The sequence below is a fragment of the Cryptomeria japonica genome, chromosome 10, assembly GCF_030272615.1.
Source record: "Cryptomeria japonica chromosome 10, Sugi_1.0, whole genome shotgun sequence".
NCBI classification, from domain to species: domain Eukaryota; kingdom Viridiplantae; phylum Streptophyta; class Pinopsida; order Cupressales; family Cupressaceae; genus Cryptomeria; species Cryptomeria japonica.
Window position 1 is genome coordinate 753224256 of NC_081414.1, and position 72089 is coordinate 753296344.

General features: G+C 34.6%; 2 protein-coding genes across 4 annotated transcripts in view; both read left to right on the top strand.

Moving 5' to 3' along the window:
* The window catches only part of LOC131859185 (uncharacterized), a 7967-nt gene extending 4912 nt beyond the window's left edge, over positions 1-3055 (top strand). The window contains exon 4 of the mRNA XM_059212752.1: positions 3046-3055. Within this exon, the coding sequence (XP_059068735.1) occupies positions 3046-3055 (10 nt within the window). The remainder of the gene's footprint in view (positions 1-3045) is intronic.
* Positions 3056-6296: 3241 nt separating this feature from the next.
* Positions 6297-34068, top strand: LOC131076588 (disease resistance protein RPV1-like). Of its 3 annotated transcripts, none has more exons than XM_059213383.1 (5): positions 6297-7057; positions 24291-26749; positions 26874-26934; positions 33451-33562; positions 33874-34068. In XM_059213383.1, exons 1-2 carry the CDS (start codon positions 6537-6539, stop codon positions 26701-26703), a joined length of 2934 nt encoding a protein of 977 aa, XP_059069366.1. In that variant the 5' UTR covers positions 6297-6536; the 3' UTR covers positions 26704-26749; positions 26874-26934; positions 33451-33562; positions 33874-34068. The 3 variants fall into 3 exon arrangements, with proteins under 3 accessions (XP_059069366.1, XP_059069365.1, XP_057869831.2); XM_059213382.1 differs by lacking the exons at positions 33451-33562; positions 33874-34068 and adding exons at positions 32766-32833; positions 33085-33191; XM_058013848.2 differs by lacking the exons at positions 33451-33562; positions 33874-34068 and adding exons at positions 32766-32833; positions 33085-33191 and having other exon boundaries at positions 24291-26744.
* Positions 34069-72089: the final 38021 nt, after the last annotated feature.

Sequence of the window (72089 nt, forward strand, 5' to 3'; positions counted from 1 at the left end):
AGAATTGAACATCATTTACATCCAGGAGGTCCCACTGATGCACCTTTGCAACCGTAAAATCTAAAGATACTTTTGGCTCACTACTTCTAGTAAATAACACATGAAAGTCCACACTACTCTACACTTTTCACCGACAAACAAGACTCATCAAACAATTAGGGAGATAGATCCTCTTTCACACACCTTCATTGCATTTCACTTTATCTCAATTCATTCACATATACATGCATCTATGTCATCCTCATTAAAGTATTTTTTATCTATATCATCCTCACATATGCAAAATCTCCCAAGGTTGGCTAAGCATACCAAACGCAATTCAAAATAAGTTGGCAATAAACATTCCCGCGGTGAAGAAGAATGCAAAGAGGACCACAACACATCTTAACTAAGACAAAAAAATAACATAAAACATGCTATACAAAATGTGTAACTTGGAAATATACTTCAAAGGGAACTTGCAAGATTGATTAATTTTCACAAATAACAAGAGAATCCTATAGAATACTTCAAAAGTTACCAATGAAACAAATAAAGGATTTAAAACTTAGAACATTATACTTTCACTTACTGTCCCATTGTTTCCTATCATCATTTGAACTTGGTTGCAAGTATTTTCTCTCAGATTGCACTGTAGTTGCTTCCAAGATGACAATTTGATGAATGGATTGATAACTGGATGTTTAATAAAAGCTAAACTAAAATGCCAAAGACACTATAAATTGCAAAATGTTTGGATGCTCAAAACTCACGTGAATGCAAGATAACTACTAGATGACTTATATCCAAAATGCTTAGGAAATGCCCTTTTATAGCAAAAATCCTATGTGGCAGAGATCAATGATTGAGATTAAATCTTGCAAGATTGATGGCTTTGAAGAGAATGGTTGGAATTTGAGAGAAAAAGGGGGAAGATGTTTCTCCTACACATGTAGGATGAAGGAAAAGGTGGAAGAGGAGTCCAAGTGGCAAGATGCTCACCTTGACTGGAGATGAAGGCTCCAAGAATATAGGATGGTTGGAGAAGATTTAGGAAATGTGGGACAAGTGGAAGTTGACCAGGATGATGTGGACACAACTTCCTCCAAAGATGTAGGAGTGATGGAGAGAATATAGGAAAGTTGAAAATGTGTGTACGTACACATTATTTTATTTAGGAGATGGAAGTTGAAGATAAATATGGCTATTTAATAATTGAAAATTAATAATTTTTTTAGCCAAAAAATTGTGAGTTGGCAAGATTGAGTGATGTGGAGATGAGTTGATATGGAAAAGAAGATTAAATAATTGTAGAATTATTTAATTAATGGAGACTTTAGAAGAATTCATAGTGCATGATTAAATATTAAATATTTAATAAGATTGAATTAGAAGAATGAGTAAAAATTAAATTAATTAAACTTTTCAATTTAATTATTTAATCAAAGAATAAGCATTAAAATGAATTAAATAATTAAAATTTTCACTTTTATTGTTTAATAGAGGAATTAACATTAAATAAATAATAAATATTTATTTATTATTCATAGCCAATTTTGAGTGTATACATTTTGCCCCTCTTTGAAATATTATTGGAACAACATTGTTTAAAAGAAAATCAAGTCTCAATATTTTTGCCCCTGTTGGTGATAAAATGCCACTAGTGTGCCCCCTCGAGAGATTAATCGTGAAATTTTGAAAAAATTTGATTGAGCAATGAATCTTGCAATAAAATGATGAAAAGGTTTGATTAAAAAGCCCCTAGCAATTAAATTTTATTTTTGAAAAATAAAATTGCCCCTCAAATTTTTATTTAAATTTAATTACCCCTTTAATAAATCAAAAAGGTAATTATATAAATCACATTGGGCCCTTTTCCACCTCATTTGCATTTTGTCTTTTTTGGGAGTGAAAGTAGGAGAGCTGACTTAGAGTGTTGAATTGTCACCATGGTGGTCCCATATGCTAGCCATCGTTTCGAGTGAGTGCAGAGATATTAGAGACCCACTGTGTACAGACTCCCGGTAGGTACCCTAAACTTGACCTTGTGTTTTTGATTTGCATGATTTTTTTTCCAATTTTTTTGCATGTTTTAACTAGGTCTGAATTTTTCCATTTTATTTTCCTCATTTTAGCACTTTTGTAAGGTCTTTTAGTACATTTGTGTGTTTTTTTCGTGCTTTTGGTTTTGTCACGCATATGTTTAAAGTCGTCTCGCTTTTATGAATAGTTTTCACGCATCCACATTTTTCAGCATATATGCCTAGGGTTTTCACGCTTTTACATGGTTTGATAGCACTTTTACCTTGTTTTGCGCATTCACTCGATCTTTTCACGCATATGTTAAATTGGATAGCACTTTTGTTTGTTTTGGTGCATTCACACAAAGTTATCACGCATTTGTTAGGTTGTGTAGCGGCTTTGTTTGTTTTGGCACAATACATAAAGTTCTCAAGCATATGTGATTTAGTTTAGCGCTTTCACATTTTTCCCTTGTATAATTATGTCTTAAGTCAATTTTTTTTTTATGAATTGATGATTTTTTATCTAATTTTGATAAAGATAGATGATATGGTTTATAGATTGATAACCATGATTGATGGTTTTAGATTGGATAGAAAGCTCTAAGAGACCAATCTAGTCTCTAATGAAGAGATGATAGGTTAAACAACCAATTTTGATCATAGATTAATATCATGGATTCCTTGATAGATAAGATAGATGAATTGATGAATGATGATTGACTTATTAAAGACATAGACCTTAAATCTTAAAGAAACTTGTGACATCAAAATCAAATCTATTTGATATTCAATCTTCGATCACAAAGCTGAATTATCTTATTGTCTTCGATTATTGTTATAATTGTTATATGCATGTCAGTTACACTAATGTGATCCATTCTATTAACTATACACTTATATTGCACTAAAATATTTACAAATAGAATAGCAATGGCAGCGAGCAATGTTTAGTCTAGGTTTATATATACTTATGAGTGTGCATTTTATTAGCCCACAGTAAATAGTAGGAGTTGTTACATAATACTTTTTAACATTTATGCAGAGGTCCATAATTGTACGTTTAAAGATATCTTCTACTATTTTCCACGCGTAAAGGAAAATACTTTTTGACTATCTTAAGCTTGACAATTCCTAGCTATTGCCAAGAAAGTATAATGTAACTGGTAGAGCAATTGCAAATACGTGTCCTAATTTACAATCAATTTCTTGGACGTTTCCAAGAAAACTGAATAAAATGGACAAGAAGGGCAAGAGAAATTGGAAATCCGTGTTCTTTAATTGCAATCAATTTGTGAAGAGAGTAGAATGAAAGGGACAAGAAGGGGCAGATAAACTGCCAATCTGCTTGCAACCAAATTGTTTAAAACCAAGCACACAGATTGCGGTCTAGCAAACTTCTCAGGAGAACAACTACAATCTACTTGCGTTTCTAACATGGCCGCCAATAAATGCGAATTGGAGTAGCTGGAAACTCAAATCGCAATATGGAAGAGCTCTAGGACTAGATTAGATGCTCCGATTGAATTCATTGTCAAACGTGGGCATATTGAGATGCGAATGAACGGGCTGGTGTGGTCAATTGAAGCCCTGCCTCGGGCCAACACCCTGGATTACAATTTCAGTAACATCGAGCTCAAGCGATCCAAATCCCCTGTTTATTTACCATTCAAATTCAAGCTTCTGCTCGAGGCGCTCCAGACGTACATCAGGTCTGTGCTCCGGATGGAGGATTTGCTGGATAAATTATACGTCTGCTTCTGCTTCTTATCCTGGGCCGAAAATGATAAGCGATGGTTGATAATTGTAGATGCCCAGTTCATGGCGGTGGCATGTGACACAGCCAGAGAAGCAATTCAACAGGCTGCAGAAGTGGCGGCGGCTTTTCTTGCTAAGCTCATGTCGTGTTTTTCTCAGCAGAATATTATTACAGAGGAGGTCTGGGCCACCAGTTTTTATGCAACAGAGATATGGAACCGCATCGCACAGGCGGCCGTGGATGGAGGGAGCGTACATCAGTGGTGTATGTTTCAGGTCTCGGGGTATGAGAAAATAATTCCCTATTTCGAATTTGAAGTTGCAATACAAGATTTCTTGCATGGAAACGATGCGATTTCAAGAATTGGCGTTGTGAATAGCCATCCACTGAAGGTCACCGTGGATTTTGAAGACGAGTTCTGGGTCGTTTGCTCTCAAGAGGGAGTCGAAACCGAGACGTCTTATGGATTGAGGTCGCTGTTGCCGGAGCTCATCAGAAATTACATTACGACTGCTCTGGAGATAAATGAGGGCGAAGATGGTGTTAATAATATTGTGGAGGGTCTGGCAGAGCGTGTAGTTGGGTACCTGACATTTCTGCCCAGAGTATGCATCGTTTGTGGGAACCACCGTTTGTTGGAGGATTCCTTGACCGGCACTTGCAGTTACCTCTGTGAGGCTCGCAAAGATATTTTCAGGGATTCCTTACCCTTGACGTGGACCAGTGATGATCAGTGGAATATGGAGGCGGCACAGCAAAGGCTTTCTAGTTTGCATCTTACAGATGGTGGTGGTGGGAACGAGAATGATGATGATGATGGGAACGAGAATGCAGAAGATCCATTTAATTGAAGATTATGTATGTTTTAAGTTTTTGTGCCTTGAGATCTGTGATGTTATCAAGGATGATGTTTTTGTCCTACGTTTCATGATACGAGACTGTGGAAAGTAATTGGCATTGTGCCCTTGGCTAGGCCTGTATTTTTTCTGTGAAACCGCTTATGAAATACAAAATGTATAACTGTGCGATCATTTATGTAAATTTTACGTTCACTGTCAATCCTTTTAAGGCTTTGAGATAACAGGTCGATGATCAATATGACTTATACCTGTTACTCCACAACGATGAAAAGCAATCTAGACAAACAAGAGGAATCTAGCTTTATTTTTAAAAGTTTAGCATTGGATTGGGAAGCCTAGGTGGGAAATAAAGTATCAAACAAGTAGCAATTTTGATTTATGTAAAATGTTTCAACTTAAATCTTATTCAATTATATAAACTTTGTTTTCAAGCAAAATGTTACAGTTTGGTTATGTGAATTTTGTTATCCTTGAATTTAATTCTCTTCACATATTTTTTTTTTCATACAATTAAAATTGTATAAAAAATAACTAGGTTTAAGGTCAATAATGTCCTAATGAAAGAAAAATTATCGAAAAGAGGATTTCTACTAAGAACACAAACTATGGTCCAAATCATAGATTACAAAGAAAGAGAAAGGATAAGTTGTTGTTCAATATGATCATGCTATTTTGTAAAGTTAACATCAATGAAAACATTTCATAGATGTTTAGACTATTCAATTACTTCCCAAATAGTAATGCTATTATCAAGAATATATATAGATTTATAAATACATTTTTCTCATAATAAGTAATTTAGGGAAGAATATGGTGTAGCTTCAAAGCAACAGCCTCCACAATATTTTTTAGCTATGAATTTTGTATTCTTTTTATTCATATATTTTTTTAAGGAATTGCAATTATAAATTTTATAATGAAAACCATTACAATTAAGGGTCTTATTATTATCCAACATACACATAAAGGTCAATGTTTGCGAGAAGGTGGTTACAAAAGGTTAGTTAGTATTGTGAAACCAAGGATAGGAACAACACTTAAGCAATATTGATGATAAAATAGTGATGTTGATAAAACTCAAAATTAATCAATCTCTATTATTTTATTCTATATTTAATGAATGTATTGAATTCTAAATTTTATAATAAATCTTCGATCACAAAGCTGAATTATCTTATTGTCTTTGATTATTGTTATAATTATTATATGCATGTCAGTTACACTAATGCGATCCATTCTATTAACTATACACTTATATTGCACTAAAATATTTACAAATAGAATAGCAATGGCAGCGAGCAATGTTTAGTCTAGGTTTATATATACTTATGAGTGTGCATTTTATTAGCCCACAGTAAACGGTAGGAGTTGTTACATAATACTTTTTAACATTTATGCAGAGGTCGAGAATTGTACGTTTAAAGATATCTTCTACTATTTTCCACGCGTAAAGGAAAATACTTTTTGACTATCTTAAGCTTGACAATTCCTAGCTATTGCCAAGAAAGTATAATGTAACTGGTAGAGCAATTGTAAATACGTGTCCTAATTTACAATCAATTTCTTGGACGTTTCCAAGAAAACTGAATAAAATGGAGAAGAAGGGCAAGAGAAATTGGAAATCCGTGTTCTTTAATTGCAATCAAAAAATGAACAGAAGTGGTCCACTAGGCCCAACACACAAGAACTTTCGCAGTGGTTCAGCTCTTGCAGAGATGTACAGCTTGACCTGACTTTAGAAGAAGACACGCTTTCCGTTTCATATTGGAAATAGCTTGACTTGAGCTGGGGATTTCTCTTATATCCATCCAGCATTACACAAAGTAGCACCGGATTGCCATCTGCTAGGACTTCAATTTCTTTATAGCTGTTTTGGTTCAATCCCGTCTGCCATTCTTTTCAGTTTCAACTCTTAACATGGAAGATATCAAGATGGAACAATATTACATGACTTCTATAACTAAAATTCCTTTCCACAGCGATAAGGAGTATCATGTGTTTCTGAGTTTCAGGGGAAAAGATGTGAGAAATACTCTGGTTCATCATCTCTATGAAGCTCTCACTGCTGCGGGACTCGATGTGTTCTTAGACAGCCACAAATTGAAAAAGGGAGAAATAATTGAGTCGAGCTTGAAAAGAGCAGTGGAGAGCAGTGCCATACGCATTCCTATATTTTCTAGAGGCTATGCAAGCTCTGCATGGTGTCTCAGGGAGGCTGCCGACATGTTGAGAAGCCGAGGGTTGATCATTCCTCTCTTTTATGATGTGGATCCAACTCATGTCAGATATATTCTCAAGGAATCCAGTCCGTACAAGGCTGCATTTGAAAAGCATTATGGGCATTCAGATCGATACGAAAGAGAAGAGATTGAGGGATGGAAGGATGCCCTTCATCAGATCTGTTCTCGGTCAGGGTGGTCCATGGATTTAACTGGAGGGTAAGTAAAACAAAACCTACCTTCTGTCTTTACCTGCTTGCTTTTCTATACAAAGTAGCATTTATTTTAGGTTAGGGCATTTATTTTAGTATAGGATTAAAGATGGAATGGATATTTAGTTGAACAAAACGTATGCTCAAACCAAAAAAACCAGTTATTCAATTGAGAATTTTTAGTTGAACCATTTCAAAATTATTAGAAATATAAACTTAATTCAATTATATCTTAAAAAATAGGATATTGTATTTTTATTTTTAATTAAAAATATTCATTAAAATTAAAAAAATTCACAAATATGTTCAGAAGATTGAGGTTGAAGTACAACATGTTATATGTGTATATTTGATCTCTAGGTGTATGTGTGTAGGAGAAACATGCTTGATAGTATCTTTTTTTAAAATTTTCATAATAGTGAACAAAACAAGTTATAATATAAATTCAAAGGGCTAATGACACTAAACTTGCTAGAAACATTCTAGTAAAACAACACATATACATGATTAACCAAATATTCGATAGTAAAACATCTAATAAAAGAATCAAACAACTAATTATTTTTGTAGTTTAAATTGGTTTATGCTCATTTCATAGATCAATAGAGATCGTACACATAAGTAATTTTGGATACATGTGCAATTGTATATATACATAAATATGCTTGTGTAGACCATATTGTTAGTGAATTGAGCAAAAAAAATACACCTTACATTGAGATCTTGTATTTGTTTACAAATCCTTAACTTTGCCAAATATATTGAAAGTCTATATAGTTGTTTGCACATTCTTTGAAGCTTTATGCGCATTTTAGTTTACATTTGAAGCATAAAATTGTAAAGGTTTTTAAGATTCGAGATATAAATATCACCATGCATTTTAACATATTCTAGTTTATTCCTACTTTGTTTGTTATTATATTTCAATAGATGTAAATAAAATTCATTAATAGTTTTTAAGATTCTTTGTTCATTTATGGATGGCTAAGTAATGTTGTAATGTAAAATTTCTTGATTCTTAGAATTACATTCAAGTAAAATTGAAACTAGATGAAGGGATCTTATATGGAAGAATTAATTTTTTATTGTTAGTTGATTCATATTTAACTCTTAGGATCAAATTTATAGTTGTATTGGCTAATTTATTTAGTTCTTCACTATGTCACTAACATAATAAGGAATTGATATTCTTTTGATACTTAATCAAATGTATAATGAATACATGTCCTTTTTTCTTTTTAAATTATTGAAAGCTATGTCCTATGAATATGGATATACCTATTAGTACTTATGCCAAATATTTTTTAAACTTATCTTTAGATAGTTATGCATATTTTGGATTTTTATAAGTCAGACATGTGTAATAGACTATAAATGATATGATAATTTATTGACCTAAATTTCTATTTCAGTTGTATTGTAATCTAATAAAAGTTTGTTGTTTGGAAATTTGTGGTCTACAATATCAATTAGCTAGTTTAAGGGGTATATAATGAATAATATTTGGGGAATCCTTATGCATAGGGCATGTCTAATATGTTTGGTCATATTATTTTCATTTCTCTTTAATTATTTTATAAATAAATCTAGAACACCTTTCCTTGTCTAGTAGAGCTAAAAGTGTAAAATAGTTGCTCACTCTCGTTAATTGACCAAAATTACTTATATTTTCATCATGATTTACACTTCATCTATCTAAACTAACTTTGCTCCTTAGTCTTAGATTACTATAGGGTATAATTTAAATTACGAATAGGATAAAGATGTTTATTCTCACCAAAAGGACTGTGGAACATCTTGGTATGCTAAGAATGTCATTGATGATGAGCAAAAGAAAAGCTTTTTTTTTTTTTCCAACATTCTTGGAGGAATGTGTAAGATTGATACACCAAATATGACCAGGATGGTTTCAATATTAATCAAGATAGAGTTTAGTAGAAATTCTCATAGGAGTTTTGAGTATCCAAAACACAAAGACATTAACTTGCTTGCATGAAAAGAGGAAAAACAACAATTAGGAGAGTCACTAGGAAGTATGGCTAATGGTTCAAGGATTTGATAGCGAAGTTGACATAAATTATCAATATTTTACTCCAACATAAATAGTTCATTAGAAGTTTGAGTGTGCTAATAATATGAGTTACTCTATTGTGTATTTATAACACAAAACAGGGCATATGATATTGCTTTGTGTTTAGAAGCTATTGGCAAACACAAGTTTTAGAGTGGCAACATGATTGAAGAAGAAGAAGGGCCAAATGATTGTATTCATGAAATAATTAGTTGGTGCACATGAATTTCAGTGAGGATTGTGATGTATTGATTAGAAGCGCATACAATGGTTAATAGTTTAATTGTGAAAACTAATAACATTTAGAAACAATATAAGGAAGATTCTCAATCATTAAGGATAAGAATCCTAGCTTTAAGGTCACGCTAAAGATTACAAGATAACATAAAAGAATGTTTAGTGTCTCATAATTTTATTTTCAAATTTCTTTTATGCATCAATTTAAGCATTCATCTAATAAATACTCTTGTAACTTGCTTATGTGACAAGATTGTTTATGAAGTAGGTAAGATATTTTCGTACATATGTACCTCTTTCCTACACACTCATCCATCTCACTTGATACACTTTTCATTTGCTCTTACAATTTTACCTGTGTTGTTTCCATTTTGCCTAGGTTCCTGCCTGAATTTACATGGTATTAGGGAATTGCAATTTTTCTCGTTCGTTGTTTCCTTTTCGCCTAGGTTCTTGCCTGAATTTCACATGGCATTAGAGCCTTGCTAGTGCAATCAGCATGAAGATTGCAAATTCGACGCAAATCTTGGCAAAGTACTTTAATTCAATCAAAAAAATTCAAAATATTATGAAATTTAATTTCATCTTTGCAAATTCTTCCGTAATTTGGTCGGTATTTGCAAGTCCTCTTGCATTTTGGATAATATCTGCAAAATTTCACTTCATTTTGCATAGATCTGTGCAAAGGCGGCTCAAATTTGTGTCTATTTGTGGTTAGAATCAAGGTGCAGGCATATATTTGATTGCATTCGCTGTGAGCAAATTTGCTAATATTTGGTCAAAGTTTGTTGCAAAGAATGCCAGTTTGTGCATATTTACATTTTCAGGCATTTAAATGTGCAATACATTAAATGTTTGCAATATTTGCAGAAATATTTGATTATTTGCAATTTGCAAACCAATATTTGCACGAGTGGTGTGGATTTTGTGTAAAATTTGTATGCAGGGTTTGAGTTTCGCAATCTGAGATCCCTCTGTTTTGACACTGAGACTTTGTTCAAAGGTGATGAAATATTTACAAATTGCTTTTTGGAATCTACTCTATGCAAAGAAATCTTCAAATTTTGGCATCAACCTACAGATTGACCTTTATTTGGCATTAGAATTCGTCAGAGTAGATAATAGTGACCTATTTAGGAGACCTGCAATATCACTTTGGCTCTGCATTTTGGCATCCAGATCGATCCTCTATGCTGGCGAGCAGATCAACTTAGGCATTTAAATCTATAAGTCAAAGCACAAACGATAATTTGCAATCTACGAATCAAGGGTGGCATCCAACATGGAATAGGTGGTTGGAGCATCGAGCTGTCCTTTGAACTTTCCGCAACACTGGCGAGTTCCTTAAGGCATGAAGCTTGTTCGATTCACTGGCTTGCACATATACTTGGCGTCTAAATTCCAGCCTTTGACTTGCCTTTCTAGTGATAAATTGGTGGTATTGAAATTTAGCATTTTAGTGCTTGAAAATCGACCTTTGCTGGTGTGAACCTGACTGATTGGAGGGCTTGAAGTCTACTGCTGCTGCCGCTATGAACTTTGCCGACCTCATTTCCATTTCAATTTACCAACCATATCTTCCTATGGGAAGGGATTTACAAGTTTCTCTGATTTTGGATTGTTAAATTGGTAGGCGTTTCAAATCTTCAGCCTAGGCGGCAGAGCTCAGGGGCGAAAATCAACCTTGCTATTTGTTTGAAATCTGCTTCTACGTTGTGCAATCGGCTAACCAACATTTGCATTTGGCATCTAAATTTGGCCTTAGTTGGATTTCGATGTGGCAGATCAGATCAGATTTACCTTTTTTGCATATTGGTTATGTTGACTCACTTTATTTCAGTGCTAAAGCTTGTCATTGGCGAATCAAATTTTGATACTTAAGCTTTCAGCTATGCATTGACGCCAAAATCAGATCTTTGTGCATAAGACGCTTGGTCCTTGGGCTGTTTATGGGCACTAAAGCTATATTTTTAAACTTTGGCTTGAAATTGCATGTTTGATTGGATGATTATGCATTTGCATTTTCTTGATTTTTATTACACGCGTCAAATTTGGTGAGGTCAGAAACTAGCACTATTCACCTCCAAAATTGCCAACATTTTGGTCACATAAACTCTATTTTTTTCCCTCTCCAATTTTTCAAAAAGGTGAATGCTATTTTTTGCAAAAGCATTTGTTTCTATAATATGATGCAATGGAATTGATTTTACACTATGTTTAATAAAGTGTCATTTTTTTTACTTGTCTTCACACTACATTGTAAAGTATCAACTGTAAGGGAGGGTCTCTATTGCTGAATCAAGGAGGGGTGTATTTGAGTTGTGTATGCTTCTACACTTCCTTCTTCACTTTTTTAGTTTGCACTAATCATGGGAGATTATTCCTTATGCACGTAATCATGAACTGAGATAATACTCTGCTTCGGTGGAGGGTCCATCTTGTCACCTAAACTTCAATTCCATCCTTAGAATTTGAATCTAACTTCAAAGAACAATTTGACTTGAGAACAAGGGATACTGAATGACTACCGTGATCATGGTCCATTGTCCTATCTCTTTAGACTCGTTCTTGAGCAAGATGATGAATGGAAAAAGTTCAAATGGTTTAACAAACATGATGAGGTCTATGGACTAATAGGTATTAAAATTAAAGAGGAAAATCAACATCACATTGAGTGCGCTGAGTGTCTTTTCATTGTTTGGGCCATCATCTAGCAGTTGCATGGTGACTTTGAATCTTCAAATAAGCGCAATATTCTCTTTCCTAGTACTAAGAAATCAACTGCTCCAACTTATGCAAACACAGATCATCAAGAATAATCAGTTGACATACATTGATACTCCACATGTTGTTGTACCTACAGTTGATGATATTCCATCTCTACAAATTGTTGCATCTACATTTGAAGATACTTCCGTTGCTACTTCCGAGCTGAGAGTCACTTCTTGGAGAGCTTCTAGTGGTTTGGTGCAGTAGGTTCATTTTAGTGTTTCAAATATAGCTCATCGGGAGACATTTCTACCAGACATTGTTTCTTTGGTTGTAGAATCCCACATTGCAGACTTAGAGGACGGCATTAAGGAGATTCACCTCCTCTTTCATGACAGTCCTATGGAGTTGCATCATCTTCTTTAGATGTTACATGAGCATCTTTAGACCCTTCTGTTCCTTCTCTATATCATCGTTTGTCACCATTTGGCATTAGTGTGGAGACATTTGAGTTGCATTTGGTGGACTCATCATTGTATTTGGACTATGGTCCACATTGGTTTCCATTAGATTCTAGATTGCCATCTTCATCATTATGACCTAGAACACTTGATTTGGCTAATGGGGACATTTGAGTCAAGCTCAAAGGCTTCTTCATTCATGTTGAGTTTTCTTTCCTCATATTCCTTTCAAAATTGAGAAGATAACTTGCATACTTTAGTGGTTCTATTTCTTCCGAATAGAAGAAATGTTGTTTGTTAGACTTGGATCAGCTTCAACATCTATTGTCAAGCATATATCATCATTGTAAGAGATTCTACATTGAGGTGGACTGGATGATCTCACTTCTTCTCTCTTATGAGAAGGAATTTTTTTCTCACATAAAGTTTTGTAGTTCTCATACATTACAGAGCATATTTTCTAGTGAAATCGAGAGACACATCTCCGACCCCCTAAGACACGTCTTGGAGACACAGATGCGTCTCCGGTATTGGTACGGTTTTTGAAAACCTTTGGATTTGCAAGAGACTGGTGGGTAGCATTTCCTGAAATCTCCGGAGTCTCCATCTAGAAAACTTGTCTTCTCCCAAAGTACCTAGGCATCTCCACTACACCTCCTGCATTTATTCAGCCTATGTCGAGTGAAAAAGACCATATTGCGAGCGCTAAAAGCATGAAAAAACATTTCACGAGCCTTTAGAAGCCCGTAAACGCAACAAAACCTTGTTTACAAGCAGATCGAGCCGAATATTAGCTGCCAGTGTATAGAAAGGATTCGCCATTGAACAATAAATCGAGCCCAATTTTGACCGTCCATTTTTGTGTCGAACGAAAATATGCCATATTTTTTCAAGATTCTAAATTTTCTTTGAAATATCGCCCGTTGCAATTGCGTTTGTAGACATGTATGCAAAATGTGCAAGCATTCAGAAATGGATTTTGTTGAAAAAAATTGCAAATGAAGTGAGGTTTCTACAAAATGTCAAAAAAACAAAATGGATTTACACCTTATTGATTTTATTTTTTAAATAGCAGTTATGGCATTCAATGAGACCACTTTTTTTTAGGCATATATATGTCATTATCTATTTATCTATTTAAATCATATTAAAAATAGAAATAATCTATTTGTGAGATATGTCATTGTTTATTTGTCTATTTAAACTGTTTAAAGTGGATATACCACATTTGTCAATTTAAACTTTGAAGTTCTTAGTTAATGGTAAGAGTACTACTCTACCATTGTTCTTGTTTCAAAGTTATATGTTTCATTGTTATGATATTTTTTGAAAATTATTATATTATATTGAAAAAATTTAGTGTTTCTAAGTACCCTCATTTCCTGTTTTTGAAAATTAGTTATACCAGTATTGGTACCAATCTCCAAAGCCTCAAAGTCTCTTTCATGCTTAGGTATCATGCCTAAGTGGCTTGCTTATGCAACAAGATAGTTATGGGGTAGGTAGGATACTTTTCCTATATATGTACCTCCTTCCTACACACTCGTCTATCTCACTTAATACATAGTTCATTTTCTAAAACAATTTCGCCTCTTTATTTTTTTCATTTTGCCTAGCTTCTAGGCACATTTCCCTATATACATACCTCCTTCCTACACCCATCCATTTCACTTAATGCGCTCTTCATTTGCTCTTGCAATTTTGCTTCTTTGTTGCTTCCATTTTGCTTAGTTTCCTAGCTAAATTTCATAGTTGAATAATTCTAAGATATTAAGTCATGTCCAAATTATTGTCTTTAAAGACCACTACATAACAATAATAATACTGTGTTTAATGGCATACTTTATCTTGTGTTTCAATGCATCTTCAGAATAATTTGTAGGATGAGTATGAGCAAGGGTATAATTGTGGGATTACTTGTGGGGACAACACTCCTATGGACATTGTTTCTCCTATTGATGATGGAGATTGTTAAGAGCTTGACAAGTATACAACTCCTAAAGGACACAAGAGAAAGACAAGGGTGGGGAGTCCTAAGCTCAAGGATGGTAAAAAGGCTGGTAGGAATAAAACTATCCTTTTATGAAAGGATCTAGATCCTAATAAAGAAATGCACAAAATTGTTGGTCATGAGGAAGAGAAAAAGGAACCCTAAAGGTTAATGAAAGTGCAACACAAAAATCTCCCTTCATTCTTGAACTTGTGGTGGGTGTTTCTTTCCCTTGAATATCAAATATGTGAATAACAAAGTTTCATTGGTAAAATTTTTGGTTCTATTAACTGAGCAAAAATTAGAATATATAAAAGTTATAAAATACTGTAGATGATGTCACCTACTACCTACAACTGCACACATTAATGAAGTCTAACAACCTAGCTTGACCATTAACAGTATAAAGAATTATTATTGTAACAAAATCCTTCCCCAAGCATATGGTGAAACTTTTTAGTATCGGTTTAGGATGCCACTTCTTGTCAAGTGACCAATATCATGGCAAAGTCATTTGACTTAAAACAATATCTCAGAACATTGTCACACTGAAGATATCATCATTGAAAAGCTCTTCACAACGGACTTTCTCACATCTCTAACATCAAGTCTTCTTGCAAATCATTCTCTCTCCCTCCTTGCCAGTACACACTCTTCCCATGCCTTGATTCACAAATCCAAACTCTTTTATATACAAAATTAATCATTTAAAATACTTGACTAGGTCTACCATATACATAATATACATTATTACATAAATTCGGCCACCTGGACCTAAAATATCCATTTTGGTCCACTCTAGGAGATAGAGAAGACATTTTGGTCCACTATTTTTCATTAAATAATTAGGAACAAAACATCAATAAAATTATTCTCTCTATCTCTAATAGCTAGAGATATTTTTCATCTCATTTTTTGAACATTAAATTCCCCTTGAACCAGGATGTTATGATATTACCTATCTTATGATGCCCTTGGGAAAATGGGCATCTTATGTCATGCAAGTGAAATAGGTGTAAATTATAAAATTTCTTAATCATCTAAGAAAATGAAAATTATGAAATGGGGAGTAGGGCTAGAAATTTTTTCTTGTATAGAAAATGATATGATGTCTTACCATGTGGCATATCAATCTTTTCCAAATTATGTGATAATGCTCCATCTATACATGTAATAATGTGTCTCTGTGTATAGCATCTGTCACTACTAGAAATATTAATCATAGGAATGTTAGTGATAATGTATGCATCTACAATTGGTTGCACACATAATGTGGAAGGGATTAGAGACGATGAAAAATAATACACATAAGTAAATGTAATCTAAGTATAAGTATACAAGAATTTGAATCATGCGAAATTAGTGTCAAGAATGCATCATATGACCATTGGGTAGGTAAGAATTAAGTGATAGGCATGAAGTTAATACAAACTAGAAATGGGCATAAACTAAGTAAATTTACCCTCAACATGGAAAAGTATAAACTAGATAATGGGTATATTAAGTAAAGTTATCCTCAACATTGGAAATGAAAGTGGTTATGTGGACTACAATGGAAAAAACACAAATGTAGATATATAAGATACTATGTTGGTAATATGCTTCCAATATGGCATCTAGGTACATGAACACACAATGGTTAAGATAAGGCTATATAGGTCCTTGGTAGTATCATAAAGTTGGTAACATAGTATCAAGCTTATAGGGGAAATATATGATGCCTATCATAGGAAAAGTCGGTAAAATACGTTACCCTTGCAATCTAAAGAGGTAGCTTTAGGAATAATGTAAGGTAATAAAATCACAAATAACATGGAGGCATGCATGATCCCCTTGATAAAGAAGATATGTCTGTGGAAGCCCAATGTGAAATGAAGAAGGGATGATGCCCACCACTCCAAAAGGATATGTCTAGGAGTGTGATAGGGCAATGAATTATAAAAAATGTTATATAAGATAAAGTGTATGAATTGTATAAGGCATGCAATCTAAATATGAAAATGAGTAAACATGAGGAATATATGCATGCCTAAAGATGCCTAACAAATACAACACATTTGACACAAAATGTGAAACCAAGATTGTTAGACAAGAATCATGAAAAATAAAATAGCTATAACAATGCACAAGGTAAGCTAACAAAGTAGTAGCCTGTAAATGATCATCCAGAGTAGAAAATATAGGTAAAGGGAATGGTATATAAAAGCATGGAAGGATGTGAAAGATGCAATAAGCATAAAGGTATCAAGCGAGGAAATGAGGTAGAAGAAAATGCCTCAAATGTGGGAGAGGGTAAGCACACAATATAATATAGAAGGTGAAATAAGCTTGCAAAGCACCCAAAAAAGGCATAATAAAGAAAGCCAAAGTGTAAAAGCAACAAGGAAAAACACAAGAATGACATCTAAGATATAGGTATATAAGTTGGTGCTCATATATCATCGAACAAATCTTGGAGCTTTAAGTGTTTCCTCTAAAATATCATCCCTATCTTAAAAGAACATGTTTGTCTTCAATTTTGTTTCTTTCTTTTTCTTCTTTAATAACATTTTCTATTACATGTGTTTCATCTTTGTATCCCTACATACTAAGTACAAACACATGATCATTATAGTTATGTTAGGAATTTCTTTACTCAACCAAGTTTCTCACTTCTTTTCTTGTTATTGTAGTGGAATAATCAGAATTTGATGCACCATAACTTCTTACTTTGAAACCCAAGTAGTCTTTTGTGTGTGAAACCCAGATCTTTGTATCAATTTTAATTCTATTTTGGTTGTTTTCTTTGTAGCTCCTTATGGTCCTTAGAAGGTTCATGTCAATTCCTTTTGCTTTGATATTTTAGGACTTTTAATTTTAGAAATAATGTAAGATATAATCATGTCACTATATTTAGGAATATTGAGAAGCTCACTCACTGGCATGAAGCTCTTGACATGACTTAAAATGTGTCATATTTATAGGGCTATAGTTTGGGTGCTCGGTGTATAATGTGAAACAAACACATCATTTGCATCAAGAAAAAAGGGTATGCATGTATTATAAGAAACAACATTCTTTCCATTTATTTCCTTCTTCTCTTAATCAACAACTAGTTTATTGGATGACACTACTCAACCTTGTTTGGTTTTATCACTTTGGATCTTTGTATTTTATGTAGGCATAGAGTTGTGGAATTGTTTAGTAGTCTAAAAATGCAAACTAGGAATCAAAACTGTTCACATCAACGTACATTAAAAAAAAATCACTAGGCCCAACTTCAAACCCTTTGGGAGCTGGGCACTAAGTTTAATTGTTCTTCTTTTGTGATTTGATATGATTGGATAAGATGGAAAGAGAAAATGTAAGAACTAGGTATGAAGTTGCAAATTTGACAATAACCAACATGAACAGTAAGCTACATAGCATGTATACAAATTTTGAAGACAGATCTAGAAATGGAATTAAGAAAGAACCTTGTATTTGTAATTTGAGCTCAAAAGTGGTGGTATTTATTAATAGGAACCACTAACTTGAAGGTGCTTGTTGCAAACTTCATGAATGGATTCTGAATCAAGATGCTCTACAAATGTTCTCCCTAAAATTTAGTTGGAAAAATGATGATCATTGTCACTATTTGACAGTGACAAGGCTTTTTTGCTTCTTCAAAATCTAAACTCATTCGTCTCAGTTTGGACTTCACAAATTTGTAATCCAATTTTTCCATAATTGGATCCTACACACTAAAAAGAGGGAAAATGGTTTTGGGTTGTGTAAGGGCTTACCTAGAAGTCAAACCCTATGTAGGTGTTGACCTCCACTACAACAATGTTAGATGGAAAAGAGAGCTTACCCTTGCAAGGTAGAGGCTAAATTTGAAGTCAAATGTTGAATTAAGAAGATTTTACCTCAAACTTGATGGTGTTGATGATGATGTAATTCTCTTTGGATAGGACCCTAAAGTGTTGATACAATAAAATGATATGACAAGATAAGATCAATTTATGAAAGCACACTCGCATGAAGATTGTTGTAACTTGTTGCCTCATAATGCCAAGATCTAAAGTAATGCCAAGATCTAAAGAAATTTGCTCATAATACTTACTCTAGGAGTTGATTAAAAATATGGATAGATGAAAATATATTAGGAAAGATTCTCTTATATAGGGGTCCCAAGGTATTTAATAAATTAGACCAACTCCAACAATCACATTAAAATTTTGAGATCATATAACAATTTCAATGGGAAGTGGCACATCAACAAGTTCAATTTTGGGCCTATTCTAGGGGGACTATGACACCTAACACCCTAATCCACCAAGACTAAGGTTCTTAGAGCCAAATTCCACCCAAAAAGGGGTGGGATAGAGGTAGGTGTGGCATGCATAAGCTTAGAGAACAAGATCAAATAACAGATTTAGCCTACAATGATAGTTTGTTAGTACAAGTTCTATAAATAAGCTTGGAAAGAGTATGAGGAGACACGCTAAGGCAAAAGGCCCAAAAGGGAGTGTAAAATTTTAAGCAGCAATAATTTACAACATTTTATAGCATAACATGACTTTGATCTTTCGGCTAGGTACTTTTTATTCATTGGTTGTTACATTGGAACCATCTTCTCAACCACTTTCTTAGATGTATTGTCATTTCCAATTTTGATATCTACTTTTTGTTTATCTTTTTCAACCTTTGAATTAACTTTATTTATCTTAACAAGCTTTCCTTGTGTTGGTACATGTATATTTAGTAATTGATAATCCACTTTCTAACTACTTTATTATTTCATTAGTGAGGACCTGATACCCTCATTATAAGGCTTTTTCCTTTTATATATTTACCTCATGAGCTACCTCAAATGTTCAAAATCATGAGTAAGAAATTTATATTGACTTGGACCAACATTGTACACTCATATTAAAAAGTTTGATCACTTATACCCTAGTTCTCATGGAATTGTTCATCCATTACTTCATACTCAAATGCATCCAATTGATCAATATCATCCTCGTGGTATTCAATACTTACTCTCAATGGGAAATTCTTCTTCATTTCTCACTAAAATGATGGGTCGTGATTCCTTGCATGAAATGAAGGGTTCATTTCACGTTGATTGATATTTGCACCATTTTCTTCTATTGATGTTAAAACTTTGTAAATTTACTTTCTAGGTTGATTGAGATAGGGTCACCACTTTTCAATTGGAAGATAAATTTTCAACTTTTCAAATCAGTGTTGCTACAACCACACTACCATTTCAAACTCATAATGGTTGCAATATTCTTTACCACAAATTCCCAGAGTTCTAAGATTATATGTTGAAGAAAACAATTAGTGGCAATAATGCCATTCTATTGGTTCTTGAAACTATTGCTCCAAAATTATAAAAAATAATTTTACGTTCAAGGTTAAGGGGTGTTTCTAGGAAGGTAAAACTAGGTTTAACAATAGACTATGAAAGGTTAAAATCCAATGAGCAAGAGTGGATAAGGTTTCCTACATTTTAGGCTCATATTAAACTTAGGAGGATTTTCCTAAAGGTATCATAAACAAGACTATAAGTAGTAAAGATAATGCAAGATATTAAGCTTATAGCTTGTATATAATGAAAGTTTAACCTAAAAGGTTGTCATCGGGTTAAAGGCTAACAAATCACACAAATGAGCTTTTATATAGCTAATATTAGCGTTATTGCAAAAAAGTGCAAGATGAGAGTACAAGAGTGCATGATTCACAAAATGATCTAAATGTTAAAACTCACATGATATTTTCCTATTAGAATGCTAAATCATGATCTGCATAATAAATTAAAGTCAATTATAAAATATTGTTGAATTATTTGTTCTTTTAAAAGGTGTGAGATTGAACTATATATTTTTCAAGGTATGATTATTATATAATGGACCACAAAGTCATACAAGAAAAAATAAAGGGAAAATGAATGAATTGAAGCATACAAGAACAAATCTCAGCATAGAGTTCATCACATGGAATTCTATAAATTCGACAAAAGAAACATGTGAGTCAAGGTAGCAAGAATTAGAGAAAAGGGGAACATGGAATGAGAAACACAGCAAGAGAATCACATGTGAAGAGGAAGTAGGAACCTAGATCAAGAAATGATAGAGGGTTGGGGGTTGGGCCCTAAGAAGGGCTATAGAGCTAGTAATTTTGTGAGAGGAGAGCTCATGAGGATTAATAGTTTTGATAGATTTGGAGCATGGGAATGCATCTAGACGTGCAAGGTTACTTTGGAGCCCTATGAGTGGGTCCTGGGAAGGAAGAGGGATTTGGGATGATTAGGGATTTGGACCTTACGAAGGAACGAGGATTGATGAGAAATCAAAATAAAGGTTGGGAAAAAAGGTGAGGGAAGGATTGAGTCCCAAGGTGGAACTAAGACTATGAAGGAAGAGGAGAGAAAGGTCAAGAATCGAGTCCTAGGAGTGATTGGGAATCAATAAGAAACAAAAGTATGAGGTTTGGGGCATGGGGAAAGCTTTGTAATAGGGACATAGTGCCAAGGTCCAAGGACCTCTTGGAGGTCTAGTCTCCATGGAGATATGGTAAGAGAGTTGGGATCATGGGTCCTAGAGTTTTGGAACTATAGGACAACATGCATATCAAGAACTAAGGATCTACAGGGATTGGGAACCTTTAGAAGTTGTCCCTTGATCCAAAGTTCATTTGCAAAGGTAGGCCTTAAAGAAGCATAAGATAATATTGTAGTGCGGATGAGGACTAGGGTTCTAAGATAAACTGGATCACAAGATCTAGTCCACGAATTCTAATGCCCAAAATATTGTAGCCCATGGGCATGGAATAAAAGCATATAAATGGGCATGGAATAAAAGCATACAAAGACATAATATTTTATTTTTTTACATTTGACCACCACAACACATGATGGACCTTGTATGGGAAAATTTTGGGCCAAAATGTGCAAAACAAGGAAAAATTTTTGATGGATTTCACAAATTTCTTGAAGAGGTCCCAACACAAAGGCTTTAAGAAGGAAATAAGACATTGTATAAAGCACACAAATATGCATTGATTATTGGTGATAACATAATGTGATGATCAAATAAGATATATCAATTAATCATAAAGAGATATGAATGTGAACACTTAAAGTAAAAGGCTATCCCAATGTCACCCTCAATGGTGAGGTAAGATAAGCTGTAACCTATACAAGTATTTCATGTAAGCACAAAAAATATGTCTTATGACATATAAACATATTAGTATTGACATGTAAAACAACCGTAGATAAACATATTTGTAGACACCTAAATTGTTGTAGCCTAATTAAATAAATATATTTTATTATTTAATTATTTTATCATAAGCCTTTAATTAAATAGATTTTTATTTATTTAATTAATTAATTTATCCTCTTCTAGCCTTTCCCTATTTAAATTATCTTTCCCTAAATTAAATAAATATTTTATTTATTTAATTGGTTCCACTTCCTCTATTAATTAAATAAATCTTCATTTATTTAATTAATTGATTAATTTTTTCCCTTGATGACACTTGTCATTTATTTTATCATTTATCCCAATTACCCTCTCATTATTGTATTATTTTTCCCACCTACTATTTAATCTTAGCCGACCATTTCCCCCTTGCACATATTAATTTTGTCCCTCCATTTTCTAAGGTGTGAAAGGATGAGATATCCTCTAACCAAGTATTCTAATGACATATGAGATCAACCCTTCAAGCATCTACACAACCATAATCTATTCTTTGTTGAGCTATTGTGCACACATATAAAATTTGAGAGCAACTATAATAATCAAGATCAATGGAGATAGGAGACAATGGAGATCAAACCCTACTAGACATGTGAATGGTATAATCATTTCAATTTGTTGATTTGCATGTTCTTAGTTTTCTTCATTGGTGTATGGTGAATGCTTATTGTAGAATTAGAGTTTGTTGTGGTTGGATCTGTTATGGTTTTGCAATAGTTTTCATCATCATATTTTCACCGTATACAATATCTACTAATAATGGTAGTGAATGTGAGGTATGCGATATCAAGGTCACTTAGTGTGAAAGGTATGGTGATGAATAATATATATAGATGGAAAAGGGAGTTAGATAATGGGATAACAAGCTAAAGAGTCTAGATAGAGAGGCTAAAAATACTTGCAAATGCCATAATAATGTTATGTAATTGAGATCTATTGAAAGTACACACCGACTAAAAATATTTATACTGAAGTATTCAATTTAGTAATAAAGTACAATTGCAAATAATGTAGATTTGTAATTAGTCTATATCTGTAAAATCTATTTTAAATAAAATAGACTTTGTTCCTCATAAACAAATTGGACTCTATTCTAGACAATTTGGCTTTATTCAATAAAGCAAGTTAATCTTATTTTTTGAAATACATAAACTTAAATTACTTGTGCAAATATTAAAAACTATATGAAATTAAGTTAATCCAAATAAACTAGACTAATTAAAATTCGGTTACTAGTGTAGATATATAAAATATATGATACTAAAATTAAACTATAAGCTGATGTGAAATTAAGATAACTCAATCCAAATAAATTGGACATATTGCAAATCAATGGATAAATATGATTATATCAAATAATTTAGATTTAAATTATTTATGTAGATATAAAATATATATTAAATTAAATTAACACATTCAAATGTGAAATTATATAAGAATGTGAAATAAATTGGACATATTCAAAATAAGTAGACCGGCAATGTTAGAATTTTAGGGCCTAACTATTAAAGTGTCTCAAAATCTGCAAACTAGTTGGGTTTTGCTTTGGTTGAAATCCACACTTGTAGATTTGATCTTAAGTCAACTTGAACTTGTATTCATGTAAATTAATTGAAAATTATTTACCTTAGTCATTTAATATCAATAATGATTGGTGATGTTGTAAACACCTTTGAGGAATCTATTGAATTGTGAATATCATATTCCCTTTTGTTAGAGCCCTCTGTGTACGAATTCAACAATTTTGGAACAATGAGTGACACCGACAGTATGACATGCAATGGACTTATATACTGATATACTGCTACATGGTTATTCTCATTAATTATCTTTAATGTCATCATTGTGATTCTAAATAAACAAATATCTGTTAAAAAATAATAATACACATATAAACACAAACATTTATTAGGTCGGCTCACAATAGCGGGTAAAAAGGTTGTACAATAGCTCAACAATTTCTAAATTTCAATTTTGAATGTTTTGAAATTTAAGGGCCAAATCTGAACATAAAAAAAGATGTCAATGAATTCCCTAATTGCATATGTAATCCAAAGTGGTAAATGATATATATTAACAATCAAACCAATCCTAAAAATAACTAATAATATCATGAACCAAATTTATATTAGAATATATTATTTAAGAAGATATCTAAAAAAAATTGTCCATAAACCTTTGATTTGGTGAATGCAAAACCCTACCAGAATAGTGGCTAAAAAGAAAAAAGAAATAAACTATTTTTATTATTGCAACTCTATAACTCGAACAGCATATATTTTAATAAATTAAATATTGAATGTTAAACTATTTTTAACCTTTTTAACTCTTATTTCTTGCTTGCGCTTTCTTAATTTATATAATAATATTTTATTTTTTTATTTTCCAATTTTTATTCAACCACATGATATGTTTTGAACTTTTGTTACCTTTGTCTCTGGTGCCAAAATGTTATCTCTTTTTACTGCTTTTGCATTTTGTAGTTATTTTGAGAACATTAATATATATCCACTTTTAATTAAAACGGCCATGTGCAGCTCTGAAGTGCGGCTAATAAAGACAGTAGTGAATGACGTGATCAAGACATTCGACAGAGTGCACTTACAGGTTGCCAAGCACCCTGTGGGACTTGAAATCGTGACCGACAATCTCATTCACAAATTTAAACTCAATTCAGAGGGAGGTGTGATTAAAGGTGGATTATGGGGCATTGGCGGTATTGGCAAGACCACTCTTGCCAAGGCTCTCTATAATCAAGTTTCTGCTAAATTTGACGCTGCGTCTTTTGTATTTAATGTCCGCGCTACTGCTGCTGCTGCAGAGGGAAGAGACTTGATAAAATTGCAGATGCAAATTCTCAAAGATTTAATCAGCTATGATGGAGAAGTGAACAGTGTTGAGGAGGGCATATCTTTGTTCAAGCATCGTTTGGGAGGAAAACGTGTGCTTCTCATTTTAGATGACATGGATGGTAGGGAGCAATCAGAGGCTTTGGTTGGGGATTGGCTGGCCCCTCGTAGCAGACTTATTATTACATCTAGAAACAAACACATTCTCCATCATGCGGGGGTCTCATCTGAATTCATCCACGAGATGAGTGGATTGCAAATAAATGAAAGTCTCCACCTATTTTGTTGGCACGCCTTTCTAAGAGAACTTCCAACTCCCACTCACAAAGATCTGTCAGAAAGAATAGTGGAGGCTTGTCAGGGGCATCCTCTTTCACTGGAAATCATTGGATCGCTCTTGTATGACAAGCAGAATGACCCTAATTGCTGGACAGAAGCCTTTAACAACATTACTCTCCACCCAGGCATTCATGAAAGACTCGAAATCAGTTACCATGCCCTTACCAAAGAGGAAAAGGAGATATTTCTCGACATCGTTTGCTTCTTCATTGGAGAAAACAAAACGTATCCCATTGTTTTCTGGAGTTCTTTGTACAGAAGAGTACACACAGCTATAAATAATCTCTCCCTGAAATTACTGATAAAGATTGACAGCGAAAGTAGGTTTGATATGCATGACCATTTGCGAGATATGGGTCGAAGCATTGCTGAAAGAGAAAGAGAAAGAGAGGGTACCCGAGTATGGGATGCAGTTCATTTAAACAGGGGAGTATCCAATAACAACATTATCTCTCGCGGCATTCGACTCAATGGAGGTAATTCACAAGGGATTAAAACGTTGTGTGGACCTGGTCTTCGACTTCTTCACTTGGAGAATGTGCCAATTGCCGGTATCACACTTCTTCCCCCAAGTTTGATATGGTTGAGGTTGAAAGATTGTGAGAAGCCATCTCTCTTCAGTTTTATGAGTAACATTTGGCGCTTTGCAATACAACAGCCCTTTCACTTCAGACTTGTGGATAATATTTGGGATTTGAGGATACTGCAAATAGACGGGAATATTTCCAACTTACAATATTCTCTTTCTTATATTTTTGGCAACCTGTCACAGTTACAGCATTTACAGTTGAGATACTGCAGCAAATTAAATAAGCTCCCTCGTACCATTGGCAACTTGTCAAAGCTGCAGAGTTTATATTTGGAAGGGTGTAGAAAATTAAAGAAGCTCCCTCGAACCATTGGCAGTCTATCACAGCTGCAGCATTTAGATTTGGGAGGATGTACAAATTTAAAGAAGCTTCCTGAAACCACTGACAACCTATCACAGCTGGAGCATTTAAATTTGTTTGGGTGTGATAATTTAAATAACCTCCCTGATACCATTGGCAACCTATCACAGCTGCAACATTTAGATTTGAGAGCCTGTACAAATTTAAATAACCTTCCTAATACTATTGGCAACCTATCACAGTTGCAACATTTGGACTTGGGATGGTGTACAAATTTAAATAACCTCCCTGATACCATTGGCAACATATCACAGCTGCAGCATTTAGACTTGGGAGGGTGTACAAATTTAAATAACCTCCCTGATACCATTGGCCACCTATCACAGCTGCAACATTTATACTTGAGAGACTGTACAAATTTAAATAACCTCCCTGATGCCATTGGCAACCTATCACTGCTGCACCATTTAGACTTGCGAGGGTGTACAGATTTAAATAACCTCCCTGATACCATTAGCAACCTATCACAACTGCAGCATTTAGACTTGAGAGGGTGTACAAATTTAAATAACCTTCCTGACACCATTGGCAACCTATCACAGCTGCAGCATTTAGACTTGGGAGGGTGTAAAAATTTAAATAACCTTCCTGATACCATTGGTCACCTATCACAGCTGCAGTATCTAAATTTAATCAGGTGTACAAATTTAAATAACCTCCCTGATACCATTGACCACCTATCACAGCTGCAGTATCTAAATTTAATCAGGTGTACAAATTTAAATAAGCTCCCGGTAGTGTCACAGCTGCACGGACATCAACTGCAAATAATAGAGTGGCTGCATGGACATCAACTGCAAATAATAGAGTGAGTGATGAAGACTTTTATTGTTGGGTGGAAAAGAGATTGAAGGTGAGGTGGAATAATACGTGACTTGATATAAGTGGTGTTATTTTCTTTTATTTAGAGTGGGAGAATATTAATACAAACTTTTTTTGTTTTCCTAATTTGAGGCATTAGCGTTTGGTGATGACTTTGCAGAGATGCGGTCAAGGTTGGAAGTTGGGAGATTAAAGCTAACCCACTTTTATCATGATCAATGGTAAGCTCTTTTTTCAGTTTAGTTCTATGGGAGAGTAAATGTTAGGGTATATTTTAGATTTATTTTCTTTAGATTGTTATTTTTTTTATATTCATTAACAATAAAAATTATATGGTTTTAAAGAAATATAATGAAAGTGTTGTATATATATATATATAGAACATCTAAATTTTTAAAATGAAGTATAATTATAATTGTTTTAATTTAACATTTTTATAAAATTAAATAATTTATATTAACATTATTTTTAATATTTATCTAAATTATTATTTTAATTTTTATTAATTTTTAAATATTATATATTTTTGTTCTTTATTGAAGATGAATAGTAGTAGAGAAATCATATCTAAAAAAATGTAAATTATTTTATTAATTTTTTATATAATTATGATTTAAATTTATGTATAGATAAATGGGTTTGGAAGTTACAAAAGTTTTAAAACCACTTTATTTATAATTCAATAGCTATTATCATGGAGAAACATTCTACAATGGTAACAAGGGACAGAATTTAATGGTATGAGTGTATTAACAAACACTCTTATCTTCAAAATCTTAAATGTGATGGTCATTCTCATTCAAATTGTCATTATTTTTTAATAGACATTATATTTCTAAAATAAACAATTAATAAAATTTATCATAAATAAAATAGTTTGAAAGTTAAATAAAATGACCGTAAATGAATATCTCATAGATTGTTATACAAAGATTTATTCAAGATGTCTATAGTAGTTTATTTTTTAGTACTTTCTTCTTATGGAAATTAAAAAATACAACACATGAAAGTAATTATAAAATAGTTAAACTGGCAAAGTGTGACTTTGCTTAGGTGTGGATCTTGGAGATATTCCTCTTTGCACTTGGTTCAATGTTTCTCTTTAGGGAGATGACCCTTCTCTTGGAGGGAGGAGTGGCAGGCAGCTCATGCAGAATAGATGCAAACATCCTTTGTGGAAGATAAATCGGGAGGGTCGGTGGATCCCTCCTCAACAGTTTTGAAAATTAATACTGATGGTTCTTCTTGGGGCAATCTTGGTCATGCTAGAATACGCTAAAATAAAATTAATTACTAGACTATTCTTGATAGCAGGGCTAGTAGGCTTATTATTTCTGAATTGACTACGACTATTTTAAGGGCTAGCAAGCAAATTAATTACTGATTAATAAGGGGGGCTTGACTAGGGATAGCTGTTTGATTAATTTACTAATTAATTAGAGGTAGATTAATTGTTATTGTGTGCATTCATAGGGAATTCTAGTTGATGGGTGTGGGGCGAGTGGTTCTCCTAAGTTCTCATGCCCCCCCTCCCTTATAGTTATAGTAGGGCCAAAATCATGGAGAATCTTGACAAAATAATAGACACGTGATCCAACTGATGACTAGTATCACATATATAAAGGATATATAGATGGGTGATGTGGTGCCTTAGGCCACTGAGCCTTTTCTTTTTTTTCTATTTATAAGGTTCTTACTTTGTAGATATTCTATTATTTTGTTGACTTTTCATTTTGCATGTAGTTGAGAAGTTTTCCTGAAATTAGATCCTAGCAATTGTAGATGGATTGAGATAGTCCCATTTGTATGGTGAATTTTTTTTCAAGAAAAAGCTATCCTCTACTTATAAAAGTGTATTTGTAAGCATTCAAAATTGAGTCACTTCCTCCTTAGTCGGTGGCAGTTTCAAATAGTTACATTTCTTAATTGAGGGCAGTCCCATTAGTTGACTAACCATACATCCATCTGTAACTAAACAGAAAAGTGTTGTGGATAGGTGCTATGCCAAGACACACACTGCCTTATTCTATTATGTGACTATCTTACTGATAGACCTAGTCATTGCTCAACTCGGGATACAAAAAGATAGGTAAAATAAATTTCTTATTCAATTGTGTTCTTGAATTTGATATATAGGATAAACATAAATTTTATTTTAGTTTTCATGAATCCTTTGAGGTGTTGAATTTAATTTATTCAAATGTATTTTCTTTCATTGTTGTTATTTCAATTTCTATCTTTATATTATGTATCTTTTATAAATGCTTATTTTAAAAAGAGATGAGTAAATCTAAATTCTTTAGTTGGATTACAAAGTTTAAGCTATTTTGGAAAATCAATTTGATAGAAAGATCGAGGTCTTGATAATTGATAATGTTAGTGAGTTTTGTTTTGCAAATTTTAGCAAGAGTGTAAACACACATGAGATTGAAAGACATAAAGTAACTCCATATACTCTCAATAGAATAGAGATGTAGAAAGAATGAATAGGACATTGATCAAGAGGGCTAAGAGTATGTTTGATGGAGCCAACCTAGAATATAAGTTAAAGGAAAAAGCAGTTGCTATGACATGTTACTTGATTAATATATCTCCTAAATTAACTCTTTTTTATAGGACTCTTATGGAGGTATAGACAAACAAAAATCTCTCATTACAACATCTTATAGTTTTTAGCTAGAGGAATAGTCACATGTGCCTAAGGAGAAGTAGTCAAGATTGGAATTAAAAGTAGTGAAATGTATTTTTATTGGTTATAGTGTTGGTGTGGAAGGGTACAATATTCCAGAAGTATTACTTATCCACTAGTGGCCACACCCGATGGCGGGCTAGGGGCTTTAAGAACTTGTGGTTGAGAGAGTTGTATACAATAAAAGAGTTATTTTCAGATATATTAAGATTTCTTCCATATTATTGTATCTAAAAGAGGATGAGAAAATGAAAATGTAATTTAGTTAACCACCAAAATTGAAAAGATTTAATTAGAAGATCATGAAAGATTTAAAGTGCGGAGAGCTCAAGCAGTTTTGGTAGCGCTTGGGAATGAAGGTATAACTCTCACATCAACTCTTGATTGGAGATGTAATTTTAATTCGATTATTGATATTGATGAGTTTGAATTTGTGGAGGCAGCAATGAATATGGGTGATTTTATGTCTTGGAGAATGACTATGGTTGGGTTGAAGAAGAATGACTCATGGGAATTATTACCCTTGTTAGAAGGAAGAGAGCTTGTTGCATATAATGAGTGTTCAAAAAGATGATCAATTTAGATGGTAATGTTGAAAAGTACAAGGCGAGATTGGTTTCAAAATGATATTCCTAAGTTATGGGGATAAACTTTGGTGTGCTTTTCTTCTAGTGGCTAAGTAGACATCTACTGGGTTTGTGTTATTTGTAGCAACAACTTTTGATTTAGATTGGGTAAGAGATGTTGATAGAAAAAGATTCACTAGTAGATTTGTTTAATTTACTTGGTGGTGTTATTAGTTGGATGAATAAGTGACATTTTGTGGTCAATTTTTACACTATGGAGATTGGGTACATGTTTAGCTACTAATGCTTGTAAGGAGGACATTTAGCTCAATAGATTATTTTCATATGTGGGGAAAAATAAAGGAGCTATCAATTTTTTTTGTGATCATTAGAGTGCCATATATTTGGAAAAGGACCCAAACTTTCATGCAAGGTCAAAGTGCAAATATGTTTTGTACCTTTTTGTTTGTGGTTTGGTAGAAAATGGGAGGGTCATGTTGAAGAAAGTTGACACTTTGCAAAATATTACAAATGAGAAGTTCAAGTGGTATAGTAAATCTATCATGGGTCTCTCTATCCCTACCAAATACTTCATAGTGTTGGTATTCCATTTGATATTGCAAGGTGTTCTACTAGTGGAAGAATGTTAGGAAAGTTGTCTCAGTCTTTATCCAAATGATAAGAACAAAATAATGTAATTTTTGGACTCTACCATAAATTTTTTTTAGGTCTCTAGAAGTCAATTTAGACACTAGAAATATCAAAATGGTCTTAATTGGGGCAAGTAGATTATGATGATGCCAACCTCTTTCTGATCTACAATTTTCAAAAAGGGAGCTTAATTGGCTTCTCATATCAAAAGTTATACCCTACAAAAGTTGGGCATCACACATTAGAAATGTAAGAACATCTATAACATATAAGAACACTACAAGGGGTAGTTATACTTGTTGACCAAGTTGTGATGGATATTATGAAACATCGAAAAGTATCCTTGAATGGAGATAATGGAGCCAAAATGGAGCACCCAAGTTGTTGAATGGATTATGATGAGCTTATGCCAGGAGGAAGGAGTACTTATTTTTAGCTTGTGTACTCATCTTGGAACTTGGGCATTGCATTATTTTTGATTTTAAGTATCATTTATCCTATTTATATTGGGTGTTTGAGATGGAGGTTTCATAGTGAGTTTTGTAGGTACCTTTTTCTTACCAAAATTACTCTAGATATCTTATTGGTGATATTTTTGTAAAGCTTTAGTCTTTGCAGGCGTATTATAATCATTGATTAATGAATTGTGCATGATTTATTTTTAATGTGAAATTTTATTTATAATTTTTTTCATATATAAATTAGATGTTATGACACATTGTTTTATATTTATTTTCTTATAACTATACAATCAATTTAATTTCTATACATACCTCTTCTCTTAAATTAATGTAAGAAACTTATTTCACATCTTTAATACTTTTTTAAAAAAATGAAAAAAATTGAAAATGGAAAACTGATTGTGATTATATGCCTACATGTTAGATGCTGACACCCATGCAAATGTTTCCTCATTAATCAAAAATAGAATTTGAAAATATTTGACTTTCTTTTGACATCCGTAGAAATAACAAACTTCCCATATTGCTATGACGTCAACAAACTAGACTATCAAACAATTTTTTTTTTTATACATTATTTAAGGCTTTGACTTCATAGAACCCCAGACGACCTTTATATTACGTACAAAAAATAGCAAATTGGCATCGCGTACACATTGTTACAGATTAAGATTGTGTATTTTGAAAATAGAGGAAAAAATACATAAACACAGAATGATACACAGAAGCATAGAATGTTTTGCCACAATTAAAACTTTATTCAACTTCCAGAATAGGTTACTTTTTGCAGACTATTCAAACATTACAATTGGAGTCAAATAAACGATGAAAACAAATAGTATTAGGCTCATGCATCACCTGTCAACAAAGCTGCTCCTTAAAGTGATGCACATCATCTTTTCCCCAAAGGATTCAAGTAATACCCTAAAGAAAGCGGGAATGATTTGTCTCCTGCATTGCAGATAAGGATCTTCCTCAGTGTTGTAGGTACAGATAAGAATTACATTGTTGTATATGGAAGAGCAACATACATTCTTTTGAAATCTCAAGAAAGAGGAGGCATTCTTGCATGGAAATTATCTTCAATCTCAACTATGACATTGTAACCTCAGAAAGGCAAAATAACATTAAAATTTCCTTTAAAGACATCATTCATGGTTGCAAAAGGAAAATTTTTTATCACCGCATTAAGTTAAAAAAAAGGGTCAAAATATCAAATCCCATCAAAATATCAAATCCCATACTTTTCCCGTTTATGCTTGTAAGAAAGTAGGAAACTGTGTCTCATTCAGTTTACCATATATCTACTGTTTTCTTCGGATTGGCTATATCAAATGGTGTCTAATTGTTTAACAAATATTTTGTAGCATAAGGAATCCCATTAATTTCTTAGAGTTCCTTTCAAGCTTTAATCTGACTATATGAGACTCCAACTAATTTGCATTCTAATCTGCATCCTTCTTATTATTTTGCCAAATAGTATGTCTGTCAAACTTATGAGTGCGGGACTCTGAGGTTTGAAAGATAACGCCATTTAGAATCTTCTCTCTTGAGTCGCTTTGTTTCTTTGATCAAATGCTCGCATGTACTTTGTACTGAATGATTATGTAGATGCTATATTTTGAATATAGAATTGCATTACCTCATTTTAAGTTTGACCTGATTACTTTGCTCCACATAAGCAGATACCAATTGGAATCCTATCCCCGCATTTATGGGAGATACTGGGTCTCTAGCCACAACACAATGATTGGTTCGTAACATTTGCCTCATTTTGTTATTCTTTTTGTCAAATAGACAGTCTATCACTCTTACGAGTGCGGAACTTTAAGGTTTGAAGAATGACCCCATTCAGAATCTTCTCTCTTGAAGTTGCTTTATTTCTTTGATCAAATGCACTCATATACTAAGTACTTGGGACTGGATGGTTGTGTAGATGCTATGCTTTGAGTATAAAATTGCATGACATCATATTAAGCTTGACCTGATTACTCTGCTCCACAGAAGCAAACACCAAGTGGCATCAATCCTGTTCTATGCAAGTTCTAATTCTACTGGGATCTGCATTTATGGGAGACATTGTGACACTAGTGACAAAAAAATGTATTGGCTTGTGACTTTAGTGACAACACAATGTATTGGTTTGTAACATTTCTTTTTGTCAAATAGTTAGTCTGTCACTCTTTATGAGTGTAGGATTTTGAGGTTTGAAGGATAACCACATTTAGAATCTTCTCTCTGGAAGTTGCTTTGTTGTCTTGATCAAATGCACACGTATACTTGGGACTGAATGATTATGTAGATGCTATGCTTTGAATATAGAATTGCATGACCTCCTTTTAAGTTTGACCTGCTTACTCTGCTCCACAGAAGCAGGCATTAAGTGGCATCAATACTGTTCTATGCTACACCGGGCCTTCTGTCTCCATGGTTGCTGCATATATGGGAGACATCTTGACTCTAGTGCCAACAGAATGTATTGGTTTGTAACATTTCCTCTTGTAACAATATTTTCTTGCATGAACTTTGTTGCTACAAACTTTAAACTTGCAAGTCTCCAAAGTGAGAATGTCTTATTTTTGCAACTAATAGATGCATGTTCCCAACAACTTAGCACATTATTATAGACGTGTATTAAGTGATATGATTTGTTGACTACTAAAGTTGTAATCAATTGTAAAGTATCAGTTCTATGGCTAAATGCTCATCTATCTCTAAACATATAGTATGATGGAATATTTTTTTCCTTTCTAGTTACCTTTAGCTACTTGTTTTTTCTTTTTCTTTTTGTAGGTAAAGATGAAACTTGCGTGGAGGAAAATAGCAGGGATTATATAGAAACTCTCTGATGGTCTTTGGGACAAACCATTCCATGAGATTGTCAGCGGTACTTCGGAAATTTCATGGTTAAGAGACTAGTCTTTGGTGAAGCATCTAATGACCTCTTTAATAAATTAACTTTCTTGCTGGTATCTTATGGCTTATCTAGTTGTTCTATGCATAATGAGTATTTTGTAAGCTTGTATGCATGCTTTTATATCATGAGCTATGTAGAAAATAGATTAAATGAACTAGGTATTGAAACATTATTTCCTAATAGGTATATGGTGGAAAAAAAGGCCCACATATGAAGAAAATAGAGAAGACCAGAGTCAGCAAGGATTCCAAGTAAATGCTAGAAAATGAGGAAAACAACATCCCTTGCCATGCTTCACATATGCACTCTCCATAAAGACTCAATAATGTGAACACATTCAACCAACCAACCTCAACCACTAGACATGTGCTTGCTTCTATAAACTTAATTTTACACTTGAATACAACCAAGTGGTAAGATAATACTAAATGCCACAAAACCATGTTTAAAAAATATTATTGCACCTTCATTTAATATTGGGTACTAAGTTTTCACTTTTAAAACATTTTCCCTTGCCCCAAATTTTGACACTTTATATAGCAATGTGTTTTACAGTGTATGCATGGGAAATGTCAAATAATAACTTTTGCAAAAAATTGTACTGAATTTTGAGCTATCGAGCAAAGGTTAAATAGACAAGTTCTCATAAATTGGCTTATTTTAATTACAACCACACTAATAGATTAAAACAATGCACTAAGTAGACATCAAAGATAGGCATCCAACTACTCATTGGAATCAAGGTGAAAATATCTTTTTAATGAGCGATCATATGCAGGAAAAAACACTCCTTCATTTGAAAGTTATGAAATTTTTTTTTGCAAGAAAATAACTTCCAGGCTTACAATTTTTTGTGATTACATAGAATATACTTTGTAATATAAATTATAATAAAAATTTAAATACAAGTACTCGAGTAGTTGGAATATGCATTGGAAGGTTGATATTGGTAGAAACTAAGCGCTAGAGCATATGGAAAATAAAATGACAACAAATATTGTGCCATCTCATGCCTTGCCTCCAAGTTTTCAAGTTCTCCATACAATTTGGTAAATATACAAGGATTTTTGCAAAGATATCTTTGACTAGTGTGTTATTATTGAGTAAAACATTGTTGTTGGGTGCAAGAAATGTGGATTTATTGGGAAAATTCTAGTGAGGCTATGTAAGAATGGTTTTAATACCTTTCTTAAGGATCGATACAAATGTTGAGAAAGGTAATAGTATTTGTAATGGTGGGAAAATGATGAGTGATAGATCAAGAGGAAAACTAACCCTTTCCCTCAAAGAGAGATGAGAGTTTTACTATTGATTATCCTTCAAGCACTTTTCACCATTACATTAGGAAGATAAGGGGAAATTCACTAGATTCAATCTCCACATAAAGATGATAGATTGAATTCTGAATGAATTAAGAATGTTAAGTTGATCCCCTTATTCCTTTGTTTGATTTAGAAAGGAAATTAATTGAATTATGTAGTGCAAAAGTGACAAAGAATCGATTATAACTTGAGATCTGAATATGGGATGAAGTTGTACACATGGATTTGGTAGTAAAATGTCGAGACAAAGTCGCCTTGCAAATTTGACGAAAAGTTGTCTGGATCGTGGCAGGAATGTACACGGTCCTCCGAAAAATTTGCGAAACCAAAAGAGTTTTTCCGCATCTACAAACGAAGCCCAAATCCGAAAGTAAAGTTGCACACCTACATGCTACACATAGAAAAGAGAGGGAAATGTTTTGGGATTGGGGGTTTGCCTTTAGTTCAAACCCCAGTTTTGGAATTAACCAAGTAATGAAAAAAAGTGCTTGCAAGTAGATGTAAATGAAAGACTGAATTGTAAATCACTTCACAGGAGGTTGTAGTAGCAATGTTGATAGAAATGTTTGTATGGAATTATATGTTGAAATCAATCTCCTCTTCAATGGTTGAATCCTTGAGTTGAATGCAACACCTAGCCTTGAAGGGGGACTTGAGAATGCTCAATGTTGGAAAAGAATGCTTGAATGCTTGATCACTTGAACATATCCAACTTCAACCTATCCAACTTATGCAAATGAGAGGACAAATTGTTGGCATATATGCAGAGTTTGATGACATGATGATAATGTATATTGCCATTGATGTCAATATGCTGAAGTGTGAACCGGTATGATGAAGTGTGAACCGGTATGTTGAAGTAAGTAAACTGGCAAGTGAACCAGTATATGCAAAGTTTGTATCAGGGTTTCACTTGATATGACTACCGATTGGTAGTCTCAGCTTCAGGGTTTCCGGTTGATGCATTCCAAGTCTATGCGATTCCATGGACGACATCCCGTGATGAGTTAGCATTCAAATGAAGATTAGATCGCGTTGCCACGACAACCTTGTGCGCATGAAGGATTTCCTTGAGGATCTTGCATGAGAAGATTGATTCTATCTACCTTGGGAATGTGCAAAATCTTAGTAAACAGTGGAGAGCACGTGATGGATTATCAACTTTCAGAAGCGGTGAAGAACGAACGATGCAGAACGTCTTGAGATTTGTTCAAGATTATTTTACCCTATGTAATGTGATTAAACAGTCAGGATTGGACCGATTGTATTGTTAACCTAGATGCTTAGGGTTTTAGGTTTTGGCCACCGACCTAATTGTTGTCTATAAGGTCTATGATGATTTTCATTTTGAAGTTGTTGGCAAATGAATGTATGTGAGGTGATTCTTGCCAGACTAGAGAAGTGAGTAGAGATCTACAAAGTGTGATTGCAGATGTAAAGGAACTGAAGTGGATCTGCCTTGGTATTGAGTGTTGTTATCAGATCAGTGTATTACCTGTTGACTTCTAACCATTTCAGCAGTTGGAAAATCCCTTTACCGGGTAGCTTTAACAGGCTTTTTGTGAATCCTTTAACAGAGTGACTCAAAATCATTGAGTTCTTCAAATCCTCTTACAAGGAAACCTTTAATAGGGTTTTAACCTCTAACCAGGTATTTAGCCATCCTTTAACCAAGTGATCCCTAGCAGGATCGGTTCCTAGCAGAACCTGTTGTAAAGTCTTTAACTGGACTAGGCTCCTAATAGAGCGAACTTTAGAAGAGTTCAAGAACAACTTGTGGGTATTCATCCCAACCGTGGTTTTTCCCAGTTGGGTTTCTACGTGAAAAAAATAGTGTGTTATGTGTGATGCTTTTTCATGTGATGATTTAGTGTTTTCTGTTAAGTGGTAATGCATGCTGATCTAATGGTCATTGTATTTCTGATGTATTACTTGCTTAAGCATATGGGTGAAGTTGAGATGAGATATTAGGTTTTGAGAAGTTCTAAGTGTTACCAGTTTATGTCTTTTACAGTCTTACTGTGTTTTATCGGTATTTTCTTGGTTTAGGTTGGTGATGTTGTTTGCCAGTTAGTGTAGTCTTTGTAGTTTAAGTTGTTAGAGAAATTTTTATCTATACTGATTCACCCCCCCTCTCAGTACCTATTGGGTATTTACTGTTCATCATTATTCATCACATATGCCCCTTAAATACATGTTTTAAGGATTTGAATTTTGTCACGGGACGACATCGAGGAGATTTCGCGCTCACTGCACAACCCACAATGCATACTCTAGAAAGGTCCTGCCCAAAAATAGGGTAGGGGCAGGGGATCCATGCCCTTTTCCTAGGAGGAAAAGGGTGCCACACCCCTGTTCGAGGGGGCACAAGGGCGCCACACCCCTGTCCTACCCCTGTCTCCAGGGAAGAGTGCAAACAGAGTGATGCAGAGGCCAAGGAAGAAGTTGTTTTCGAAAGCCAAGAACTCTTCGGTCTCCGATCATGATAAAGGATTCAAGTTCGCATGCATGAGGACCCTAATGCAGTCGTAAATTGCTAGGATCGCAATTTTATGAAGCTACATTTAGCCCCCACTTTAGCGGGAGTATAAGCACGCACCAATACTGTCAGTAAAGTACAAGGAAACAAGATTGAAAGACTTTTACCACATCATGTAGGCAAGATGCGCCAAGCCCCCAGTGGACTTAGGATTTTACGACTTTGACTGACAAAGTAAAAGGGAAGATCGAGAAGGGGAGAACCATGACTGCAAGTAGCAAAGTTCCCTTCACTATGAATCATGAAAGCAAGGATACAAAAGATTACAAAGCAAATAAAAGTTCACTAAGTAATTCTAAGTATCACAAGAAGAAAAGTATGAGCGGAGTGTATGCACCCCACGTTAAAGTGATCGCACACATCTTATCGGGAGTGATTGCTTTAAGGTAGAAAACACCCAAGAGAGAGAAAATAAAGGGAGAACGTTATCACAAGGATTTAGCCACCAATTGAGGTATAAAGCCAAGGATAATGAACACAAAACATGAGGTAGTGTTACTTTCCTCGGGGTCGGTATGCTGTATGATAACTTATGTATATCATGTATGTATATGCATATAATAATCTTCATTCCCCAAAGAAGGACACTACCTTAGAATAAAGGGAAAAGAGGATGTCTTTTGAGTCAACATGAAAGAGACTAAGAAGAGATCTCAATGCTTTGTGTCATCCCCAAGTAGACATTAAGGAAACAATAGAAGAACAGGGATACATATAGAAGAATGGTCACAAAAGAGAAAGAAAGGAGAGAGAAAGATCTGCAGTGCTAATATTGCTAATCTAGCATGACATCTGCCTCTCGACCTTGCTGATCACTATTTCAAGAAGGCGAGCAACATGCAAGAGGAGTGGCATTGAGCACGAAAAATGGAGCTATCATAAGATCCAAACAAGGACTATGCTCATGTTGTAAGTCACTTTTTTCAATTCAAGGAACAAGGATTAGAGTTTGTGAAAACTCATCCGATAAATGTTTGTCCATATTAATATATCCATGCTCACTGTCTAAAGCATTAGGAGTTTTATTTCCATTATGAATAATATTTTCACTCATTTCTTCATCAAAGTTTAAAGCAAGAGGAGCAAGAACATGAATAGAAGGAAAACCATCACACGTTTTATGAAATTTATGATTTGGAGATGTTGGTTGAACATCTTGCTTAGGAGAAAAGGGAATCATGTCAACTATTGGAGTCTGAGTATTTTGAGGGATAGCTTCGTGATCTTGAACGTGATGTCTTCGTCGGTGTTCTCTAACACAAAGGTTTTGTCGAGTCTTAGTGGAAAGCTGAGAAGGAGGAGGAACACTTGGAGAAGCAGGAATGGCTTTCTCCTTTATAGTGGAAGGTTTAGGTTGAGGTATTTTTGGTTGAACAATAGGAGAAGCGGGCCTCTTCTCTCGATAAGAGGAAGGAGGTGGAACTGAGCCATAGAAAGGAGGAATATTAGGTGTAGGGAGGAGACCAAGTCCATCATCAGGAGGAGGTATAAGTCTAACCTTAGGAAGAATATTGGTGTTCTCCTCAAGAGAAGGTAAAGTCAAATCCATAGGAGTAGGTGGACAATTTTCCTTAGGAGGAAGATTACCTCTATCCGAGAGGGGAAGAACCTCATCTTGAAGAATAATAGGAATGTCAAGTGTTGGAGATCTAGGTTGACTTAAGGATAAGGTCATATCATTCTTTCATTTTTGATAAGACTGAAAAAGAGCATCGCTCCTTGATGGAATAGATTGAAATTGTTTAGGCCAAAAGAGATCAATAGGAACACCAGGGCTTCTTTCAGATGGACAAAATAAGCTATGGTTCACGGTTATGATTTATCCATTGTGAGGAAATTTAAGACACTTTTGGATTGGAGAAGGAATAGCCTTCATGGAAGATAGTCAAGGATAGCCCAACTTCACACAGAATTGCTCAAAGGGAGGTATGATAACAATGTCATCATCCATGGATTTAGTATGGAATTCAATAGGAAGGGTGATATAACCAATGATAGGACAAGAGAAGTCATCAAATAACTTCACCACTATATTAGTAGCATCATATGTTGGCTTATGCAATTGTAAAGTAAAAAAGCTACTCCTTAGTTATGACATTAATCATGCAAGAGGGATCAATCAGGGCACCACAACAAGAGATATCCTTAACCTTTGCAACTATGTATAAAAGGCCATCGGGTTCTCTAATGGTCTCACTAGGGTCAAATGTAATACAAGGATCCTTAGGTGTATCTTGTGTGTCTACCATATTAACCAAATTTGGAGCCATACAAATGAGTGTTTCAGAAGAGAGAGAATTAGGCACAATATCAATAACGTTAGAGGTATGAGATTGCAAGGGATCAATTAAAATCTTAAGATTTTGATTACGAGGAGCAACTGATTTATTCCCTTTATCATTCACACCTGCCACAGATATAGTATTATTATTAATCAAGTCTTGAACCTTATGTTTCAATGCAAAACATTTCTTAGTATCATGACCAAGTTGACGATGAAATTGGCAAAAGGATTTGTTATCAAAATGAGGAGATGCAAGTTTGGAAGGATCAACTTGTTTTATAGGAGGAAGTTTGATAAAATTTCTATGCAATAACTAAGACATAATACTATGCAAAGATTCAGTCAAAGGAGTAAATTGTCTTTCTCTTTGGAAAAATTTAGAAATAGGAGGCACACCTGTTGTAGTATTCACATGGTTGTTGTTAATTGGATCATTGAACGCGATGAAGCTTTTTTTTTGTTTGAATTTCACAAAAGGTTGTTGAACACTCTCCCCCTTATCACTCAGAGCCATAGGAGTGGATTGCTCCATTTGACTCTCAGCCGGTTGATAATTGTGGAGTGTTGCACACAACTGCAGAAAGGAAGTAAACTCAAACAAAAGAAGCTTTTCCCTGATATCTTTTTATAAATTAAAAATGAAAATTCTTTGAATATCATTATTAGGCACATGAAAAAAAAATTGAGCACACAAATGCTTATATCTACCAATGAAATCAGTCAATTTTTCTTTAGCATCTTGTTTACAATGCATTAAATCAGTCAAAGTGATTTTAGGACCAATATTGTTTTGAAATTTTTGGATGAAAGCATTTGCTAGTTGTTGAAAGGAAGTTATAGAATAAGAAGGCAAAGAGAAATACCACTGTAAGACCTTATCTCTTAGTGTTCTTGTAAATAGTTTTGCAAGCAATCGTTGATCATAAAGAAAATCAGTACACAAGGTTTGGAATGTTTTGACGTGCAAGAGGATCACCTTTTCCATTACAAAGTTCCAATTGAGGGATCTCCACATGTTTAGGTGGTACGACTTTAACAATATCGAGATTAGGTGGGCTCGCAACATCAAAGGTGCACACACTAAACATAGATTGACTCATGTAAGCAATTTGTTGTTGTAAGGAAGACAGAGTTTGGGCAAGATTGTTGATTGTCATTTCAGTGGAAGAATTCATGTTATACATAGGTGATTGAGAAGGTGGTATGATGCTATTTAAAGAAGGCATTGACTGAGAATAAGGTGGTGGGACACTATGATAAGTAGGCATTGGTGATGATTGGGTAGGAAAAGGGACAATTAAAGGAGGAATACAGTTGTTGAAGGAATTGCCCCCTTGTGTCACACTGATTGGTTGAGGAACAATAGGAATACTCATGGAAGACATAGTTAATGATGGAGGATTAAATGAAGAAGAGGGATTGCCCCCATGACCTATGGTTGTAGAAATGACATTTTGAGTTTAAGTAGCCATGATGTTAGATGTGAAAGTAGGAATACTAGTCACATGATTAGTCAAAGGAATAGAGGAATTGACTTGTGTTGAAGGTTGTGAGTAATCTAGGGTTTCGATATAACTCTTGATAGGAATGACATTAGAATCAACAATATGTGCAATGTCACAAAATATATCTGATGTCATGGAAATGGGGACAAGGCAACAACAAAGTTCAATGTTAATAAGTTAGTTTCAACCATAAAACCAAAACAAAGAACTAAAAACCATTCCAAACATATCAAAAGAGATTTCAAAAAGCATGAAAGAAGTTTAACAAAACAAAAGAAAGGAGAAGAGCCTCCCTAAGATGCTTCCACGGTGTCTTTTGATGCTTCTCCCTTGTTTCTCCCCTCTCCAAGTCCCAAATGAGTGTAGCTCTCAGCTTTTAGCACTAGCCATGGATGTCATATGGAGATTCAAGATGGTTGAATATGATAAACAAATGCTATGCAAGTGTAGATAGTGATGCTATGAAAAAGCTCTATGCTAATACTAGTATAGCAACAATACTCTAATGCTTCCTTCTTTGCTTGAGGAGAAGGGTTCTATTTATAGAAGAAATGGGCAAATGAAGGGTTAAGATTGAGCAATCTTAACAAGGGTTAGGATTGAAAGATATTCAATCCATGTGAGACTTTCAACCCAATCCCATGTTGACAAGTTTCACCATGAGGAGGCTTGAGAGGAGAGATAAGGAGCATTAAATGCTTGAGGGGACATGATCGTTACCCTAGGGGGTTGGGTTAGGGTTAGGTTAATGGATATTCCTTTTATCCAAGGGATAAATGAATGTGCAAGGGTTAAATGGTTACCTTATTCAAAGAAATAAATGCTTTGAAGAGACCCATGAGTCAAAAAGATGGTTAAGTTAGAGGAAAGTCTCTAACCAAAGGTAAAAGGTGAGTTAACCATAAATGGTTATGTAAGAGCCTTTAATGGTTTGGAACACTTTAGAGGTTAACCATTTGAAGACATAAAGCCTTTAATGGTTATTGAAGACTTTGGAGGTTTTTGACAAGTGACTTCCTTTTATTTAGGAATGTGACAATGACTAGGATAGGATTAGGCTATTTATAAGGAGTTAGAAGAATCTAGAAGGGATTTAGGCATGCAAGTGGATTTTGTAGGAGAATGCAAGTGGAAGGAATTTTGGGATTTTCAATTAAAATAAAATCATTTATTTCAATTAAATGGTGTAATTTGCATTTGGATAGATATTTAAATAAATATGAATTTATTTAAATGTAAATGTGAATTTTGGATTTTATTTAAATAAATCTTAATTTATTTACATGAGAAAAAGGAAGATAAAACATTTAAATGCTTGAAGACTTTAAGGGAAACCATTAAAGGCTTAAGAAGACTCTAAAAAGAAGCCATTAAGTTTGAAGACTTTAAGGGAAACCATTAAAGGCTTAACAAGATTCTAGAAAGAAGCCATTGAGTTTGAAGACTTTAAGGGAAACCATTAAAGGCTTGAGAAGACTCTAGAAGGAAGCCATTAAGTTTCAAGACTTTAAGGGAAGCCATTAAAGGTTTCAAGTGGGTGAGGATAAATAGGATTTTAAATAAATTATTTATTTATTTAAAATAGTTGTGCAACTTGCATTTGTAGGAAAATACAAGTGGGTGGAGGATAAAGGTGATTTAAATAAATGTTAATTTATTTAAATGTGAGAGATGAGATTTTGGGGGATTTAAATAAATATAAATATTAATTTATTTAAATATGAGAAGATTTAATTAAACAAATATGATTTATTTATTAAATTAATAGTCTGAATTTGGTTAAGTGAATTAAATCAAATAAATTGAATAATTTATTTAAATAATAGGAGAAGAAGGTTAAGATCGATTAATTAAATATTAATTTAATTAATTATTGATTGATGGTTAAATAATCAAATAAATACTAAATATTCATTTAATTAAGTGGACAGATTTATGTGTCTACAATATCAATTCCATTGTTATCACTTTGAAGCATGCGCTTAAGACCTTTGATTAATGGAAGAGCTTCACTATTAAGGTATTCTTGGGACATCCATTGTTGAAAGCTATCAAATCGATTGTCCAATGTAGAGAGTTGATCTAAAGAAACCCTAGTTAAAGCTTCTTCTTCATCATGGGATCCATCAATGGATTGAATAGGCACATGATTATGATGGGAAGAATTAGCATGATTCTCATTAAAGAAGTCACCCAAATTAGGCTCCATCTCCTCGGTAATTAAACATTGGGAAACCTTAATTTTAATGCTTCTTCTAATGGGGATAGGATGGGTAGGACTAATAGTGGTAAAACTCATGCACCAGAGGGAAAATTTGAATTTTGAATTGTAGGACAACACTTGCAAAAATAGAGTAATCCAAAATTTAAGAAAATAATGATTACATAATTTGAACTTTGTTGGAGGAAGGAAATGACACAATTTCCAAAAATGAAAGGAAATTGGAATTTTAAAATTAGGGCCAAGGGAATACCACTTAATTTTAAAATTAGAATTTTTATAATTTGGGCAGACAATAATTAACCTCTTAATTTTAAATTTTTTTTTGAAAGTTGAAATGTTGAATTTTGAAGGTATTTTCGATTCTAGAGGGTTCAAAAATTGATAAAATCAGCCAATCTTCCGGATTTAGGCTATTAAATATAGTCATAACAGTCTCCCAAAATTTTGGGAAAAAAGTCGAGGACCGTGGCAAGAACACACATGGTCTGACCAAGTTTTTTTGAAATTTTCAAGGATGGAATTATGATTATTTTAAAGCTAACCCCCCAAAATTGGTGAATTTTACGATCTCTAGATGGGCGAAATGAAAGCATAAAGGTGAAAATAGTACCCTATTAGGGTTTTGAAGAAAAAGAGGAATTGAAGTGCAATTTTGAAAAGGGTCAAACCTAATGGGTGGGGACACCTTGGAAAATGTTTAAGAATCTGAATGCTAATGAAATAGATTTAAAATTCACACAAAATCCAATTAATTTTTAAAATTAGGGTTTAATGACCTAACCACGTAATTTTGAATTTTGAATTTTTGGAAAAAGGGGGGAAATTGAAAATTTGAATTGTAGGTGTAGACACCTAAAATTGTCCAATCTAATTAAATAAATATCTTTATTTATTTAATTATTTTAAGCCTAATTCTTCTATTAATTAAATAATTTTTTATTTATTTAATTAATTCATTTATCCTCTTCTAGCCTTCTTTCTCATTCAAATAAATACATTTATTTATTTAAATTCCCCTTTTCCTAAATTAAATAAATATCTTATTTATTTAATTGATCCCACTTCCTCTATTAATTAAATAAATCTTTATTTATTTAAGTAAATCATTAGCTTTTTCTACCCATGACACATGTCATTCATCTCTTAATTCATACACTACCTACCCTCTCATTATTTTATTATTTCTTTTACCTACCCTCTAATCATAGCTGACCTCTTTTACACCACTCAATCTTATCCTTCCATTTCTTATAGTGTCTTCTATATAAGGAGATGATTTCTTCATTATCAGACCCCCGACTACGCTTTCGAACTTGCATATGTAATCAAGCCTACTTGCAGCCACATTTCTATTATTTGTTGAGCTCTTGTGCACACATAAAATCTGAGAGCAAATATATCAAGCAAGATCAATGGAGATAGGATGAATGGAGATCCAAACCCTATTGGACATGTGATGGTATAATCTTTGTGATTTCATTTGATTTGCATTGTCTTAGGTAATCTTCATATGTTATGGTGGATCTTTGTTGATTGTTAGACTAGGGTTTTGTGGTTGAATTCATTTAGTCTTTCAATACTGTTGTTTCCATTTTCACCATATACATTTTGGCACGTCCGATGGGACTCGTCCCTTTTGCATTTAACATCTTTTGTTGTAGATTTTGTGCTTTTGAAGTTGCAGATCTGACATTTCCGACAACATTTTGACATTTTCATGTCTGCGCACTTTCGGATCGCATTTTTGATCCTCTGCCACGTCTGTAGCATCTGGAATCTCGTCTGTGACCTCGACATTATTTTATTTTTTTGCAGATTCCAGGAAACGCGTCTGTGTTCCCTAATCGCGTCTACAAGGCTTCAAGTCGCATCTGTGTTTTTGGGCCGCGTCTGTGTTCGGGAGCCGCATTTGTGTCAGATTTAGGCGCGTTTGCATGTTCTTATAATGTTTGTGTCTCTGATAACTACGTCTGTGTTCATCTTGTTGGCATTACAGTAGAAAGAGAGATTGTTGGCATTTCAATAAGGATATTGAGAAGGTTGTTGGAGATTATTGATATAACACTGAAGAAGGATGATTACTATCTTAATAATGTCATTTTGTCATTGATGTCAAGAAATTGATTTTCTGATTCAGTATGATGTTGCCATATCTTGGGAAGTATGTTTTGATGAGTATTAAGAAGTCGGTAAGTGACATCGAAAGAATATGATAATAAAGGGGAGAAATGAGTTATTTAATGGGCAACTATTACCGAGATAGACAATGATGAGATCATGTTGTTTTGATTGTTTTGATATCCTAAATATGTTGTTGATTTTAAGTTTAATACTGTACTATGTCACCAAGCAAAGAACCTAGTCGGTAAACCCTAAGGAACCTAGTCGGTAAACCCTAAGGTTATCGATATCGGTTAATGAAGGTAGAATGTCTAACGAGTGAAGTTCAGTGTTAACCGAGTAACAACTGAGTTATAACAGATTGCATTGGATGAATACAAGCATTATTTAATGAAGGATGCTAATGAGCTGTAGTTGATTAAATGATAGGTATGTCGCGCATGAAGTTTGTTAAGGATCTATGGCAATGGAAAATCAAGAGGAAGATCTACAACTCATATTGAACCGCAATAACCTAGTGCAAGTTCCAAGAAAGGAATGCAAGTTCCAAGGCAAGGTAAAACATTTTTCAGATCGAAGGATACATTAAACCTGGTCAAGTTTGAAGATCTGATGGCTATGATTGATCATGAGAAATGTGATCAAGGAGATTAAGTCGTTAGAATTGTTTATAAATAAGGAATTGATGATGAACAATGTATGCGGGCAAATGTATGCATATTGATGCTATAGTAATGTTTACCGAGCACAGAAGCTTGAAGATCTGACTGAAGAACAAATTGAGGAGCCCAGCAAGCCCAACAAGGGACAAGATAAGTCTTATGACAAGATTGTTTTGAGCAAATAGAATTTGCTTTAGCATTACAGATGTGAAGTTGTAGATATATTTTATTACTGTTGTTTATTTTGTAAGTGACATAAAATTTCTTAACCGAGTGGACTTAATAGTCTTATTTGTAAATCCTCTAGCAAGGTAACATTCTAAATGAGTGTTTGAAATCCTTTGACAAGGTCACTTCTAACAAAGTGCAAGATCCTAACAGATCTGAGGGAAATCCCTTAACCGGGTCACATTTAACAATGTGTTTGTAATCTTTAACAGGATTTGCTTTTAACCAAGCATACTCTAGAAGAGTATATTTCTTAGTGGGTCTGAAATCCCACAGTGGTTTTTCCCTATTTGGGTTTCCACGTTAAATCTGGTGTTATATGTGTTGCGATGTTATATGTTCATGAGTTTAAATGTTTTACAATTTTAACTATATTCTGTAGCATATGCTACCGAGGTTGAATCTGTTGAATATATTGAAGATTAAGTTTGTATGATTCACCCCCCACCCGCCCCCCTCTCATCTTATTATCTATTGACTTCAGATCTTTACAAATGATTGTTGAGCACTTTCATTCTTATCAACTAGAGCCATTGACGAAGATGATTCAAATTGACTCACTTGATGCTGATAATTATGAAGCACTAAGCACAATTGCATAAAGGAAGTAAACTTAGAAAAGAGAAGCTTATCCCTAATGTATTTTTGTAAATTAAAAATAAAAATTCTTTGAATATCTTGATTAGACATATGATAAGCAATTTGAGAGTACAAATGTTTATATCTACCAATAAAATCAGCCACTTTTTCTTTATCGCCTTGCTTACAATGCATCAAATCAGTCAAAGTAATCTTAGGACTAATATTATTGTGAAATCGTTAAATGAAAGCATTAGCTAATTATTAAAATGATGTAATAGAATAAGGAGGCAAAGAACAATACCATTCCAAAGCTTTATCCCTAAAGGTTCTAGTAATCGATTTAGTCATAATTCTTTGTAATGTCCCCAATTTTTTAGGTTCTCTAGCAAGCTTTAATAGTTGATACTCTAGATTCATGTCATCTTGTTCAGATGGGTAATTTAAAGTTTTTGATGAGCTCAGTTGGTTTATTGGAGTTATACATCACTTTTCGAAGTGATTTCTAGCCTCTGGATCGGTCTCCAAGAATCTTGGAGAAGCCATTTATTTTTAGTAAGTTGTTCGATCGACCTCTTTTGTTATTTTTCATCACTAGGATCACTCTGGTGTGATCAAAATTTGATTTCGATGTGTTTTGACAAGGTTTCACAAATTTGGTGCATTAATGAGCTATTTTAATTATTTTACTAAGGTTGCTTGAATTTAATTAATATATTCAATTCCAACCTTAGTGTTATAGCTCGTTGGAACCCGGGCAAAAAAATTTAAATCTTGGGCGCATTAAACAGTGACCTTAAGTGTCAAAATATTATTATATTATTTAAAAGGTCATTTTAAGAGGAAAAAGGGAGTTTAAATTAATAAAATGACTATTAAATTAAAGTCCACTAACTTATAAAGTCACTTTATTTTAAAAGCGTCATTTTATTCACTTAAGAGAGAAGTGATTTTTAAAAAGGAAGTTATTTATCCCACATTCGCGGTGCATTGGTAATTGGGCGCAAATAAAATTATAAATGAGACCATTTAATGTTGGAAAAGGCATCTTAGAATTTTTTTTTTTTCCTTGGAGTTTGGATTTCTGGAGAAATCGGGGGTTTTTTTTGGCTCTTGAGGACGGAATCCCTCTTGGGTTACATTTCTTACGCCTGTGAAAGAGCATGTCACAGAAATATTTTAAAACAAATTGGCACTACATGTGACATTACAGATTGTTGGAAGTAGCTTAGCGGGATGCTAGTTACAACACTTGAACATGTATTTATCCAGATTTTGTATTAAGTGTGGAGGTTGTCGGTTGAATTTGTGACAGAGAAGGGAGGTTAATTTAAATCCTAGAAAGGCACAGCTGTCATAGTCATCGACATAGTAGCTACAGGGATGAAATGCAGTCTTAGATTTTGCTAATTGACCCTCACTCTCAACATTGGAAATAGTAATTCAATAGCATGAATGGAATAGAAGGGACTCTTTTCTCATTCATTGGAGTCGCAATTTGTTAGACCTGCAGTTGTGGTGGATTAAACTTGGAGTGGCGGCTGGACCTCCAAGTAAACAAATCGAATTAACCTTACATACGTGAAGTTTGAGTGTTGGGTGCAGAACATTACTGCTGCTAGTTGCCTGGAAGTGAAGATGTTGTGTGTTGAGTGTGGTTCATGACCATTGTGAGTTGGGTAAAGTTCTAAATTTGTTGTGCTTGGTTTCTCTTAGTGCTGGAGTCTATAAATGAAGGGTGAGCCTTGGTATTAGTTCGGTGGTGAAGACTGCAGTAAGTTGTCCCTACAGATTATACATTACAGGAGATATTCAAGGTTCATTGGATTAAATTTATGCTTTTCTTGACTATAAATATCTATCATTGAGTGTTGTTATCATCACGTGTATCTTGAATATATAATGTGCAAAACTAAAAAACTCAGAATTACTCATACAATGAAATTTTTTAGTTTGGTGCAAATGCAAGTAAAAAGTATGTTTTGTATTGTTCATGAATGTTGGCAACTTTGTGGTTGAAACTCAAAGAAAATAGAACTAGGTAAAAAACACAACAGCCAACCCTTACCATAAGAAAGAATCAGTACACTGAATGTGAACGTGACAATTGTTTGTGAAAAGATTGTATCAAACAAGGTAGCCCATTGCAAATTCAGAAAAAATCAGACTTGTGACATTATTTGCCAAGTGTCTGTCAAAATGACAACCCATACAAACTAATACATAAAAAAGGAAGGATGGGGTCTTTACAATGGTATCAAAGCCAAAGATTCTACCATCCTGTAAGGTAGAATTGGTTTGTTTTCTGCTATTCATTGTTGTTCAGACATTCAGTTTGGAGAAAAAACAAAATGAAGACAATGGCAGATCGAAAAAATGACATTTTTTCAAAAGAATTCAATGTCACATTTAATGGTGATCAGATAAAGGATTTGCGAAAATAAAAGGAAATAGGAAATGGGCTCTTTTTACTGGGACTAGAATTTGAGCTTATGGGAAATTTAGATGGTGTTATTTCTTGGGTGGAGGAATTAGATTCACATTTGTCTAGGGTAGACCAATAAGATTGGAGACTTTTAAATTGGGCTTTAAAACCATCAATGCTTGCTTTGGTCTAGCCCGGCTTTTTGGAACATCCTTGTGATGATGTGAGACTTCTAGATGCCTCCTATCACAGTGAGATCATAAGAATAACAGCTCTTGTAGTGCCTTATAATGATGACATACTGAAGAATGTTTTGCAGTTGATTGTGAAGAACCTTCAGGGGTTACATGATGACAAGGCCCCTACTTTTGGTAGAAGAACTAAGATCTTAGAAATTATAGCAAGAGCTCAAGCATTCATCCTTATGTTGGATCTACAATGTGATAAGATGATTCTTCATATGTTTCATTGTTTCATTGTTGAAATCGGGAAACAACATCCAGATAGGGTGAAGACAGCTATGTTTGACATCTTGTCCATAATCTTGGATGAGAAAGATGTTGTTTGTAAGCACTTGTGATCTGATTTGCTAGGCATTTGGAGAACAAAGTTGCATGTCTCAGCTGTAGCCTATGACCTCTCAAGAAATTTGATTGAGCTAAAGATTGAGAAGTTCAAGGAACAGTTGACTTCAGAAGAACTGATAATGTGGGGTTTATAGGTATCACCTCCTCTTCAGGTGAGAGACAATTTGGATGTTGATGGGAATGTTTCAGCTATGATTACACCTACTACCTTGCCTGAGGATAATAATAAGGATAATGACTGCCATAAATTTAAGGATGAGTTTATGGAGTTAGAGTCATTCAATGTAGGTGAGGGGTTCATAAAACTCTTTATTGGTGATGTGTAGATTTTCATTGATAAAACAGTGGCAGGGAAAGACTTCCTTGAGGAGTCTACTTGTGATCACACTACTACTCCAATAGAACTGCATGATGAGAACATACCATCTTCTAGTGAATAAACTAAGTTGGAAGTTGAGTGTATGGAGCGAACAGGACTTCCTTGTATCGAGACTCTTAATTTGGGCATTAGAAAAATTTCTTCGGGTGGAATTAGTGTTGATTTGATTCTAGAGCATAATGTGTGCATACAGGATGTTGCAAAAGAAGAAATTCAGTCACAGTCAGATGCTTCACATAGTCTGCACAATTTGTGGAATCAAGTGAAGGTATGAGGATGGGGTTGTGGAAGCCTTATCCCATGATGATGAGATGCATAAGCTGGTTGAGAATTACTTTTGGATGGTTCAGTTAGAGAGAAGACAAAAAGGAATTGAAGTTGAGTCTTCTCTTGATAGTTAGCAAAATATCAAAGAAGGTATGGGAACAATGAAGAAAAACTATTTACACCACCTTTCAGACCCTGGTCACCTTCTCAACTTGGTTGAGATCTATTCAGATGCCTTGAGAAGGAAAGAGGATGAAACTGATGAACTTTGTCTACAATTGAGTATGGCCCATTCTCCCTTAAACAAAGCAGAGAAAACTATTGCCAGTCCATCAGTAATCCATGAGCATGATTTGAGAACCTTAAAGATCAAACAAATTATTGAGGGAATTGAGGATATCTGTAAGAAAGAGATGACACAACAAGACTTCACCACCTTTCCAGACAATTTTAGTTTATAGTTTGGAGAGGAGCATGTCGGTTACATTTTTCTAGCACCTTCCTCATGGGTTTTCTCTCCTATTGCATTTATTGATAGTTGTCCTACATTATTGATCGAAATTATATCAGGTTGCACTTAAGGGCAGCAACTATGGTTATGGAAATGAGTGATTAGGATTGTCACTTTGGAGTGAGAGGATTGGGAAATGATGAGTTCTTACCCTCCTTGGGTAGTAATGATTATTTTTCCCTCATTTTGGATTTGGTTTATTGGTTACATGGTGCTATTATGATCTATACCAATTTGTTGCCAGGGGTTGGAATTTGTTTCTATGCACCTAGGTTGGATGTCATCCATATTTACAGGAGATCACTATGGGTGGAATGGATTGTTGATGACTCAAACACTATGAACTTGGTCACAGGCTCAAACATCCTTGGAGAATTGAATGGTTCTCATGTTGATATTGTTGACGAAGTAGATCTTTTTGCATTGAGTTGTGAGTCGCCTTCTATTATTGCCAGCACAAAGGGAATTTCACATGGTTACTCTGACATTTCATTGGGGTAGACAGGAGTGTTTCATCTGAACCACATATTGAGGTTCATTAGTTTACCTTTAGCCCACATACTCAGGTTTTGACTGTCACTGGCGGCAGGGAAAGGTGAATTGAGTATGGAGCATATCGGTCCGTAGTGGTATGACATATTTCCGATAACAAGTGATGAGCCTGAGTTTGACAATTCTCTCACCTTGTTCATTCCAGTTAATTACTTACAGAAACAGTTGTCTGAGACTTTGTTTGATTGGACTGTAGAGGGTGACAAAGTAGTGCAGTGTCAGCATGGTGGACATATTCCTGGTGATGGGGTCTTAGAGTGTGGTAGTATTGTTGTTGTTACCCCTTATTTCAATATAGACAAGAGAGAATTACAAATGTTATAGGTGGATTGGAGGGAAATTTTGGCTAGGACTTAGTTTTTGGTTGATTTGATGTTGCAGTTTGTGGTTTCGATCTTGCTTACTTTTTTTAGTACTTCCAATCTTCTATGCAGACAGTTGTGGAGGATTCCTTGGGTATAGCTCAGTTACCTTTTATCTCTACTTATGGGAGCATTAGACACTATAGTCATCTCATGATGTCAGTATGCATGCCCCTAGATGGTGATTGGTTGATCGTTGTGAGTTGGGTTGGTTTGTGCTCTCGAGTTTCTTTCCAGGACACTAGGAGATTAGGTAACGGTGAGGGAATCACTATATATGATCAGAATATCATTGTCATGATATTTGATTTTGAGGTTGACTTTATGATTACCGGTTTTTGGTTAGGTACTGATTGGCATCACTCTTGGGAAATTTTGTTGAGAGATGTTGAGGGTCATCCTTTGAGGTGGAGCAGTTTTCATTTCCTATTTCCCAGGATCAAGTTAGGAAATAGGGTTTCAGATATGGATCTCCTTGAGGCACCTTGGTAGGATATATTGCATGTGATAGACCTCAGTTTACTCAGGATTCTCAATATTGGTTTTGATGATTATTTGTTGATGGGAAACCTGGAGATGATAGTGCAGTTTGAGGATGAAGGTTTGTTAATTCTAGAGTCTATTCCTATAGTTTTGCAGTTTGATTCTTTGGGAGAGCATTTTTTTGAGTTTACACAGTATGTTTTTTCTCTTCTTGTTGGAGGTTTTCAGGGGATCTCTGATTGGGGCATCTTGCAAAATAATGCTTCCAGTAGATGGTGCTACAGATTTCTTAGACTGATTTGAGACCCCAAGATTATTCTTTGTTTCAGTTAGATCAATCAAAAGATTTTGGGTTGTATTGGCATTGCTTGAGGACAAGCAATCTTTGGGCAGGGCGAACTGTAATGTCCCCATTTTTTTAGGTTCTCTAGCAAGATTTAGTAGTTGATACTCTAGGTTCACATCATATTGTTCAGATGGGTAATCTAAAGTTTCTGATGAGCTCAGTTGGTTTATTGGAGTTATACGCCACTTTCTGAAGTGATTTTTGGCCTTTGGATTGGTCTCCAAGAATATTGGAAAAGTCCTCTACTTTTAGTAAGTCGCCCGATCAGCCTCATTTGTTATTATTCATCATCGGGATCACTCTAGTGCAATTGGAATTTGATTATGATGTGTTCTGACAAGGTTTCACAAATTTGGTGCATTAATGAGTTATTTTAATTATTTTACTAAGGTTGCTTTAATTTAATTAAAATATTCAATTCCAACCTTAGTGTTATAGCTTGTTGGAACCAGGGCGAAAAGTTTTAAATCTTGGGTGCGTTAAACAATGACCTTAAGTGTCAAAATATTATTATATTATTTAAAAGGTCATTTTCGGAGGAAAAAGGGAGTTTAAATTAATAAAGTGACTATTAAATTAAAGTACATTAACTTATAAAGTCACTTTATTTTAAAAGGGCCATTTTATTCACTTAAGAGAGAAGTAATTTTTAAAAAGGAAGTTATTTATCCCACATTCGCGGTGCATTGGCAATTGGGTGCAAATGAAGTTATAAATAAGACCATTTAATGCTAGAAAAGACATCTTGGAAATTATGGTTTTTCTTCGAGTTTGGATTTCTAGAGATATCAAGGGTTTTTTTTTGGCTCTTGATGATGAAATCCCTCTTGGGATACATTTTTTATGCCTGTGAAAGACCAGGTTTGAGAAATATTTTAAAACAAAATGGCACTACATGTGACATTATAGATTGTTGGAAGTAGCTTAGCGGGATGCTAGTTGCAACACTTGAACAGGTATTTATCCAGTTTGTGTATTAAGTGTGGAGGTTGTTGATGGAATTTGTGATAAAGAAGGGAGATTAATTTAAATTCTAGAAAGGCACAACTGTCATAGTCATCGACATAGTAGCTACAGGGATGAAATGCAGTCTCAGATTTTGCTAAGCGACCCTCACTCTCAACGTTGGAAATAGTAATTCAGTAGCACAAATGGAACAGAAGGAACTCTTTTCCCTTTCATTGGAGTCACAATTTGTTAGGCCTACAGTTGTGGCGGATTAAACTTGGAGTGATGGATGTACCTCTAATAAAGAAAGTTGAATTAACCTTACATATGTTGTTTGGCCCTGATGCTTGCTAAACTTAATTTTTGAGCATCAATGTATGAGTTGGGCGTGAAGTTTGAGTGTTGGGTGTGGAACATTACTGCTGGTAGTTGCCTAGAAGTGAAGATGTTGTGTGTTGAGCATGGTTCATGACCAGTGTGAGTTGGGTGAAGTTCAAAATTTGTTTTGCTTGGTTTCTCTTAGTGTTGGAGTCTATAAATGAAGGGTGAGACTTGGTATTAGTTCGATGGTGAAGACTGCAGTAAGTTGTCCCTATAGATTATACATTACATAGGAGATATTCAAGGTTCATTGGATTAAATTTATGCTTTTCTTGAATATAAATATTTATCATTGAGTGTTGTTATCCTCATGTGTATCTTGAATATATAATGTGCAAAACAAAAAACTCAGAATTATGCGTACAATGAATTTTTTTAGTTTGGCGCAAATGCAAGTAAAAAGTATGTCTTGTATTGCTCATGAATTTTGGCAACTTTGTGGTTGAAACTCAAATAAAATAGAACTAGGTAAAAAACACAACAGCAAACCCTTACCATAAGAAAGAATCAGGACACTGAATGTGAACATGACAACTGTTTGACAAAATTGCTCAAAAACTATTTGTGAAAAGATTGTATCAAATAGGGTAGCCCATTGCAAATTAAGAAAAAATCAGACTTGTGACATTATTTGCCAAGTTTCTGTCAAAATGACAACCCATACAAACTAATACATAAAAAAGGAAGGACAGGGGTCTTTACAGTCTTTAATCATGAGCAAAGTCACTACACAAACTTTGAAATAATTTCACATGAATCAAGGGATCACTTTTTTGTACATTATTAGGCTCCAATTGAGGGACTTCCATATATTTAGGAGGGAAAGAACAAACAATGTCATCGAATAATGGGCTCGCTACATCAAATGTGGGCACATTAAACTTGGATCAAGTAATAGAAGCCAATTGTTGTAGTAAGGATGAGACAATTTGGGCTAGGTTGTTGATAATTGCTCCGATGGATGAATTGGAATTGGGCATATTGAATTGGGATGGAGGAGTAACATTGTTGTATGTAGGTTGAGGTTGAGAGTAAGGAGGTGGAACACTATGATATGTAGGTATAGGAGATAATTGGGTCACAAATGGAAGACTCGTGGAAGGAGATATGAAAGAGTTTTGATTAGAAAAGTTACCCACTTGACTAATATTTGTAGGATTAACATTTGTGTGGAAGTATTGGGTGATCCCATAATAATAGTTTACATTTTTTGGCCAAACTTGACACTAAAATCAACATTTTGCATCAGATATTTACTTTCTAAAATCTATAGCAGCTAAACCATTAAGAATTTGAAGATGAAGTAAACTATAATTTGTGAGATTTTTCATAATCTAATTTGTGAGATTTTTCATATCGATTCTAAATATTTTATTTTTAAATAATTAGAAATTAATTGTCCATATTGTTTTTTATTATGGGAAAAATAGGTTTTGAAGGGACCCTGAAACCCTAAATTTACATCAGATTACAAAAGACGGATCAAATAAAGTTCGTTCATAAAAAAATTACAGCAAAAACAACCACACAGGACTGAGAGATAACAGAAGACAAACAAAAGATCGCTTAGCCCACAAAAACAGCAAAAGGCCAGCAAAATATCAACACATAACCAGCAATAGAAAAAGATTAACCCAAAGTTTTAAGGTTCTCCTCAACATCAACACTAAGCTGGTGCATCTTCTTGGCGGCATTCTTCAAGTCCAGAATGTCCTGAGGTAGTTCAATGTCTTTATTCTTCATACTGGCATGAGTGCACTTTCCTGGAGGACCCGAATCATCGACAACAACAACCATCTCCTTATCCACGTCCACAACAGCCCTATCCATGTGACCTTTTCTCCAACTTATTGACCATGGTAGACATAATGTTTGTAGAAGCCTTCACAATGTTTTGACTAGTTTCCATAATTCCCCGGAGGGTAGCCTCGCATTTTGCAATTTTGGTCTCCATATCTATAAATTTTTTGTCAAATATTTCTTTAGCACGTTGAGTAGCTTCCATATTCTTGGCCAAACAATCTGTCATCACCTGTTTTTCACTTTCAGTCCACAAGACACCAGCTGAAGTATACTCAACCACCTCTTTACCAGCTTCAACAAGGTGAGCGCTCATAGTACCATGTGGCAAATCTTTAGCATTAGCTTGCATAACTTCCATCTTGGAAGATAAAGACTCCTACTTAAGATTGATGTTTTTGATTTCATAGAACACCCATTTGAAAAGACAGAAAACCTCCAATGAGTTGTTTTTGGTGACATTGAGCACATCAAATGGTATCTCCTGTTTAGGATGAAAATTATGTGGGGTAAAATCAGTCGAATCTTGAGAATTCTGCTCTGAGCCATGAGAGGAAGATGACACCTCGACATTTTGAGTTTGGTCCATGAAATCCCGGTCATCAAAGCTATCAGAAACCTTCAAGTAGCTTTTTGAGATTTACCCTTAGGGCATTTACTTGAGCTTTCCCCACCAGCACCAGGGGAACCCTTACTCACACCCGTAGCAACCATCTTCGCCCTAGTTTTGGCTTTTTTGCTCGAATGAGGGGCATAATCCCCATCATCACTATCAATTTCCCATCCTTCTGACTCTGATTCCTCACTAACATCAATATTTTCAACAGAAACAGGGGATGGCTTACTGGGGTTTTCAGAAGCCCTAGCTTTCAAATGCTCAAAAATCAAAGCAATTAAACCTTGGTGTAAAACAAGATTAACATGGGGGTTTTCCTTAAAATCGGTAATACTTGCATTCAAAGAAGACGGCAAATAAAATGGGAACGACATTTTCTTATTATGACGAGAATGGTTAAGGAACACAAAGTGATACCCCTAAATTTTAGTGAACCTGTCATCGGGTGAACTCACAATAATGGTTCCCACTTTTTTGCCACTTTTGGCACTGAGATGAACAATTTTAAAATAATCTTCAACTTCTGACAACTATAACTTTTAAACTATTAAGAATTTGAATATGATGTAAACTAGTGATTTGTAGCATTTTGTCTGTAGATTCTATAAAAAAAAAATTTATAATTTTTTTGAAGGATTTTTTTTAATTTTTCCATCTCCCTCAAAAAGTAGTTTTTTACAACAAACTACATTTTTTAAGAGTGATGTGCCTCCCAAAATGCATAACTTTTTTTTTATAAATGATAAAAACTCAATTATTCCGAATTTTGGTTTCAGTTGGTTTGATAGTGATATGTTCAATATTTTTCATTTTATTAAGTTTTGAAGTCTGACTAGTCATAATTTAGACATAGGTTTAAGTTTGAACACATAACTTGTTCTATATATATCAAAATTCAATTTTATTTTTTTGTTAGAAAGAAGACATCAATACCTGGGGCTTAGATATTTTTCAGAATTTTTTTGAATTAGTTTCCTATTTTTCCCAATGCGTTGAATAGAGAAGTTCATGTTCGGTGAAAAACCTATGTTTGGTAAAATTAATAAAACAAGTTCATAATAAACTCAATATGTAATAAAATTATAGTCATTAGAAAGCTTGCTTCGAGGACTACAATACTACATTTTGGGTTGTCAAGATCAATCCATTTGAGCCTTCAACCAGAGGTTTGAAGGCCAAAAATCTGCAAAAAAATGTAGAAAGCTTCAAAGAAGTGTTAAAAAAGGGGTTCGAACGAAGGGGGGTTCGAGCAAACCCCCCATTTTTAGGGGGTTCGAATGAAGGGGGTTCGATCGAACCCCCCCAATATAATTGAAAAACAACATAAACAAGCATTGAAGGTGCTTCACTCAAAAGAGGGGGTTCGAGCAAAGTGGGGGCTTCGCTCGAACCCCAAAGGGTAGTCCATTCGAACACCCCCACTTTTCTCAAACCCCCCCCTAAACAAAACTCTCCACTTTCACCAATTTTCTTCGTTGGCAAAAGTGGGAACCATTAATGTGGGATAGCCCCGTCCAGAGTGAAAAACTTCATAATCACCTTCAGAAGCCCCTGCCATATAACTTTAATCTGCTTCAGCTCAAAATGGGTCTTATTGGCTTTCACCAAGCATTCATTTTCCTTCTCCTTCTTGGGGTATCTCTTCATAGTAGCATCAGAGATTTTTCTATCTTTGTAAAACTTAATCCCCTTCGTTGGCATTCTTGTCACTTCAGCAATAAGTTCTTCGTTAATCTCGGTCACCCTTCCAAATAAATGCACCCTACCAACCTTCCATCCCTTCATAAATTGTCTTGGAACACTCTGGTTATGCCCATGCAACTTCTCCAGAAAATCCACCACTCCCCCCTTCTATAATTTATGCCAAATGGTAGGATTCTTCTTCCACTTAGTAGAGTTAGGAGGTTCCACCCAGCATCACTAACCCCCCATAGTATTGAAACTCAACTCAGAGACAACCAACTTCAGAAGAACAGGGTTGCAACAGAAAAACTAGCAACGACTTCAAAATCAAATAACACCCATAAAGTATGCGAAGTCTAGCGGTAATAATAGCAACTTAAGGCAACCAACCCAAACGCTTGCTAGAAAATGATGACCAAATTAAGAACTTTCATCATCAAAAATAGTAGGGATCTCCTCATATTTGCCATGTGTTCGATCGTGGATAAGGAGTGACCGAACCTCAAAATCCAAGGTGTCTTCATTAAACCACACCTTCCTAGTGTTAATTCTAACCCCTGTGTTAGCGAAATAGTCCGCTACACAATTACCTTCTCTATAGTTATGAGAAATATAAGACTCCTCAAAAGTATTGATTATATTCTTGGAGGCATTAATAATATTTTTAATCGTCCATGAAGCTAAACTTTTCCCCTTAAGACATTGAATAATATTATTCGAATCTCCAACAAACCACACCTTCCTACATCGAAGTTGCTTAGCAATTTGCAAAGTTTGGAAGGCACCCATGGCTTCAACAAGGTGGTTGGTCTGTGTACCCATGGGGAGTGCCACTACTGCAATACACCTACCTAATTGTCCATATTGTTATGCTACATTTAATAACTTGATATTTACAGTAATCAATTTTTTTCAGAAGTGACATTTATTTGGTAATGCATAACACTTTTTATAGCAAGAAAGAAATTCTAATTTTGGAAATATAGAATTGTCGCACCAACATCTAGTGAATGAATATTTTTTCATAATTTTTTGTTATATATTTATAATTTATTTAATTTTTGAAGATAGAGTAATTATAATTTGGACAGAGGTGTATTCCATAATGTGTAACTTTTTTTGTATGCATTTGAATTAACTTCTTCTTTTTGTGTTGAAATGAGGATAACAATACCTAGGGAAAAGATATTTTTTACAATTTTTTCTCTATTTTTCAAATTTTCCACGTGTGAAACACAATCCTTAATGTTTAATGAAAAACCTACATTCATAAGAAGTAAAACATAAATATATTAATGAAATTATATATATTAAAAATTATACTATTTGGAAAGCTTATAATAAGGACTAAAACAAATAGAAATTCTAAATGAATTCATTTGACCCCCCCAAAAGCTAATGTAAAAGTGGTTTTTTAATCAACATTTTGATAGGTGCGAAGGAGACTTCATTGCAGGTATGATTTAGAAGTAGAGAGGTTATATCCAATAAATTTTGATCTAAGAGCCTTTGATCTAACTCTCCTCAATAAATTACTTCAAATGTGACCTCTTAAAGCTTAAATCGTTATGTTTTTTGAAAAATGTATGATTTCAGCAAAAATCAGGATGTACCAAAAAATATAACCCAATATTGTGGGATAACCATAGCCATGATAGAAGATGTGAAAGTAGGCACACTACGAAAGGATGTAGTCATAGGAATAGAATGATTAACTTGACTAGGAGCTTGAGTGTAACCAAAGACTTCAACACAACTTTTCATAGGCATGATATTAATGTAAACAATATGAGCAAGGCCACACAGCAAATCAACACCAAGTTTATCACTTTGAACCATTCTCTTTAATCCTTCAATCAATGGGATTGTCTCACTTTTTGGGTATTGTTGACTCATCCATTGTTGAAGATTTTCAAATTAATTGTCAATCTTCTCCAATTGATCAATGGAAACCCTAGTTAGTGATTCATCCACATCATGAGAATTAGGAAAAGAATGAGGATAAATGACATCATTTGTTGGATTAGAGGAACTGCCAACATTTTTATGAAATAAGTTATCCAAATTAGGCTTCATATCCTTACTAGTTAAACCTTGGGAATTCTTAATTCTACAACTTCTTCTCAGGGGAATATTGTATGTAGGACTAATAGTGGTAAAAATCATGCACAGAGGAGTGAAATTTGAATTTGAATTTGAAAATTGTGATTACACAATGTAAAATTTTATAAAAATGATTGATGAACCAATTAATTAAGCAATTTTATTTGTAAATTTGAAATATAAATGCATTTAGATCATAAAATAGCACGTCATAAAAATCAAATCTGAAAATTGATTTGAAAAATTATGCAACTCACATGTAAATTTTAGAATTATAAATTACAGTTTTTGTGAATTCAACCACTAAAATTATGTAATTCAATTGAAAATTAGATCTATGAGTGCAAATTTGAATTTGAAATTGCATGAATAATCAGATTTAAAATAAAAAATCCAAATTAGACAACCCACAAGCTGAATTTCAAAATTAAAAATTAGGGTTTTTGTGAATTTAACCTCTAAAATTTTGAAATTCAATTGAAAATTAAACCCTCAAATGTATATTTGAATTTGTAAATTCATAAACACTCAAATTTGAGAGCATAAATCACAAAATTAAAGTACCAGATGTCAGGTTCACCATAATGTGATGGTGAAAATTTAGGGTTTCCACCACAAGAATGGAGAACACCACTAATTTTTGCTTAGGGACCAACACATTAAAGAGGGGTGAACCTAATAGATCTAGGCTCAAATCAAAAAGTATAGGAATGAGAATTATTATTGGATTCACTAGAATTGGATTGATACCTTATTTCAAGTTGAATTGTGAAAATGTTGGAACTAGGGTAAATGTATGTAAATTGAAGCAACTACACATAAATAGTGAGCTACAATAGTCAGACAAAGCCATGAACATGGGTCTGAGCAATATGTGATTTTTTGAATCTTCTCCCAAAAGATCATCTTGAATTTTTGGGACCAAAATGCCTGTCGTTCTGGTCTTCCACACTTTTCATCGTCCAAAGGAGAACTTGTTCATCTTTGTGAATAAAACCAATCCTGAGAATTGTAGCTCCACACCTATTCCTACACACAGTAGAGAAGGGAAAATGGTTGGGAATAGGGTTTTTCCTTAAGTCAAGCCTCGGTTTTGGAACTAACCATGAAATAGAAATGAAATGTAATTTACTTGTAATGGAAATGATTTCCTTTTGAGGGAAATAGTAATTAATAACTGAAACACTAATGATATACCTTTTTATGGAGTTTTATATGTCTCCACAAGGAATTAGGGTTCCATGTAGTCATTGTAAACATAGAACATGAATGTCAACTCCAATAATTGAATCTTGAGCTTACTTCTGCTCTAATGCTTGGAAGAAGACTGATTGTTTTCTCACGTGAATGCTTGATTGCTTGAATTCATTAGGAATAGATGTGAATGTGTATCAAAATGAGAGGGGTAGACCTCCTTTTTACATGCTTGTTGAAAAATAGTTTAATTTTATGACATGAGTTGACATGGGGTCAGGATTATTGCTCAAATCAAATAACCATTAAGGGGCCCAAAAATGGGCCCTAATTGGGAGGACCAAAGCATTGGGCACTCTTGTCCCTAAGGACCAAAGTGTTGGGTGCTCTTGTGTTGGCCATTTGGTGGAATTGATTATGTGTTGCATTGATGTTTTGTCATTGATGTCAACACTAGCTGGTTGGATGCTTTACCGGCACCCTTCTGGTCCTGGTAGGATAAGTGGTTTCTAGTTAACTTATAATCTGGTAGGCTCCGGTATAGTCTGGTGATGGAATTGGCTTGTTCATAATACTTATACTCATACTTGGTCAGTTGGTTTCGGTCTGGTGATTGGATGCTATCCTTCTTTCTTAGAAGCTTGGTTTCTGGTTCTGACGAGGGTTTCACTGGCAGAGCTTTTGATGGAGATCTTTGATGAATTGCATAAGTGGTGTTGGTGCAGCTTCTGATGGAGTTTCAGGATGTTATTGATGATCATGTTTGAGACTTGGTGGTTGGAGATCATTGATGAAGCATGTGGACCTATACTTGGTCTCAGTTGATCTAGGTTATGGATTGGCATTAATGTAACATGTGGATAGGACCTATTGATGTATTTTTGGGATGTCTTATGTGTTGATATTACTTGTTTGGTCTAAGGCTGACATGGCATGTAATTATGTAATTGGTTTATTGTCTGGTGGACGACCTGATTGTTTATGGTCCAAGGTTTGTATAAATAAATATAAGATTTCATTGTAGATCATCATGGTTAATGTAAAAGGTCATGGTCAAGGAATGTTATGTGTGAATAATGTAATATCATTCAGGCAGAGGAGTTGGTCAATCATTGGAGATCGAATTGGGTTTATGTAAGAGGATTTAATCCTCTGATATTGAGCTTAACCGAAATTGTACTCTGGCATAGGAGATGCTATCTTTTGCAGTTCAACACTTCTTTCGATTGTAGTCTGGATTTATATGTAGTCAATGAGGCTCCTTTTGTGATGAGCAGCATGCTCTAGGTGGTTGGCTTTCTTGCAAGTGCAGGCCCCTTCATTGTAATTCACATACTTACTACAGAAGTATTATCTGACTGTGGGCAGGCGTCCCACTGTGGTTTTTCCCTTTACTAGGTTTTCCACGTACCAATCTTGGTGTTATGTGGATGTCTTTCATTCTATGATTATTATTTATGCTTAATTGGATTAACTGCTATTTCGGTATTATTGTTTTGGGTTCCGATATTAAAGTTTAATTGTTGAATGTTCCTGTAATCTGTGACAACTAATTCACCCCCCCTCTCAGTTGTCTTCCGGTTATATGAATTGTCTAACATCTTGTCCCTAAGGACCAAAGCGCTAGCGCACTAGTCTTGACCAGTTAGGAACATAAGAAATTGGGGTAAAGAATGTGCATGATAAAAAAAATTGAGCTTAATGCATGGTGTGAGCAAAATCAGGGCTTTGATCATGCCTTGGGACACGGATGTCAAGGTAAGGGCTCAAAAATGAACAAAATTGTAAGGGAGTACAATTTAGGATGCTATAGTGACAAGAGGATCATTATAAAAAGACTTGTCAAAAGTTACTACCATCACAAACTTTTTGTCCCCTTGTCGACCTATCAACTCAATAACCTTGTGAAACATGGAAACAACCCCGAAGTGTGCAACCTTGGGAAGGGGGGTTGAATATCCAAAGAAGATCACCTTCCTTTCTAATATAAGTGCAAAGTGTTGACCCAACCCAGTACTTAGAAATCCTACTCTAAACCTATCCCACCAACTTACAGAGGGAAAGAGGTGAAAGAAATGTTGTAAAAGAAATGGGGGTGATGTACCAAGATGAGAATATGTTTCTTGTTGCCCACAATAATACAAAATTTCAATGAGAATCACTAGAAGACATACATAGATTTCTATTTTTCCCAATTCCTAGAAATAAATATGGAGGTTAGGGCTTAATAAAGTGTTGGAAGGAAGAAAAAAAAAGGTTCACAACAACACCTGTAAACACGATTAATATAGCACATAACTCAGAAACAGGAACGAAATTATATTCAAACATGAGGGTAAGATTGATTACATAGGATATTTGAATAAGAGAAGTGGTAAAATAGTGATTTTATTAGTGTAGAGGGAAGACTAGTTTACAATTGCAAAACATGGACATCTACAATAGAAACAAGGGAAGAACCCTTAGAAAGACTACAAACTTTGCCTTTATAGATTAGGAATAACTCAACTGTTTAGATTGAATTCAATCCCTAACCCAATTAGGGTTTGTATTAGAATACCCAAATCAAAATCTACAAGGGTGTGGAGATGATATTTTGACGTAGATAAAGATCTATGTTAAATTTAATAACTAAAGAGGGGAGATTTCTTAACAACGAGTTGCCTTGAAATTGATCTAATCTTTCATCTAACAACAAGCAACTTCTACATCCTTTGAATGGGCATGCCCACAAACAACTTGAGCCTGTAGATGTTGAAATGTGGCGACTGATTAGCAAAGTACTGTACACTCAGCATGTATCCTCACCGGGGTCCGGGGCCGGGCCGGGCCTCGGGCAGGGGTTCAGGGGCGGCAGCCCCCGAGAAATTTTTTTTTTGCCATTTTTTCATTGATGAAAACCGACATTGTAATAAAACCCTAAAAAGGCCGACTTCATTTGTTGCCCTAAAAATGCATGTTATAAGCGGTTGGGATGCTTAAGGCATTAACAGGTTGATGTACTGTTTTTGCTAGATAACAAGAAAGATTGGACGGTTGTGTATGGTGGACGTAACCCATTCTGGGTGAACCACGTTAAATCTCTATGTTATCTGTGTCTTGTTTTATTTCTTTATCTTTTGTATTTAAATCTACATATAATTGTTAGTTCATATTTGCTTCGGATTTGCTTGAAACCCTAACAATTGGTATCAGAGCGAGGTTTTCTGTAAATTGGCAAGACTTTCAGATTTGAGTGGGAGCAATGGAGGATTCCAAATTCAAGGTCAAAAAGTTTAACAGCCAGAATTATCAGTTATGGAAAATGCAGATGGAGGATTACCTGTATCAAAAGGATTTATGGCGGCCATTGGAAGGAAAAGCAAAGAAACCGACCACAATATTAGATGAAGAGTGGGACATTTTAGATAGAAAGGCATTGGGATCCATTCGATTGTGCCTTGCGTCGTCTGTAGCATTCAATATAATAGAAGCAAAAACGACTGTAGATTTGATGGCAACATTGGCTAAGTTGTATGAGAAACCCTCGGCTTCAAATAAGGTATTTCTTATGAAGCGTTTGTTTAATTTGAAAATGAGTGAGGGAGGATCTGTAGCGGAGCACTTAAATGAATTTAATACAATTACCAGTCAATTGTCTTTGGTAAAAATTACCTTTGCAGAAGAGGTTAGGGCTCTCTTGATTTTATGTTCTTTGCCAGAAAGCTGGAATAGCTGTAAGTAACTCTGTCTCTGGTAAAAATACTTTGGTATTTGATGATATTGTTGGTGTTATCCTAAGCGAGGAAATGCAAAGGAAAAGCACAAGTGAGACTTCAACATCATCGGGTAGTGTTTTGAATGTGGAGAATAGAGGAAGATCAAAGGAAAGAGGAAAAGGCCCTGGGAATGAGAAGTCAGGGGGGAAGTCAAAGAAAGGACGCTCTCAATCTAGAGGAAAGAAAGATTGCTGGTACTGTGGAAAACCTGGTCATCTAAAGAAAGACTGTTGGTCTTGGAAAAACAAAGAAGGAGACAAAAATGAAAATGACAGTAAGGAAGCTAATATTGCAAGTAATACTTTACAAGATGCTTTAATCTTATGTTTGGATAATATTAATGATTCCTGGGTAATAGATTCTGGGGCTTCATTTCATGCTACACCCCATAGAAAATATTTTCTAGATTATGTTCAAGGTGATTTTGGACAGGTATATTTGGGTGATGATGAGCCCTGTCAAATTGTTGGAAAAGGAAAGATAAAGATCAAGTTGTAGAATGGTAATGACTGGTTTCTGCAGGAGGTAAGACATGTTCCTAATTTAAGAAGAAATTTAATTTCTGCAGGGCAACTAGGTAGTGAAGGTTGCATAGTTACCTTCTCAGACAGTATGTGGAAGGTCACTAAAAGATCATTAGTAGTAGCTAAAGGTGCGAAGGTAGGCACATTATATCTGTGTACTAGTAACACTTACTCTACCTTAGTTGTTACAGATAAAGTTACTGCAGGGACAACAACAATAAATGTTGCAAGAACAGATTCGATAATGTGGCACCATAGGCTTGGGCACATGAGTGAGAAAGGGATGAAAATCCTTCACTCTAAAAATCTATTGCCAGGACTAAAGAAGATTGATTTAGAGTTCTGTGAAAACTGTGTTTATGGTAAACAGAAAAGAGTCAGATTTCTCAAGGTTGGGAAAGAGAAGAAGAGTGAGAAGTTAGAGCTTGTACATTCAGATGTATGGGGACCGGCTCAGGTATCATCTCTTGGTGGCTCTTGTTATTATGTTATTTTTATTGATGACTCAACCAGAAAAACATGGGTATATTTCCTAAAACAAAAATCAGATGTTTTTGAAACTTTTAAGAAATGGAAAGCTTTGGTTGAGAATGAGACAGGAAAAAAGCTGAAGTGTCTCAGATCGGATAATGGAGGTGAGTATTGCAGCAAAGCATTTGAAGATTACTGTTCCTTAAATGGGATTCGAAAGCAGAAGACAGTTCCAGGAACTCCACAGGAAAATGGTGTGTCAGAGAGAATGAATAGGACCATCATGGAACGTGCGAGGAGCATGAGATTGCATGTTGGATTGCCCTTACATTTTTGGGCAGATGTTGTACATACTGCTGTCTATTTGATAAATAGAGGACCTTCAACCCCTTTGGATGGTGGTATTCTAGAGGAGGCATGGACTGGTAAAAAGGTAAATTATTCTTTTCTAAAAACTTTTGGTTGCGAAGCTTTTGTCCATGTTGATAAAGAAAACAGAACCAAGCTTGATGCTAAATCTCAGAAATGTACCTTCATTGGATATGGGATAGATGAATATGGCTATCGGTTATGGGATTTTGAAAATAAGAAAATAATTAGAAGTAGAGATGTTATATTCAATGAGAAGGTTATGTATAAAGAACAGATGAAGGAAAAGAAGCATGAACAGGACAAACAAGAATATGTGGTGTTGGATGAGATTCCTGAAAATGAAATGCCATAGGTACTTGATGCTCAGCAACAACAGATTGTCCCACAAACTCCTGCAAGTGTTAGACGTTCTACGAGGACAAGTAGACCCCCTGAAAGATTTTCTCCTTCTTTGTATTCTATTTTATTAACAGATTCTGGTGAACCAGAAGAATATGAAGAAGCAATGCAGGTAGATGCCAAACAACAGTGGGAGCTAGGCATGAAAGAGGAGATGGACTCCTTGATGAAAAACAAGACTTGGGACTTAGTCCCTTTACCTGCAGAAAAAAGAGCCTTGCCTAACAAATGGGTTTATCTGCTGAAGGAGGAGGAAGGAGGTCAGAAAACATATAAGGCCAGACTTGTGGTAAAAGGTTTTGCACAGAAAAAGGGTATAGATTATGATGAAATATTTTCTCCAGTTGTAAAAATGACTTCAATTAGAACTGTACTTAGTCTTGTGGCTGCAGATGATTTACATCTTGAACAATTAGATGTCAAAACAGCTTTTCTCCATGGAAATCTGGAGGAGGAAATTTACATGTTGCAACCACAGGGATATGAGGTCAAAGGTAAGGAGAACTTGGTGTGCAGGTTGAAGAAAAGTCTGTATGGCCTAAAGCAAGCACCCCAACAATGGTATTTAAAATTTGATAGTTTCATGGCTGAACACGGTTATCATAGATGCCATTCTGATCATTGTGTATATTTTAAGAGATTTGATAATGGCAGTTATATTATCCTGTTGCTTTATGTTGATGACATGCTTGTTGTTGGGTCTAACATGCAACATATAAATGATCTTAAACAGAAATTAGCCAGGTCATTTGCTATGAAGGATTTGGGTGCAGCTAAGCAAATTCTCAATATGAGGATTACACGGGACAGGAAAAATAGAACCTTGAATTTGTCCTAATGTGAGTAAATAAAGAAGGTGTTGAAAAGATTTAACATGCAGGATGCAAAAGCAGTTAGTACACCTTTGGCTAGTCATTTCAAATTGACTAAGGAGATGTGCCCAAAGGCACAGGAAGAGGTTAATAAAATGTCTAACATCCCGTATTCATCAGCTGTTGGTAGTCTGATGTATGCAATGGTATGCACAAGGCCAGATATTGCACATGCAGTGGGAGTTGTGAGCAGGTTTATGAGTAATCCGGGTATGGAACATTGGAATGCTATGAAATGGATTCTTCGGTATTTGAAAGGAACTACTACGAAGGCATTATGTTTCAAAGGATCTAATGCTGCTCTAAGTGGATTTGTTGACTCTGATCTGGCTGGTGATATTGATTCACAGAGGAGTACTACAGGGTATGTTTTTACTATAGGGGGAACTGCAGTCAGTTGGATTTCTAGGCTGCAAAAGGTTGTTGCACTTTCAACCACTGAAGCTGAGTATGTTGCTGCTACAGAAGCCAGCAAAGAAATGATTTGGTTGCAATATTTTCTGAAGGAATTGGGTCAGACACAATAGGATAGCCCATTATATACTCATAGCCAGAGTGCCATTCATCTTGCGAAGAACTCTTCTTTTCATTCAAGGACAAAGCACATTCAGCTCAGGTACCACTTCATTCGAACTGTTTTGGAGGAGGGTCAGTTACGGCTTGAGAAGATTCACACAAGTGAGAATCCTGCCGATATGTTCACAAAGGCAGTTCCATAGGAGAAGCTGATTTCTTCATCAGTTTCTGTTGGTCTTCTTGATTGATAATTATGGAATTTATACCAGTCAAGTCCTAGTGTTTTATCCAGCAGATGTTGCATGTACAGTGGTGTCGTGTAGTATCAGTCTTCAAGTGGGAGATTGTGTTGGTGTGGAGCCTGATCAGTCTCCAAGTGGGAGATTGTTGAAATGTGGCGACTGATCAGCAAAGTACTGTACACTCAGCATGTATCCTCGCCGGGGTCCGGGGCCAAGCTGGGCCCCAGGCAGGGGTTCAGGGGCAGCAGCCCCTGAGAAAAGCGGGGGTTCGGGGGCGGCAGCCCCCAAGAAAAAAAAATTTTGCCATTTTTTCGTTGATGAAAATCGACATTGTAATAAAACCCTAAAAAGGCCGACTTTGTTTGTTGCCCTAAAAACACATGTTATAAGCGGCTGGGATGCTTAAGGCATTAACAGGTTGATGTACTATTTTTGCTAGATAACAAGAAAGATTGGACGGTTGTGTATGGTGGACGTAACCCATTCTGGGTGAACCACGTTAAATCTCTGTGTTATCTGTGTCTTGTTTTATTTCTTTATCTTTTGTATTTAAATCTGCATATAATTGTTAGTTCATATTTGCTTCGGATCTGCTTGAAACCCTAACAGTAGAAGCATAGGATACATTCATGGCTCCCTAATTGCATTGTTCTTCTACTTTGACCTTGAGAAAATGGTAGTTGGTAACACTAGGCATTGAATTCATCTATCATTTTAGAAATAGATGAAATACACCACCTAACCATTGAAGAATAAGAATTCAAATGCTTACTATTGCTCTAATCCTATTGACAAGTAATTTGACGATGAAGATGGCTCTAAGCCTTCATAAGATAATTTTAAAACATCATTGTTGATCATCTAGATCAATGGTTGTCACGCTTTTGCACATTGGTGGGGGTCCCCTATTGGAAGAAATTAATTTCTCTACATCTACGTGTGTAAACTGCAAGTTAGTCATTTGTAATTGTTAAATTTTCTAGTCACATTTGTTAATGAAACAAACAATCTTTTGTCCATGAATGCAAAAGATGTTAAGATAGTTTGTTTTGTATTTGATCTCCCACCATGAGTGGTATCAATTCTTCTATTAAAGTAATGTAATATGTTAATTTAATTTCAATAAAAATAAATTGTTTGTTGTAGCATACGTGTTGTGTCTTTGTTTAAGTTTTTCCTCTTTCTTCAAATTGGGTATCAAAGTCAATTTTTCACACTGTTTTAACTTTGGTGTAGTCAAGGGGGTCGAAGCTATGGCTTCAACAACCCTAAAATCCCCTCATCATGTAAGTTCATAGTAACGAGTTAAATTGTAAGTGTCAAGAAAGTTGTGTAAAGAAAATACAAAAGTCAAGCGAAAGTTGTAGCTTAAGAAGGGAGAGTCTGCATTGTTAGTCATTGCATGAGGTCCAAAAGAGATCAAAGAGTAAATTAAATATAGAAAAAGAGCCTCAAGAGCTTAGAGATTAGGAGAAATTTGATGTTGAAGTAGAAGAACCAAATTAGATTGTGGGTAATGTGAGGAAACTATTGTAGCAATAGCTACTAGAAAGAGAAATTGAAAAGAAGAGGAAATCTTGCAAAAGCAAGGAGCAATGTTTAGGTGATGAAAGTTTTTTTTTCAAAAAGTGTGTATTGTAAAAAATTTTCTCCATCATGATAGTTTTGGGGTCATCTGAAACCACTTGTGTGTGAAGTTTGTGGTCATCTAAAACCACTTATATGTGAGATTTGTGGTCAACTAGAAACCACTTAGTGTGATGGTTCGTGGTAAGCCAAAACTACTTCATATTTGTATTGGCTAGGGATAATCCACAAAATCCCAAGGTGATCCAAAGAAGAGAAGTCACCCAATGTAGCCAAAGGTGCAGTTGTAGAAGTATAAGTGATATTTTTGAAAGTTCAAGAGATCATTAGCAAATGATTGAAGAAAATGAGGAGGAGATCAATAATATTTTCACATTCCAAATTGCAATTAATTGAGGCAAAAAGAAAATATTAAAAATGAGAAATTTTGAAGCATATGTGGTCAAAATTAAAAGGGGAGTGTTGGAAGAAATTAATTTCTCCAAATCTAAGTGTGTAAACTGCAAGTTAGTCATTTTTAATTGTTAAATCGTCACATTTGCTAATAAAACAAACAGTCTGTTGTCCACACATGCAAAAGATGTCAAGACAGTCAATTTTGTATTTGATCTCCCACCATCTGTGGTGTCAAGTCTTCTATTAAAGCAATGTAATATGTTAATTTGATCTCAATAAAAAAGATTATGTTTACGTTGTAGCATATGTGTTCTGTCTTTGTTTAAGTTCTTTCTCTTTCTTCAAATGATGTGAAAGAATAGAAATAAAATAGATTTTATTGATTCAAATAAACATATTACATTGTCTTTATTTATAGAAGATTGGACACCACGGATGGTGGAGATCCAATACAAAGTTGACTGTCAAACTTAAAAACTTTTACATGCATGGACAACAATTAGAGAGGATGGAGAAAACTATCTGTTTTATTAGCAAACGTGACAAATAGATTGACAAATTTAACAAATAGAAATGACTAACATGCAGTTTAGTTAGAACTGACTATTTATGAGGAGTAAACATGAGAAAATAGATTCAGCAACCACAACACATTGTACTTCAGTTTTAACTTCTCTACTTCTTCCAACACTTCCCTTTAATTTCAACCACATTCAAATTTTTCTTTTTGCCTCAATTAACTGTAGTTTGCAGTGTGACAATATTGTTGTTCTCCCCTTCATTTCTTTAATTGTTTGCTAACAATCTCTTCAACTTTTTACAATGTGACTTAATACTTCTGCAATTGTAACTTT

Bases quoted from the DNA above. Each gene is read 5' to 3' on its own strand.
- LOC131076588 (XM_059213383.1), top strand. From the start codon at position 6,537: ATGGAAGATATCAAGATGGAACAATATTACATGACTTCTATAACTAAA. The intron at 7,058-24,290 runs GTAAGTAAAACA...GGCCATGTGCAG, and splicing joins TCCATGGATTTAACTGGAGG to CTCTGAAGTGCGGCTAATAA.